This window comes from Lathyrus oleraceus, chromosome 4 (assembly GCF_024323335.1).
Source record: "Lathyrus oleraceus cultivar Zhongwan6 chromosome 4, CAAS_Psat_ZW6_1.0, whole genome shotgun sequence".
NCBI classification, from domain to species: domain Eukaryota; kingdom Viridiplantae; phylum Streptophyta; class Magnoliopsida; order Fabales; family Fabaceae; genus Lathyrus; species Lathyrus oleraceus.
Genome location: NC_066582.1, coordinates 406,852,939 through 406,925,027, shown reverse-complemented (window position 1 = coordinate 406,925,027; position 72,089 = coordinate 406,852,939). Strand labels below are relative to the sequence as shown.

The window sequence follows — 72,089 nt, the reverse complement described above, 5'->3', positions numbered from 1 at the left end:
GTGCGCGTACACAAACATATGCGAGCACATGCATACAGACGCGTGCACGTGCAAACACACACATGCACACATATTCACACATATGCACACACACGCATACGCATGCACACATGCGTACACACATGAAACACACACACATACGCGCACACACATGCATTTTGGTATGTGCGCACACACTCGCATTCACACATACATGCACACACACACATACAAACACATACCCCCCCCCCCATACACACACACATGCCAATTTTACCCATCCATAGTGGGTACCCGCTAAAATTACCCACAACAAATAAGGTAAAAACCCATAAAATGGGTATGTGAACGGACATAGACAATTACCCCCTAAAATAAGTGGATATGTGTACGAGTATGTACCTTAGTACCCAATCCGCCTCATACCCGCACTATAAATATTTATTTAATTTAATTTTCATTATGTACACATGTTAATCTAACAAATTATTAAATACATCACTATTAGTTTTTACGCATTTTAATATAAATGTTTGTTTATTTCTTATCTCAACAATAACATCCTCAATTTTTTTTAAATGTTGTTAAAAAATTAAAATGACATGATAAATTATAATTGATCGATAAATTTTTATTAGAAATTTGATTAAACAAGTATGAGTATGAGTACCTAGGTACCCATAGGGTACAAGTACAAACATTGGTGCCCACACGGCTATGGGCTCGGGTACGACGATTTTTTTAAACAACGAGTTTAGAGATGCATATGTTGGTGTAAGCCCTAGAGGCCAATACTTTTGGTACTTGTATCAAATAATAAAAGGCTTTTCTTTATTACGTTTGTTTAATAAAGTCCCTAGAATAGCTAGTCTGTTTAATGTATCAAGTATGACTTAATCATGAGATCACATTAAACATAAGGACACTATTCTTAAAGTATCCATAGTCGAGCTTTAGTGTGAAATGGGATAACATTAAAGCATTAAGACTATTATGTTTGTAGACTGATGATCACATCTCATGGATCATGGATAAAGAGTTATCAAGTCTTAAACATAGGTATGAATATTAAGAGTGTCGCACCTCGAAAAAAATGGGGATACGACTTCAAAGCGAAGCGCGATCGCACGCTCGCAATGATGGACTGAACAGAGTCGCCACCGAACTTTATTTATTCCTAAAAAGGAAAGGGGAAATATCGATAAAACCCAAGACAAAAGAAAGGATAAGATATGGTCATCGCAACCGATATCAGGGTTCGGGAGTCGATTACGCAAGGGGAAGGTATTAGCACCCCTCACGTCCATTGTACTCAACGGGAACCATTAGGTCAGTTGTTTGCATTAATGTTAGTTTGAAATGTTAGGCTTTTTAGTTATTAGGTGGGAAAGAAAGAATAGAAGAGAGAAGAAATGTTTTTGGATTTTGACGAAGGACTAAACCTAAGTTTTTTATTAGTGGGCCTGACAAGATTTACAAATCCTGCTCCTACGTATCTCAATAGAGAAGTCAAGGCTTACGTAGTTCTGGGTAGAAAAATGTTTGTTTGTTGGTCGATTTTAGCGAAAGCTATATTGTATTAATCGACGAAAACATCGGTTTACCCAAAACAGATGAGGAGTGGACGCATACCACACATCGAACGGATTTATAAATCTACATTCGGAAAAGCGTCATTTATCTCTACTCAACAATCGTGGCCGAAACATTGTTTTGTATCACTTAATACAATATATCTTTCGTTTATGAAAAAGGTTTTTTATTAATCGCACGGCGGCGAGAAAAAGAATTTGATTGGTTGGATGTGTTTTGAGTGATAGCGAGAACTTGGATGAGCGAGATATACATCTCGAATCCTAGCCTCAGGAGTGCACGGTATACACCATGTTCCATTTCCATCTTCATTGAAAGAGGTTAAGATATGAATTAAGTAATTTGGAATTCGATTGAGAAAGGGTTTGAAGAAACCGCATTGACAGTTTTAGAAGATGGCGAGAGTTAAGATTGGCGAGGCATACGTCTCGAATCTTAATCTCAGGAGTGCATGGTATACACCATGTTCCATTTCCACCTTTATTGAAAAAGTGTTAAATAAGATTTAGGTATCTTAGATTTGATTGAGAAAGGGTTTGACGAAACCGCATTGACAATTTTAGACGATGGCGAGAACCAAGATAGGCGAGGCATACGTCTCGAATCTTAATCTCAGGAGTGCATGGTATACACCATGTTCCATTTCCACCTTTATTGAAAGAGTGTTAAATAAGAATTAGGTATTTTGAGTTTTGATTGAGAAAAATGACTTGACACTAGATCAAGTATTGATGGACGTTTAAGAGAAATTTGAATGAGTGTTTGAGAGAAAACAAAGTGGATAAATTTGGATGATGGCGAGAGCTAGGATTGGCGAGATATACATCTCGAATCCTAGTCTCAGGAGTGCGCGGTATACACCACGTTCCACTTCCATCTTATTGAAAAGGTCTTAACTATAAATTAATATTTTTTGAGTTTTTATTAGAAAAAAATGGTCTGACGTTGAATCAGGCGTTTGAAGAAAGTTTGAAAGAAATGGAATAGAATAGGAGGGAGGAATGAATTGATTTGTTTATTGAGAAAATACTCGACGTTGGATCGAGTCATATTTTTGTATTTTTTGGAAATGGTTGATTCTATTCTTGTGTTAGTATCTAACTAAATAGTCAAACAAATAAAGAAATAAAACAGTACAAGATTATTACACATCGGGGGAGTGGGGTACATTTTGTCAAAATGGGGATTCAAAAATCATGAAATAATTAAATCGGGCCCAAACAACAAATAATGCAATGCATGAGTGTAAGTGCAAGAGAACCGGCTCATTGTAAGAAAGCCCAAGAGTAAGCTATGTGAGGTTGATGGCGATGCTTAAAAGGAATCGACTTACAAGGGTATGGAAAATGGGCTCGATATTGAATCGAGAAAAGTGTGATTTTAAAAGTTTAAAGCGGTTTGAATGGATGATGAAATTAAAAGAAAACAAATCTAGGTTATTTAAACAATAATGAAACTATGAGTATGATAAAGCATAAACATAAAAAAAATGAATGTTAAAAGAAATAAAATGCTACATATAGGTATCAAACCCACTCCACTAAAGACTACGAAACTACCCTCTCTCCACTAAGCCAATTATGATTACTTATTATTTACAACAATCACTTGGGTATATAAACTAGAACAAATTGGAATAAAAGTTTTTTTTAAAAAAAGAAAATAGAAACTAAAAGGAAGTAGTCTGTTGGACTACCAAATGGGAGAAAACAAGGAAAGATACCCTAGCCGCCTGGCTGTTGGGTTTTTCAATGGAATATGAATTGAAAATGAGAAAATATTTATTAACTAAAACTTAGGAAGTTTAAATTAAAACTTTAATGATTTCAAGAAGACTTATTCTGTTTAAAATAAATCAAAAAAAATAAAATGGAATAGCGTAACAGAATCGTTCTCTCCCAATCTCACTTTTCTCAAAACCAACCTCTCAACCTCACGTCTCTCTCGTCAAAAACCCAATCTCCATAAATCTCTCTCTCAATCTCGCGCTCGACCTCAAGAGACTCTTTCTCGCTCTCAACGATTCATGGCGCTCACTCATCGCTCGTCCCCAACCTTCACTCTCAATAAATCTCTCTCTCTCTCGCCCAAACAGCGTGAAAGTTTGAAAGAAAGCTCACCTTTGTGGTGAATCGGTAGCTCAGGTAACGAACGAACCCTTCTCCCTTCGCCTCTTCCGACACTGATTTCCTTTTGATTTTAGGATTAGGGTTTCCTGTTTTGAAATTTTTCACTTCCGCCTCTCCAATTTTTTCGTCCTCCAAGGTTTTTCGCCTCCCCGTGTCTCACCGATTCCCTCTCTATTTATGCTTCACAAATTAGGGTTTTCAGTTTGGTATGGTGGATCCAAGAAGTATCTCTGCAAACCACTTTTTGATGTGCTCAGATTCGGATTGGTCTCTTTGATGTTTGGATTTCGGAACGGTAATCTGAACTCAAGCTTTCTCCCTCTGTTTTGTCTTAATGCCAATTTGGGAATTTTCTTGAAATTTAACTGCCTTGTTGTTTTGCTTTTACTGCAGTGAATTCGGAGTGGGTATACACTGATGTAATGCAAGTAATAGTTGATTCCTTAAGCTTGGTGTTCTTGTCATGAATCAAAGGGATTAACTTAGCAAGCCACAATTTAATATGCCAATATCAACAGCAACAACGTAATGATAATCAGCATCACTTTGCTGATTGACTCTTTGTTCATTAGAATTTGGACTCTCTGATTCATTTGAAACTAGGAGAAAGAATCCTCAGTCGTTGCGAGCCTCCACCTCTTTCAAGCTCCTCATACTCCTCAATCATGTGATGAAGATCCTCATCAGAACAAACAGAAATAAGAGCATCGAGATCCTCTCCAGGAAGCTGGTATTTGATAGTGTGAGTTTGATTGCAAATATCAGATGTCTCCCTTGTAAGTTCCTCATGTGTGATGTTTTTCCTGATCAATATAATCCGCGTCTCTCTCCCCACATATCTGAGCTATTTTCGTGTGTATTATGCAGGTTTATTTTGGAAATGAAGAATGGTTGCCTCTTGGCAAGCCTGGCTGCTTCAAAGACAGTGAGGGAGATAACCAACTGATGGTTCAGATGGTTATCCAGCAATGTACCATACTCTTGCAGGTGGTTACGGGATACTTGTTTGACATCTGTGTCGTGACTGTCCGCCACTGGTTCAGAGCTATGCGGCGATTCAGCATTGGGCAATGATTCAGGTTGAGGCAGTTCAACGTGAGTATTGTCTGCATCACCATCTGATTTAATGCGTGTAATTATTGAATTGGGCATAACTGTTGTACGGTTTGGTTTGTTATTCACAGGGTTTGGTTGCGTTTGTTATGTTTTGCAGGGGCCTTGGCTACAAAATACTGACATCCTCGTTTTGGCCTTGTGGCAACTCACCGCTTTCAAATGATTCTTCAGCAACTGGATGATTGAATTCAGTGATTGTAGCAGGATGTTTTTCGCATAACAAACATAGTGTCCTGAATACGCAGCATTCATACTATCCAAATGGACAACTGCTGCATAAAGATTGTATAATGGAGGTTTGTCTTTTAATCCACTGATATATGGGGCCATATTCAGGACTTCAGGAAATTGAACAGACTTATTCAACTTCTCAAGGTTACCAGACTGAAATTGCTTTAATGCAATCGAACGAATATTCGGCGCCTCCAATACCGTTAGCTTCTTCTGTGTTTTATATTGATATCACATTTCAACTCTGTTGAAAATCCTCCACTATAAGCATTGTACCACCAGTTACAGGAGAAGGAAAATCGGCTAGGACCTTTTCAAGATTGGCATCATAAATTGCAACCATCTGTACTTCTCTTCTGCAGTCTACCTGAGGCGCAAGTGTAGGTACTCGGCTTCTTCACCACACGTTTCCACTCATCAAATGTCTGGTTCACATACATTTGTTGTTCAACATGATTCTGTACACGCGAAGGCAAGAAATGGCTTTCACTTTCTATAGACTGACTGTTGTATTGTTTGGTTGAGTCAATTTGTCTTCAATTTGTTACAGTATCTGATCCCTTGTTTTTTGGAGCGCTCTAATATTGAACTGCAGTTGTTCATTGTGCAGGCATTAAGAAGACCATGATTCCAAAGTTTGAACATGAATAATGTCCAACACCAATGTAGAGCTCGGGATGAGATCAACTCTTCTGCATGATGCTTCGAAAATGCCTCACAAGCCCACGGCATATGACCATCAGCCAGTACCCCTTGTTATTTTTGGCGGTTGCAGTCTTGGATGTTATACTAGATGAATGATTAACATGAGAATCCATCCTTCCTCTGTGATCTTAGAGTGAGAAGTTTGGTTAGAACCCTCGAATTGAGTGTGACTTTATGAGAAAACAGGGCCATTGTTAGCAAATTTTGTAGCAGACACAGTATCGGTGGACGAAACTTTATTTCGAATAGCCGTTGTAGGTTGCTATTGTTGCATACCATGATGTGAGACACAGTTCTGTCATTTGCTCAAATATGTTTCTAGCCATATGTAGTTTTCCAGACTTAGCATACGTAGTAATAAGAGAATTATTTACAGAGAGCTCATTACCATGGAAAAATCGATAACTGAAACAGTGAACTTCCTTAACAAAACTTAGACATCCAAGCTGGGATAATGCATGAATGAGGCCAATTAGAGTAACAGGGTCAATATTTAGATTTTCTTTTTTGCAGCAGACGAAACAAATTTATGGCTTCGTCAATGTGGCAGTGATAAATATAACCTGTCATCATCGAAGTCCATGAAACCAAGTCCCTTGTTCTCATCCTATTGAAGACTACCCTTGCATCCACTACATACCCATATTTTGCATATGTATGAATAATTCGATTTGCAATCTCCACATGTGATATGTGCATATGCTTCAACGCATAACCATGTATAGACCTGACTAATATAATGTCTCTCTTTGCAAATATTATAATATGCTCGTCACCGTCAACACTAATTACTCTTGAATAGCAATTTGGTGCACAGGAATGATTAATTAAATGAGCGATGCTTCCTGCTCTGGTGGCATCAATGACTCTTGCATCATCAACCCGAAACAAATATGTTCCAGCACCCACTTAAAGAATTATATATAAAACGCTCTCTTCGATCAGCAATAGAAGGTCTAACAAGTTCGCCGGTATATTCAATCACCATGCCTCCACCTTTATATGGATGCTTTGCAAAGATGCCAAATCCATGAATTCTTGATTTCCCAAATGCCAACTGCTTCCGACAGGTTTCCTTCATGTACTTATATTTCTCAGGAACACTAAGTATGTTGTCTGCAGAATCAACCACCGACGTTCTTAGCCTTTGCTCGCTACAAAAGAATTTAGAGCAAACTCCTCTGCCAGAAGGCTCTAGGTCATTCAACAATCCATGTTGGCAGTATCCACCAACTAAATATGGTTGATTCTCCACAAACAAACGTTTCAGCGAAGAAGCTGCAAGTACTTCAGGTTCTTTTCGGCCTCTCCAACCAGATGAATTGGGTGGTGGTTTATAATCTGAACATTGACCAATAACCTGAACGCGTTCATCGGCTACAGAATGTTCATGAGATGGATGCCTATGTCTCTTGCTAAGCCTTACAGGCCAACACCAAAATCTTAGCAGCAGGATGCTGAACTTCAAGTTCATTCACAATCGTAGCAGCATCATTCGTCACAAAAAGTCTATCCAAATGATTTATAACCATCTCATTCATCCCGTTGGGGCCGAGGGAAGTGCGAGTGATGATGGAGAGTTGGTTACAGGCATCAGTGTTTTTGAGAACGGCTTCGTCGAGACCGGAGAGATGCTTGTGACCTTTTTTGAGCATGGATTGCATACCGTAAGACGACTGAGAGTTGAAACCCACCATGTTCGCTTCTCCGGTTAACGGTGGTGGCTGTGATTTGTGGTGTTCCATTTAATAATTCTTCTGATTTCAGCGGGCAGTGAGCATCCATTATTGCACTTATTGACTCCAAGAACTCGTACTTCTTTTTCACTTCAATATTCATGAGAGAGTGTACCAGATTGGAGCGGCTTTTCTCAAATGATGACTTTGAATCTTGTAGACCCTGTTCTAATTCAGCAACAATATCTTCCGGAGTATTCTTCTTCAAAGAAATAAACTTTTCTCGTGACTGATCATACGATTGCACATATTTGTCAAAACGACGACGAGATTCCTTTGATCCCGGAAGGTGAGAGAACCCTAATCGTTGTGGCGATGGCGATTCAGCCGCACGGAAGGATTTGAAGAGTGGGTGAGTGATTGGGAAAAGTTTTTTTTTTCAGGGTCAAAATCGGGGTATGACAGTTGCCCCTATTTAAGTATCTTCAACTAGAGAATATGAAGCAGGACACTCTTCATATGATCATAGTGGGAGATGGTTAAATACTAAGGAGACCCGAATTTTGATCCTGAATCCCTATGACATGATGTGATATGATATGATATGCATGATATGATATGCATGGATGCATGATTCTATTTTTTTTAATTTTCTTCCCTGCTAGGGATATGGTGGACCCTTGACAGGAGATGCTACTAGACAGACCAACCTGTGGGGAATGCTGATGATCCACAGGGAGACAGACAAATGGTAAAACACAAACTCGTTGGGGAAAACAAATCCTGCTGGAGAATCAGACACACACTAGGGAGTACTCAAAGTGAAAGTTGATAAACAACATTCAGAGTACAAGAGATTTCGGTAGTAAGTTCACATATGACTTACTAGACCCGAATAAGAAAGAAAATGTCACAACAGGTTCAGATATGACCTGGCAATACTGGAATACAACACAACAAACAGGTTCATATATGACCTGACAATGCTGGGGAATATCAAGAAGTTCTGACAGCAGGTTCAGATATGACCTAACAAACTCAGAAAAAATCAAGAAGAGTGTATCAACAGGTTCATATATGACCTGGTAATACTGGAATGAAAGCTCATCAGTAGGTTCATATATGACTTGACAGCACTGAAACAATCATAGAGAAAGACTCTTCAGAATAGGTTCATATCTGACCTGACACTGGAATAAGGTTCAACAACAGGTTCATATATGACCTGAATAGTATTGAACAAACAGAGAAAGAATCTTCAGAACAGGTTCATATATGACCTGACGCCGGAATAAGGCTCAACAACAGGTTCATATATGACCTGAATAGTATTGAACGAACATAGGAAAAAACTTCGGAACAGGTTCATATATGACCTGACGCCGGAATAAAGCTCAACAACAGGTTCGTATATGACCTGAATAGTATTGAACAAACAGAGAAAAAATCTTCGGAACAGGTTCATATATGACCCGACACCGGAATAAAGCTCAACAACAGGTTCATATATGACCTGAATAGGATTGAACAAACAGAGAAAAAATCTTCGGAACAGGTTCATATATGACCCGACACCGGAATAAAGCTCAACAACAGGTTCATATATGACCTGAATAGGATTGAACAAACAGAAAAAAAATCTTCGGAGCAGGTTCATATATGACCTGACACCGGAATAAAGCTCAACAACAGGTTCATATATGACCTGAATGGTATTGAACAAACAGAGAAAAAATCTTCGGAACAGGTTCATATATGACCTGACACCGGAATAAAGCTCAACAACAGGTTCATATATGACCTGAATGGTATTGAACAAACAGAGAAAAAATCTTCAGAACAGGTTCATATATGACCTGACACCGGAATAAAGCTCAACAACAGGTTCATATATGACCTGAATGGTAGAGAAAAAATCTTCAGAACAGGTTCATATATGACCTGACACCGGAATAACGATCAACAACAGGTTCACATATGACCTGACACCGGAATAAAGATCAACAACAGGTTCACATATGACCTGACAAGTATTGAACAAATTGGTTCATATATGACCTGAAAGTGGGATAAAGCTCAACAACAGGTTCATATATGACCTGATGATGGAACCAAGTTCAACAACAATTGGACTTGAAAATGACTGCGAAAACCGGAGGTTGGTTCAAGGATACCACAGACAAACTGGATTTAGAGGTCGAAAGACATAGGATCAACAATAAGACCTAGGTCAATGCATAATGAGCACGAAGTACATTTCGGCTATGCATGATTTGAATGCATGATATATGAATGATCATGCTTATGAGAATGCTGACACTTGGCAGACTGGGAGTTTGTAGGGACTGTTTACGAAGATTCTGATTTCTCAACACCAATAACTCATACCCGTACAATTAACATGGCAATAAGGAAAGGTTTACATTGAATTCAGTGACCACTATCATCCTTAATAGATATGATTCCCCCAAAACCTTGCTCCTAAGGGGAGTGATTGGATTAATCTTCCACCTCAAAAATCTTCGGTATTAATCAATAACAACTGATGCAGTTTATGCCTTTTGCCCCTAACTTTTGCCTGGATCGCCCTTTCGGGTTTTCAATCCACCGGGATACCCTTTTTTGCCTAAATCGCCTTTTCAGGTTTTCGATTTAGAGGGTTTTTATTAGGCATAGTATTTTTTAACTGCATCAGAGTTCACGGGGTGTGAGAACTCTTCATCATCCATAGTTGTGAGAATCAAGGCACCTCCGGAGAAGGCTTTCTTCACAACATATGGGCCTTCATAATTTGGAGTCCACTTCCCACGTGAGTCCTTGTATATTGGCAAGATCTTCTTAAGCACGAGGTCTCCTTCTCTGAATTCCCGAACACGTACTTTCTTGTCAAAAGCCCTTTTAAGCCGTTTTTGGTATAACTGTCCATGGCACAAAGAAGTCATTCGCTTCTCATCTATGAGGTTTAACTGATCAAATCTATTTTGGATCCACTCAGCCTCTTCTAGCTTGGTCTCCATCAAGATTCTCATTGAAGGTATCTCCACTTCAATTGGGAGAACTGCTTCCATCCCATATACCAAAGAGAAAGGGGTTGCCCCTGTTGAACTGCGGACGGAAGTCCGGTATTCATGCAGTGCAAAGGGTAGCATTTCGTGCCAATCCTTATAGGTCTTCACCATTTTTTGCAGGATTTTCTTGATGTTTTTATTAGCGGCTTCAACAGCGCCATTCATCTTTGGACGATAGGATGAAGAATTATGGTGCTCAATCTTGAAGCTCTCGCATAATTCTTTCATGGTCTTATTGTTTAGATTCGTCCCATTATCTGTGATGATCCGGCTTGGAATCCCATAACGGCAAATGATCTCTTTCTTGAGGAACCGTGCAACCACTTGTTTTGTCACATTAGCGTAAGAGGCAGCTTCTACCCATTTGGTAAGGTAATCAATGGCAACCAGGATGAAGCGGTGACCATTGGAAGCTTTAGGCTCGATGGCGCCAATCATGTCGATGCCCCACATTGAGAAAGGCCAAGGTGACGTCAAAACAATTAGTAGAGTTGGAGGCACGTGCACCTTGTCGGCATAGATTTGGCATTTATGACATTTTCTAGCATAATTGAAGCAGTCAGACTCCATGGTCAACCAGTAATAACCAGCTCTCAAAATCTTCTTGGCCATGGCATGCCCATTGGCATGAGTTCCAAAGGATCCTTCATGAATCTCCTTGATCAACAGGTCCGCTTCACGTCCATCCATGCATCTGAGCAGAATCATGTCGTGATTTCTCTTGTACAACACATCATTGCTTAAGAAGAATTTGGATGCTAACTTCCTCAATGTTTTCTTGTCAAGGGTTGTTGCATCTGTTGGATATTCTTGATTTTGCAAAAAGCATTTGATGTCGTGAAACCAAGGTTTACCATCGTCTTCGTCTTCAATCGACTGGCAGTAGGCAGGCTCAACTTTCCGCTCGATCTGAATGACAGGTGCTTCATTATGGAATCTGACTTGGTACATTGAAGCCAACATAGCCAAAGCATCAGCAATTTGATTCTCAGTTCTCGGGATATGACGGAAGGTGATTTCGTCAAAGTATTTTATTAATTCCATGATATAGGCACGGTATGGGATCAACTTGGTATCACGGGTTTCCCATTCGCCCTTGACTTGGTATATCACCAAGGTTGAGTCTCCACATACTTCGAGGATTTTGATTCGGAGATCAATTGCTGCTTCAATGCCTAGGATGCACGCCTCGTATTCTGCTATATTATTTGTGCAATCAAAATACAACCTTGCTGTGAAAGGAGTGTATCCACCATTTGGATTTAACAGGACAGCTCCTATGCCATGCCCCATGTAATTGGAGGAACCATCGAACATGAGCTTCCACCGAGACCCGGGTTCAGGCCCTTCATCAAGTCCTGGGATTTCACAATCTTTTACTACCATAATGTCTTCATCAGGGAAATCAAACTTCAACGGCTGGTAGTCTTCAACAGGCTGGTTTGCCAGGTAATCAGACAACACACTTCCTTTAATGGCTTTCTGAGACACATATTGGATGTCATACTCTGATAGTAACATCTGCCAACGGGGGAGTCTTCCAGTTAAAGCAGGCTTCTCAAAGATGTACTTTATTGAATCCATTTTTGATATCAACAAAGTAGTGTGGCAAATCATGTATTGTCTTAGACGACGAGCGGCCCATGCTAAAGCCCAACAAGTTTTCTCCAAGAGTGAGTATCGGGTTTCACAATCGGTAAATCTCTTACTTAGATAATAGATAGCATGTTCCTTTCGACCGGTTTCGTCATGTTGTCCCAGCACACATCCCATTGACTTTTCAAGCACAGTTAAGTACATAAAAAGTGGTTTCCCCTGAACAGGTGGAATTAGAATAGAGGGCTCTTGCAGGTATTGTCCAATTTTCTCAAAAGCCATTTGACAGTCAGAGTTCCATTCGGCTGCTTGATCTTTTCGAAGCAATTTGAAGATAGGCTCACATGTGGCCGTCATATGTGAGATAAACCTTGAGATATAATTCAAACGTCCCAGGAAGCCTCTAACCTCTCGCTCGGTGCGTGGAGCAGGCATCTCTTGTATTGCCCTAACCTTGTCTGGATCTACCTCAATTCCTCGTTGACTGACAATGAAACCAAGCAACTTTCCGGATCGGACGCCGAAGGTGCATTTAGCAGGATTCAGTCGTAGTCGGAATTTCCGAAGACGCTCGAATAGCTTTTGCAAGTGGTCTATATGATCCTCTTCACTTTGGGATTTTGCAATCATATCATCCACATAAACCTCAATTTCCTTGTGCATCATATCATGGAAAAGAGTGACCATTGCTCTTTGGTAAGTTGCCCCAGCATTTTTGAGACCGAATGGCATTACCTTGTAGCAAAATGTTCCCCAATGGGTGATGAATGTGGTCTTTTCCATGTCTTCTGGATCCATCTTGATTTGATTCTAACCTGAGAATCCGTCCATAAAGGAGAAGACTGCGAACTTAGCAGTGTTGTCTACCAGAGTGTCAATATGTGGCAGGGGAAAATCATCCTTAGGACTTGCTTTATTTAAATCCCTATAATCAACACACATCCTGACCTTCCCATCCTTTTTAGGTACAGGTACTATGTTAGCTACCCATTGAGGGTACTTTGCAACTGCTAGAAAACCGGCATCAAATTTACGTTTCACCTCGTCACAAATCTTTAAAGCCATATCGGGTCTTGCTCTTCGGAGCTTCTGCTTCACTGGAGGACAATCTGGCTGTAATGGTAGCTTATGGACAACAATGTCAGTATCTAAACCTGGCATATCCTGATACGACCAAGCAAATACATCTACATATTCATGTAGCAACTTGATCAGTCTTTCTTTGATGCTTGCCTCAAGTGTAGTCCCGACTTTGACCTCTTTCTTGTCTTCCTCGGTGCCAAGGTTGATTGTTTCCACTGGTTCTTGATGTGGCTGAAGGGCCTTCGACTCGTGCTCGAGCATCCTTTCCAGTTCTTCAGGGAGTCACAATCTTCCTCACTCTCCTCTTCCGCTTGGTAGATGGGGAGTTCAAAATTATAGGAAGTAGCGGGGTCATCGAATTCAACTGGTTTATTGATTATTCTGCATGTTTTTTAATGATGTTTTTTTTAGAAAAATGGAAATAAAATGCAAAAGAAGTAAAAAAATATTTTTGTAGTTTTTGAAAGGATTGCCATTTTAAGAAAAACAACAGATAAATGAACGACAAGAATTTGAACAAAATGCTCTTTATTTGTCATAATGATTTTTTTGGAAATTCAAAGGGGCCCTTACAAATGATCCATTAGCCTTGGGCAGAGCTAAGGATTTTCAAAAACACAAAGGAAACCACAATTACTTTGACACGGAAAAAACTTCTGGAATCTCAACCGCTTCCCAATTTGTTAGGGCTGCTTCACATCGGTATATCAGGTTTGATGTTTCTCCATCTTCAGTGTCATCTTCCACTGCACCAACTTGATCTCCATGGATGAATCCTTTGCTCAGGAAAACTTCTTGTATGCTACGCACACGGTCCTTTGCAGGGACCATGGCTCCTTCATTAGCAAAAGACTTGTACCCCAAACCAAAACGATCATTTTTCTCATTGACGTTGATGACTTGCCCCCAACCTGCAGGGCCTCCACTTTCCACTGCTGATCTTGCGCTCTTCAAAGAGGCGAATGACAAACTGGTTTTCTCAACAGGATCCTTAACCTCTTCAAGTGTGGCATTGGATATTTCAAGTGCTTAAAAAGAGGTTTCTAAGGCATCCTCATCATCCTCAATATAACGGAAAGAGGAGATTTGACTGATGATAAAATATTCTTCACCTGAGACAATGACGAGCTTGTTATCGACAACGAACTTCATCTTTTGATGCAGAGTAGAAGTTACTGCCCCAGCAGCATGTATCCATGGGCGTCCCAAAAGGCAGCTATAAGCTGGATTTATGTCCATGACTTGGAAATTGATGGGGAATACATGCGGTCCGATCTGTATTGGTAGCTCTACCTCCCCAACTACTGTCCTTCGAGAGCCATCAAATGCTTTTACCACAAGGGCACTGGGTTTCAATTCTGAACCTTGGTAAGACAATTTAGCAAGTGCCCTCTTTGGTAGAACATTGAGGGATGATCCAGTGTCAACTAAAACTCTGGCCAAAGCATCCTCTTGGCATTTTATGGACACATGCAAGGCGCGGTTGTGATTCTTCCCCTCTTTGGGTAGCTCTTCATTGCTGAAGCTTAGAGTATTGCAGGCTGTGATATTGGCGACCACTCCATCGAATTGGCCGACCGTTATATCTTGGGTAACATGAGCCTGAGCAAGCACTTTCAGCAGAGCCTCCTTATGAGCTTCGGAATTTAGAAGCAAAGACAAGATAGATATTTTTGATGGTGTTTGATGTAACTGATCAACTATCTTGTAGTCAGATTTCTTTATTATCCTTAGGAACTCACTTGCTTCATCTGTTTGCACAGCCGGTTGTGCCCCTCCATGCTCTGGGGTAGGATTTACATTTGCAGCTTCCCTTGTTGGCTCTTGAGGGTTCACGTTAAAATTGGGAGTATAAATCCGACCACTGCGGGTCATCCTGCTTGTCCCTGCGATGTTAGTGATGTCGATGTCAACAATCTCCAAACCTTTATTACTTTCAGCAACTTCGGGCTTTCCATCTACCACTCCATCTACCACTGTTATGTCGTACTTCCAGGGTACCGCCTTGGTGCTTTCAAAAGGAAAAGGGGTAGGCATGCAAACTACCACGGGTGACGGATGAACAACGTCTCTTCTGTGATAAGTCACCTCAAACGGTTCTGGTATATTAAAAACGGGTTCAATGACTGAAACTTCCTCATTTATTGTTGGACCACAAATTTGTAAAACACCTTTATTCATCAAGTTCTGAATGTCATTTCGCACCACTTTACATCCTTTTGGATGAATGGCACATTCCTCACAGTTGTCATGACATGTGTCAATCAATCTAGCCCCCACCAATCCTGCATGAAGCGCTAGCAACGGAGTTTTAACATCTTCCACGTTTTCGATTATACACACATCAGAAGCATCCTCGACGGCATTAACATCACCATGTGCTGGCAAAGGGTTGCTTTTGACATTGGGTCCGACGTCTCGAAATGAAAGAATCTTCTTCTCAACCAGGTCTCGCACAATATGCTTTAAAGCATAACATCCTTCTAAATCATGTCCAGGGGCACCCCCATGGAAAGGACAATGGGCGTTTGGATTGTACCATGGAGGTAAAGGATTTGGTGGAGGACCCAAAGATCTGGGAGTCACCAACCCTTTCTGTAGTAATGATGGGTACAATTCAGTGTATGTCATAGGGATTGAAGCAAACGGAAGTCTACCTCTCTGTACCCTATTTTGATTTTGAGGATTTTGTGGACGAGGAGCCTGTGCCCTCGGCTGTTGATAAGCAGGTGGCACAGGCGCTTGCTGGTATATCGGCGCTTGTGGAGTGGGTTGATAAACAGAAGCTTGTGATTGAGTGAAATTTGGTGTGACAGCTGCCACATACGGTTGTTGAACATATTGTACTGGATAAATCGGTTGTTGTTGAGCAAATTGGTGTTGCTTCTTCCATGAATGACTCCCCCTTTGACTGGTTGACACTGCATTTGTATCACCCTCCTTCTTTCTTTGAAATCCTCCAGGAAACTTTTTGGCATTACTACCAGATGTTTCAGAGGTAGTCATCATCTTTCCATTCTTCAGTCCTAGCTCGACCTTTATGCCCACGGCGACCAGATCAGAGAAGCTCGCAGATACACTACTCACCATTCTTTCATAGAACACAGGTTTGACTGTATCCATGAACCAATCTGCCAACTCCTTCTCAGCCAGAGGTGGTTCGACTTGCGAGGCCACTTCCCTCCATCGTTGTGCATATTCCTTAAAAGACTCCTTATCTTTTTGGGACATGCTGAGCAATTGCCTCCTATCTGGGGACATATCCATATTATACTTATAATGTTGGATAAAAGCATCAGATAAGTCTTGGAAACAACGAATCCTACTCTGATCAAGGCTTAAGTACCACTTAGAGGGAGCACCCCTCAAGCTGTCTTGGAAGCAATGTATCATAAGTTTGTCATCCTCTACATGCACAACCATTTTTCGATAGTACATAATAAGGTGACTCTTAGGACACGAGTGGCCCTCATACCTATCGAAATCTGGGGTCTTGAACTTCGCAGGAATCACAAGACCTGATACTAAGCACATCTCTCTAGCGGTAGCACCAAAAACTTGGTCACCTTCCATAGCCCTCAATCTTTTCTCAAGCATCTGGTAATTCTCCTTCATCCCTCTTATATCTTCCTGCCTTTCCTCATCTTCATCTAAAAAGTCTGGAGCATGTTGTTGATCCTCAAAGTAGGGTTGCACATGTGCACGAACGAGAGGAGGTGCGAACGTGTGAACCACTGGATGATTTTCATTGATGGTCGGTAGAGGAGCCGTCTGCTGAGCGGATGGTGCAAAACCAAGGGCGCCTTCAACTATAGGCGTGAAACCGGGAGGTAAACCATAGGTTGGCCAGGTTGTTGGTACCGTCCTCGCAGGTTGGGGTTCAATCGATGGACCGACGATTTCTGAAACAACCGTCGTTTGGGTGTCTAACTTTGCCCTGATGACCTGTAATATCTCCATGACCTGCCCCATGTTTCCACGTAGGTCTTCGAGTTATGAGCTCACTCGCTCCAATTCATGCTCTTGATCTGCCATTCTTTGACGAGCTCTGGCACGAGTATTATATTGGTGTTGAAAATTCAGCGTGAAACTGGAGGAAGAAAGGACAGAATGAGACTCTGTTTTGAAAATGCATGAATGCATGTATGGATGCATTTTGTTTGCAAAACTCTTGGTTAGTTTCAATCATTCATTTCAAAAATGTCACAACACTTGTTCGCAAATATTTAAAATAATAAGGAAATGAAACACAATAAAATGAATCTCAAAAGCGATTTTTCATTAATCTCATATCAAAGTTCAAATACAAACAACGTGCTCATGACTTATGGGCTTTCCGAACCGTAGCAAGGTCGGTAGTTAACCCTTCTAACATTGCCTTACAAAACTTAATGAAATTAAAGACTTGATGCGGGGTGTTCTCTGGACACATGCACCAATCCGCCTCTTGCAGCTTCTCAGGTAGCTCTTGCATGATGGAACTCGCAAATCCGGACAGCTTCAGAAATTTGCCCTTCCACTCAGTGTAAAGCCCTTGGAGATCTTGGATAATGCGCACGTCCTCAACCTTGGTCACCTCTATGTCCCTATAGAGGTTTCTCCAATATCTGCACTCACCTAGCAACACCATATAGGCAGCATCCTGATCTCCACCTTCAAGTGCCTGGATTCTAGCATTGGCTCGATCCAAATGATGTTTCAACCGTGTGCAAACTCTTTCTGACTCTTCAGTCTTCAGCTTCTCCCGTTCCAGAGTATCCTTGTATTTTTTAATGGTATTCTCCAGTTCACGAGTACGAATCTTGGAAATCAGCCGTGCTTCCCTTTTCATTTCAAGGGTCAGTTCCAGAGTCTTGTTGATTTTTTGAATCCAGAGTAAAGCTCTATCCAACTCCTCTTCCTTTGATTTGAACACAGATTTAGTGCTATAGAGCGCTTGTCCAAACTTTTCTCTCCTTGCTTCAGACTCTCTAGCTCTTTTGTTGGAGACTTCAAGCTCTTTGTCCTTCTTTTGTTGATCGTCTTTCAAGTTCCCATTCTCTATCGAGACTCGGCCAAGCTTGATTCTCAAATCAGCATTTTCCAACTCCAACTCCTTGATACGGGCATTGAGCTTCTCTACATCTTCAGGTAATATGGGTTCTGGCTCCGGAACCAATGGATAGATAGAAGGATCAAAGGGATAAGGGAGTTTAATCATCTGAACCCTCTCTCTAACCCAACAAGTGTAAGGCTCTTGGGCAATGACATTTCTCTTACCCAACTCCTTACCCTTTCTGATGACTGCCTGCCAAGACCTCTTGATCTTTTTCACCATGGGATGATCCGCTTCAACACCATGTAAGATGAAAGGCTCTAGAGCTTCAGCTTTTGGAGGGCCATTCATAGGGTAACCATGCTGCCTCAGAGATAGCACAAGGTTATAGTTGATGCAACCCTTGGTTCCTATCAAAGGCACATTGGGGAAGTCTCCAATGCTGACAATCACATTCTCGGTTTCCCAATCCCTGATATACCACTTAACCTGACTGGAGGTGAGGGAAGCTAACTTCTGGAAGGGCTTGAGTTCCTTTGAGACAAAATGACCTTCTTCGGGCATATGGGATCTAAACCAAGCATGCAACAACTGCGCACAACATAAGACGATCCCTCCCTTCTTTTCATGACGATCATGGAGAGTGTAGTAGAGATCTGCCAAGAGGAATGATACAGGGTTACCAGAGAGGAAAATTCTCACCGCCAGGTGGTCCACAAAATGGTCAATATTTGGGAAGAGGACTATTCCATATATCAACACGGCTAACACAGCATAAAAGGCTTCCCAATTCCCTTCTTTTTCCATCTTCTTGGCCTGATCTTCCAAGAACTTCCTAGAAAAACCACTGAAAGGTCCTTTCACATCCCAATTGTCCACGACTTTAGAAACTTTCAGACCCAAAGCTGAAGTTATCCTCTTGGGAGGAATATCTTCATCGAGCTTAGGAAATGGATTATGATCCTTCAAATTTCGGCCTATGATCCTCTCAACCTCCTCCAAGGTAAGAGCCAACTGGAAGTCAGAAAACGTGAAACAACGTAGAGGTGGATCATAGAACTGAGTAATAGTCACTGCGGTCATCATGTCCATCTTCCATAGTTTTGTACAAAGTTGTTGAGTTTGAGGGGTGTTACTTTGGCACTCAACTTCTGTAGGCTGGTAAGGTCCACGTTCTTGTATTTTAATTGAAAAGTGCCTCTTCTCTCAGGATTCATCTTGCTAACAAGTCTTGGATTCCTGAAATAATGCGAAACAAACTAAGAGTTTTGCTTTTTATGCGTATGCAATGAATGGATGGATGCAATGTTTTTTTTTTTTTTTGGATAGGTTCAAAGGTCGGAGGTATGGATAAATTTGATTGCTTTTCCAAAACGGGGTTCTCACCGGGTATGATCTAGGGCTTTGTTACAAAGGATCCCCAGAGTCATTGATTCACAAGAATGTTTGACACTTACGGGAAATACTTTCCGGTCGTCAACTCCATCAAGGGAATCTATTCTGGGTAAGGTTCTCGTACCGACCCTTACAAGGTATTCACCTCGGGAGTCCGCACTACGCAACCATCGACTGGGTTCTAGACAGGGTACTCAGAGTCATGGATTCAAAAGACTGTTTGACGCTTACGAAAAATACTTTCCGGTCGTCAATTCCATCTAGGGAATCTATTCTGAGCAAGGTTCTCGTATCGATCCTTACGAAGTATCCACCTCGGAAATCCATACTACGCAACCATCATTTCTAGTTGGCCAAAGGTTCAATGTTCTAAAAGGTTCTTAGAGTCATGGACCCCTTTGAAACATCGAAGCTTACGAGGTATACACCTCGGGCGACAATATTTGCAAAAGGATCTACTCTAAGTGAGGTTCTCGTACCGACTCTTACGAAGTATACACCTCGGGAGTCTGTACTACTCAACCATCATCTTATCTTATGTTTTTTCACTCTAGACTCGGGTGTAGAGTCTTTCCCACATGGTTTGCAATCAAATACCCGAGTACCCAACACAGTGGAACCAATATACAACAAATATCAATATAACAATAAAGATAATAAAAACAATAAATAAGGAAAAGCCACACAATTAAACGAACAAATACACACAAACATCCTAACTGGGCTTGACTCAATTAGGGATTGGGTATGGTCCCCAGCAGAGTCGCCATCTGTCGCACCTCGAAAAAAATGGGGATACGACTTCAAAGCGAAGCGCGATCGCACGCTCGCAATGATGGACTGAACAGAGTCGCCACCGAACTTTATTTATTCCTAAAAAGGAAAGGGGAAATATCGATAAAATCCAAGACAAAAGAAAGGATAAGATATGGTCATCGCAACCGATATCAGGGTTCCGGAGTCGATTACGCAAGGGGAAGGTATTAGCACCCCTCACGTCCGTTGTACTCAACGGGAACCATTAGGTCAGTTGTGTGCATTGATGTTAGTTTGAAATGTTAGGCTTTTTAGTTATTAGGTGGGAAAGAAAGAATAGAAGAGAGAAGAAATGTTTTTGGATTTTGACGAAGGACTAAACCTAAGTTTTTTATTAGTGGGCCTGACAAGATTTACAAATCCTGCTCCTACGTATCTCAATAGAGAAGTCAAGGCTTACGTAGTTTTGGGTAGAAAAATGTTTGTTTGTTGGTCGATTTTAGCGAAAGCTATATTGTATTAATCGACGAAAACATCGTTTTACCCAAAACAGATGAGGAGTGGACGCATACCACACATCGAACGGATTTATAAATCTACATTCGGAAAAGCGTCATTTATCTCTACTCAACAATCGTGGCCGAAACATTGTTTTGTATCACTTAAGACAATATATCTTTTGTTTATGAAAAAGGTTTTTGATTAATCGCACGGCGGCGAGAAAAAGAATTTGATTGGTTGGATGTGTTTTGAGTGATAGCGAGAACTTGGATGAGCGAGATATACATCTCGAATCCTAGCCTCAGGAGTGCACGGTATACACCATGTTCCATTTCCATCTTCATTGAAAGAGGTTAAGATAGGAATTAAGTAATTTGGAATTCGATTGAGAAAGGGTTTGAAGAAACCGCATTGACAGTTTTAGAAGATGGCGAGAGTTCAGATTGACGAGGCATACGTCTCGAATCTTAATCTCAGGAGTGCATGGTATACACCATGTTCCATTTCCACCTTTATTGAAAGAGTGTTAAATAAGATTTAGGTATCTTATATTTGATTGAGAAAGGGTTTGACGAAACCGCATTGACAATTTTAGACGATGGCGAGAACCAAGATAGGCGAGGCATACGTCTCGAATCTTAATCTCAGGAGTGCATGGTATACACCATGTTCCATTTCCACCTTTATTGAAAGAGTGTTAAATAAGACTTAGGTATTTTGAGTTTTGATTGAGAAAAATGACTTGACACTAGATCAAGTATTGATGGACGTTTAAGAGAAATTTGAATGAGTGTTTGAGAGAAAACAAAGTGGATAAATTTGGATGATGGCGAGAGCTAGGATTGGCGAGATATACATCTCGAATCCTAGTCTCAGGAGTGCGCGGTATACACCACGTTCCACTTCCATCTTATTGAAAAGGTCTTAACTATAAATTAATATTTTTTGAGTTTTTATTAGAAAAAAATGGCCTGACGTTGAATCAGGCGTTTGAAGAAAGTTTGAAAGAAATGGAATAGAATAGGAGGGAGGAATGAATTGATTTGTTTATTGATAAAATACTCGACATTGGATCGAGTCATATTTTTGTATTTTTTGGAGAAACAAATAATGAAATAAAACAGTACAAGATTATTACACAAAAATCATGAAATAGTCAAACAAATAAAGAAATAAAACAGTACAAGATTATTACACAAAAATCATGAAATAATTAAATCGGGCCTAAACAACAAATAATGCAATGCATGAGTGTAAGTGCAAGAGAACCGGCTCATTGTAAGAAAGCCCAAGAGTAGGCTATGTGAGGTTGATGACGATGCTTAAAAGCAATCGACTTACAAGGGTATGGAAAATGGGCTCGATATTGAATCGAGAAAAGTGTGATGTTAAAAGTTTAAAGCGGTTTGAATGGATGATGAAATTAAAAGAAAACAAATCTAGGTTATTTAAACAATAATGAAACTATGAGTATGATAAAGCATAAACATAAAAAAAAATGAATGTTAAAAGAAATAAAATGCTACATATAGGTATCGAACCCACTCCACTAAAGACTACGAAACTACCCTCTCTCCACTAAGCCAATTATGATTACTTATTATTTACAACAATCACTTGGGTATATAAACCAGAACAAATTGGAATAAAAGTTTTAAAAAAAGAAAAGAAAATAGAAACTAAAAGGAAGTAGTCTGTTGGTCTACCAAATGGGAGAAAACAAGGAAAGATACCCTAGCCGCCTGACTGTTGGGTTTTTCAATGGAATATGAATTGAAAATGAGAAAATATTTATTAACTAAAACTTAGGAAGTTTAAATGAAAACTTTAATGATTTCAAGAAGACTTATTATGTTTAAAATAAAATAAAAAAGAAAAGAAAAAATGGAATAGCGTAACAAAATTGTTCTCTCCCAATCTCACTTTTCTCAAAACCAACCTCTTAACCTCACGTCTCTCTCGTCAAAAACCCAATCTCCACAAATCTCTCTCTCAATCTCGCGCTCGACCTCAAGAAACTCTTTCTCGCTCTCAACGATTCATGGCGCTCACTCATCGCTCGTCCCCAACCTTCACTCTCAACAAATCTCTCTCTCTCTCTCTCTCTCTCTCTCTCTCGCCCAAACAGCGTGAAAGTTTGAAAGAAAGCTCACCTTTGTGGTGAATCGGTAGCTCAGGTAACGACCGAACCCTTCTCCCTTCGCCTCTTCCAACACTGATTTCCTTTTGATTTTAGGATTAGGGTTTCCTATTTTGAAATTTTTCACTTCCGCCTCTCCAATTTTTTCGTCCTCCAAGGTTTTTCGCCTCCCCGTGTCTCACCGATTCCCTCTCTATTTATGCTTCACAAATTAGGTTTTTCAGTTTGGTATGGTGGATCCAAGAAGTATCTCTGCAAACCACTTTTTGATGTGCTCAGAATCGGATTGGTCTCTTTGATGTTTGGATTTCGGAACGGTAATCTGAACTCAAGCTTTCTCCCTCTGTTTTGTCTTAATGCCAATTTGGGAATTTTCTTGAAATTTAACTGCCTTGTTGTTTTGCTTTTACTGCAGTGAATTAGGAGTGGGTATACACTGATGTAATGCAAGTAATAGTTGATTCCTTAAGCTTGGTGTTCTTGTCATGAATCAAAGGGATTAACTTAGCAAGCCACAATTTAATATGCCAATATCAGCAGCAACAACGTAATGATAATCAGCATCACTTTGCTGATTGACTCTTTGTTCATTAGAATTTGGACTCTCTGATTCATTTGAAACTAGGAGAAAGAATCCTCAGTCGTTGCGAGCCTCCACCTCTTTCAAGCTCCTCATACTCCTCAATCATGTGATGAAGATCCTCATCAGAACAAACAGAAATAAGAGCATCGAGATCCTCTCCAGGAAGCTGGTATTTGATAGTGTGAGTTTGATTGCAAATATCAGATGTCTCCCTTGTAAGTTCCTCATGTGTGATGTTTTTCCTGATCAATATAATCCGCGTCTCTCTCCCCTCACATCTGAGCTATTTTTGTGTGTATTATGCAGGTTTATTTTGGAAATGAAGAATGGTTTCCTCTTGGCAAGCCTGACTGCTTCAAAGACAGTGAGGGAGATAGCCAACTGATGGTTCAGATGGTTATCCGGCAATGTACCATACTCTTGCAGGTGGTTACGGGATACTTGTTTGACATTTGTGTCGTGACTGTCCGCCACTGGTTCAGAGCTATGCGGCGATTCAGCATTGGACAATGATTCAGGTTGAGGCAGTTCAAGGTGAGTATTGTCTACATCACCATCTGATTTAATGCGTGTAATTATTGAATTGCGCATAACTGTTGTACGGTTTGGTTTGTTATTCACAGGGTTTGGTTGCGTTTGTTTTGTTTTGTAGGGGCCTTGGCTACAAAATACTGACATCCTCGTTTTGGCCTTGTGGCAACTCACCGCTTTCAAATGATTCTTCAGCAACTGGATGATTGAATTCAGTGATTGTAGCAAGATGTTTTTCGCATAACAAACATAGTGTCCTGAATACGCAGCATTCATACTATCCAAATGGATAACTGCTGCATAAAGATTGTATAATGGAGGTTTGTCTTTTAATCCACTGATATATGGGGCCATATTCAGGACTCAGGAAATTGAACAGACTTATTCAACTTCTCAAGGTTACCAGACTGAAATTGCTTTAATGCAATCGAACGAATATTCGGCGCCTCCAATACCGTTAGCTTCTTCTGTGTTTTATATTGATATCACATTTCAACTCTGTTGAAAATCCTCCACTATAAGCATTGTACCACCAGTTACAGGAGAAGGAAAATCGGCTAGGACCTTTTCAAGATTGGCATCATAAATTGCAACCATCTGTACTTCTCTTCTGCAGTCTACTTGAGGCGCAAGTGTAGGTATTCGGCTTCTTCACCACACGTTTCCACTCATCAAATGTCTGGTTCACATACATTTGTTGTTCAACATGATTCTGTACACGCGAAGGTAAGAAATGGCTTTCACTTTCTATAGACTGACTGTTGTATTGTTTGGTTGAGTCAATTTGTCTTCAATTTGTTACAGTATCCGATCCCTTGTTTTTTGGAGCGCTATAATATTGAACTGCAGTTGTTCATTGTGCAGGCATTAAGAAGACCATGATTCCAAAGTTTGAACATGAATAATGTCCAACACCAATGTAGAGCTCGGGATGAGATCAACTCTTCTGCATGATGCTTCGAAAATGCCTCACAAGCCCACGGCATATGACCATCAGCCAGTACCCCTTGTTATTTTTGGCGGTTGCAGTCTTGGAAGTTATACTAGATGAATGATTAACATGAGAATCCATCCTTCCTCTGTGACCTTAGAGTGAGAAGTTTGGTTAGAACCCTCGAATTGAGTGTGACTTTATGAGAAAATAGGGCCATTGTTAGCAAATTTTGTAGCAGACACAGTATCGGTGGACGAAACTTTATTTCGAATAGCCGTTGTAGGTTGCTATTGTTGCATACCATGATGTGAGACACAGTTCTGTCATTTGCTCAAATATGTTTCTAGCCATATGTAGTTTTCCAGACTTAGCATACGTAGTAATAAGAGAATTATTTACAGAGAGCTCATTACCATGGAAAAATCGATAACTGAAACAGTGAACTTCCTTAACAAAACTTAGACATCCAAGCTGGGATAATGCATGAATGAGGCCAATTAGAGTAACAGGGTCAATATTTAGATTTTCTTTTTTGCAGCAGACGAAACAAATTTATGGCTTCGTCAATGTGGCAGTGATAAATATAACCTGTCATCATCGAAGTCCATGAAACCAAGTCCCTTGTTCTCATCCTATTGAAGACTACCCTTGCATCCACTACATACCCATATTTTGCATATGTATGAATAATTCGATTTGCAATCTCCACATGTGATATGTGCATATGCTTCAACGCATAACCATGTATAGACTTGACTAATATAATGTCTCTCTTTGCAAATATTATAATATGCTCGTCACCGTTAACACTAATTACTCTTGAATAGCAATTTGGTGCACAGGAATGATTAATTAAATGAGCGATGCTTCCTGCTCTGGTGGCATCAATGACTCTTGCATCATCAACCTGTAACAAATATGTTCCAGCACCCACTTAAAGAATTGTATATAAAACGCTCTCTTCGATCAGCAATAAAAGGTCTAACAAGTTCACCGGTATATTCAATCACCATGACTCCACCTTTATATGGATGCTTTGCAAAGATGCCAAATCCATGAATTCTTGATTTCCCAAATGCCAACTGCTTCCGGCAGGTTTCTTTCATGTACTTATATTTCTCAGGAACACTAAGTATGTTGTCTGCAGAATCAACCACCGACGTTCTTAGCCTTTGCTCGCTACAAAAGAATTTAGAGCAAACTCCTCTGCCAGAAGGCTCTAGGTCGTTCAACAATCCATGTTGGCAGTATCCACCAACTAAATATGGTTGATTCTCCACAAATAAACGTTTCAGCGAAGAAGCTGCAAGTACTTCAGGTTCTTTTCGGCCTCTCCGACCAAAGTAATCATATGGCTCACTTTGAGCACAACCAGATGAATTGGGTGGTGGTTTATAATCTGAACATTGACCAATAACCTGAACGCGTTCATCGGCTACAAAATGTTCATGAGATGGCTGCCTATGTCTCTTGCTAAGCCTTACAGGCCAACACCAAAATCTTAGCAGCAGGATGCTGAACTTCAAGTTCATTCACAATCGTAGCAGCATCATTCGTCACAAAAAGTCTATCCAAATGATTTATAACCATCTCATTCATCCCGTTGGGGCCGAGGGAAGTGCGAGTGATGATGGAGAGTTGGTTACAGGCATCAGTGTTTTTGAGAACGGCTTCGTCGAGACCGGATAGATGCTTGTGACCTTCTTTGAGCATGGATTGCATACCGTAAGACGACTGAGAGTTGAAACCCACCATGTTCGCTTCTCCGGTTAACGGTGGTGGCTGCGATTTGTGGTGTTCCATTTAATAATTCTTCTGATTTCAGTGGGCAGTGAGCATCCATTATTGCACTTATTGACTCCAAGAACTCGTACTTCTTTTTCACTTCAATATTCATGAGAGAGTGTACCAGATTGGATCGGCTTTTCTCAAATGATGACTTTGAATCTTGTAGACCCTGTTCTAATTCAGCAACAATATCTTCCGGAGTATTCTTCTTCAAAGAAATAAACTTTTCTCGTGACTGATCATACGATTGCACAGATTTGTCAAAACGACGACGAGATTCCTTTGATCCCGGAAGGTGAGAGAACCCTAATCGTTGTGGCGATGGCGATTCAGCCGCACGGAAGGATTTGAAGAGTGGGTGAGTGATTGGGAAAAGTTTTTTTTTCAGGGTCAAAATCGGGGTATGACAAAGAGTAATATTTATACCGGATTGACCCGCTATGAGAATACTATATAGAAAGTTATGCAAAGTGTCATAAGTTATTCTCATGGTGATAATGGTGTATACCACTCTTCGACCTGAAACCACTATGGACCCTAGATGTGGAGTCGAGTGCTTTATTGCTGATCCAACATTGTCTGTAACTGGATAACCATAAAGACAGTTGATGGGTACTCCACGAAGCATACTGAGGGACATGAGTGACCTAGATGGAATTTGCCCATCTTGCATAACAGGATAAATGTATATGGGCCCAATATTGAACTGGACAAGGATGACACGGTCTATGCCTTGTGTTCAATATAGACATAAGGGCAAAAGGGTAATTATACACATAAGTATTATCACAAAAGGTTTTGTCAGATCACATGACATTTTCGTGTCTTGGGTAGCAGTGATGTGTTGCTAGATACCGCTCACTGTTTATTATGTTAAATGCGTGATTTAATATAATTGCCAACGTCACGAAAACCTACAGGATCACACACAAAGGACGGATTGATGAAAGATAGAGTAACTAAGGAATACCGTAAGGTACGGTGCCCTTAAGTGAATTATAGAACATCGTAAGGTACAGTGTACTTGAGTAGAATACAAAATTTGGTAAGGTACCATGGGCTTAAGTGATTTTGGGCATATTATAAGATATGGGCCAAAATACACTTAAGTGGGCTTTTTAGCTTGAAGCCCACACAAGTGGTTCTATAAATAGAACCCTTGTGCAGAAGCATTCATTGCGGTTGCATTATTTTCGTTTTCTCTCTCTCTCTCTCTCTCTCTCTCTCTCTCTCTCTCTCTCTCTCTCTCTCTCTCTCTCTCTCTCTCTCTCTCTCTCTCTCTCTCTCTCTCTCTCTCTCTCTCTCTCTCTCTCTCTCTCTCAAAGCCTTCATTCGTACCAGCTAGCACTGAGATTGAAGGAATCCGTTCGTGTGGACGAGTAGAGACGTTGTCATCGTTCAAAGTTCGTGATCGCTCCGTGGATCTGCGTCAAAGGTTTTAATCGTCACAAGAGATCAGCATCGAAAGTTTTCAATCGTCACAAGAGGTAAATATTCTATCACTGATCATGACCATTCGTAAGGATCTCTAAAGGAGAAATTTTAATTTCCGCTGCGTTTTAGATCGCAATTCTCCCTCAGCATATTATAGTACCCTGCTCATTGCTATCCCTACACACACGCGCGCACATACACACACACAAACACAAACAAACATACACAATTTATAAAACTCTTTCGTTTTACAAAAACTTATTGAAAACATATCAAGACTTATATATAATTGATTAAGAAGTATTTATAATTAAGTGAGAAATCTTTTACATTTCCTATCCGATTAAAGACATGGTCTAATTAATTAGAGTAAAGTATTTAACTTCTTAATTTATTAGAAAAAAATTTAGTCGATTAAACCATGTACCCTTTTAGGTTTTCCTTTTTTGGATCAGGGTTGTCGTATTTTGAATGGTTTTAATTAATTACTTGCTAGGATTAATCGAATAATAATTAAAACATTAAAATAACCCACAAATAATTTTCTTTTTGATCCGAATCGTTTACTATATAAATGAGGTTTCTCCTAATTTCATAACACACTAAATTTATGAATGAAAATCTCTCTCTTTTCTTCTTCTACTCTCTTTATTCTAAAATTGTTTTTTCACGCAAGTTTTCATAATGACAAAAGACTAAAAAGCCCTTTGTGAGAGTTTGTCGTAATAAGTGTTGTGCTTCATTGATTTATTCAAGAGTGTAATTCTTTTATGGATTGTATTTGGAAAGACTTTAAGGTTGCAAGCTAAACACAATAAGAGTTTGGTTGTAAGTTTTTGAGTTTATCTTATCTTACAAGCTCTATTCGGTTATTCAGTTTAACCTGTAAAAAATTCTATTTGGTTTTGGAACTCAGTAATAGTAAAACCTCTATTTAGTTTGGAGGTTAGTAAGTGTAAAATATCTTATTTGGTTGAAAGAAAGTTTGTGGGCATAACCTGTGGAAAAAATAAGTCTCTTTTTAGTGGAGGGTGTTGCTCTTTCCACCCTAATATGTTCTCTCCCACTATCGTGAAAAGTCTCAAATTCCCTTAGCGTTCGGAGATGCATCTCCGAATACATCTTCTTTACGCACATTTCAACATAAATCGTTGGACCACCCTTATTTTGCGAAATTTTGGGTGTGTCTGGAGATGCATCTCCAGACAAAATTTTAAATAATACGGGTGCGTGAATAATCTTCATTCGACAAATATGCATCAAACCCCTAGTCATCATATAAGAGTTATTTTTGTAAATGTCGACAAATGAAATACAATCTTATCAATATCAATTACTAAAATTACATAATTCACCAGATTGATAAATCTTGCAGAATAGACAATTTGACAAACAAAGATACAATATGACTTGAGTGAAATATAATTTGGCCTTCAATGATAATTCTTTATGACGAATTATCATCCGTGATGATAGATCAATTAAACTCAAAATGTCTATGAGTTGTAAATCACATTTCTCCTTCATATGGAAAAAACCTAAAAAATTATTATTGTCAGGATCTGTTTCATATACCATTAGGCTGGATGAACAAAATTTACCAGAATGCCTAATTGAGATTTGCATAACCAACAACATCAGACAAAAGGTTAATGGACAACAAAGTTAAGCAACAGTGTGTTTTGAGTTTTTTCGAATGTGTATTTTCAGATAATTTTTTAGCAAAATAGAGGTGTCTCACTTATAACACATATATTTTGTATATATTGGATGCATCCGGAGATGTATCTCTGAATAAAGTAAGAGTATTTTTGGATTTCCAGAAGTGTGAGTGACACCTATTAAGGTGAAAACAGTAATCTCTTATAAGAACTCCCAAGAAGAAACTCTTGAATACATGAATAATCCAACTAATTATGGTAACTTTCTTGCTTCAAAATCTCTCATTCCAATAAAAGCTCCACTATAAAAAATATTTTCTTTAAGAGTTAGAATTTTTTTTTAAAATATCCAGAATTTTTAAAAAAATTTCAAAAATATCCATTTTTTCCAAAAAATTACAAAATTGGGCAATTTTTGCCCTAATTTTGTACATAGGCGCCACCCTAGTTGGCGCCTACCCTTAAAGGGTAGGGCAAGTCGCCACTAGGAGTGGCGCCTACCCTTAAATTTTTTTTATTTTTTTTTTTTAAATATGTTTTTTTTTTGTTTTTTTTTTTTTTAATTTATGAATTTATATTTTTTCTAAATTATATTAATTTATATTAACACATATATATAAATAAAATTATTTAGAAGATATATATATATATATATATATATATATATATATATATATATATATATATTAATTTATATATATACTAATTTAATTTATAAGTAATTATTATTATTTAAAATTTTTTGGAAGAATTAGGGTTAATCATCTATATATCAATTATAATTAGGGTTTATTGATCGGTTATAATTAGAGTTTGGTAGTTATGACCTAATTGAAACCCTAATTCCATATAAGATTAAGTAATCAAGTGCGACACTAATTAGGGTTAGGTAGACTGGTGTACAACCCAGATCTTTTCCTATAAATAAAGTGTTATTTCCTTGCATTTTCTTCACCATTGTTTCCTATCACTTTCTGTATCAAGTTGAGTTCATGGCATCCCCAAGACCGTCGTCATGGCAGCGAACATCATCAAGGCGCCCGGATCCTGAACCAGTAATCTTAAAAAGGGATGGGCATGTTATTTTCTCGCCTTTGAAACCCCCAATGGAGATGAAATTTTGGAACATCCGTTCGTTAGACCAACTAAAAAGGTCCTTGATGTCTTGGTTAGAGGGAGATTACCAACCTGGTGAAGTCATCAGAAGGATTCAGAGGCTTAGAACAAGGTTCTCATTTGAAACTGGAGAAACGATACGTTGGTGGGTTGAAGTTGAAAGCGACATTGATTGCATCCAAATGATGCATGGATCAGACGACATAGTGTTAACTGTTGTAATTTCTTAGATTTTAATGGTTGTTTGTCATGTTGTTGTTGTATTTGTTATTGTTCTAGTACTTGTTCTTGTTTTAGTACTTGTTTTGTTCCAGTATTTGTTTTTGTTTTAGTAATTGGTGTTGTAATGTTAGATGTTTGTGTTTGTTGTTCAAGTGTCATCTTCTATTTGGAATAAAAAGTAAACTTTAATTTAAAATGATTTTGGTACACAGATTTATGAAAGTGAAAACTAAGTTGTGGAACTAGATCCACGATATGGACATTTGTTCTTATTATGCCCTAGTTGTCTACATATGCTACACTTCCTCTGCATTTTCTCTGCGACGTCCATTTCAGTTCTAATGCGCCTGCTATTTGGGCGACCACTTTTATTCCGCCGCATCGATTCGTTGTGCCAAACAATTTCCCCGTCATACTCTGGCCAATACGCCTCCAATGCTACCACCGGAAAGGGATTGTCGTATACATTGAGCAATGTTGCAACTTTGTAGATTGGAGACACTAGCGATAATGCATCGAAGTGGCTGTGTGAACACGCTGCAATGACATGGGAACAAGGCATACGATAGGTCTGAAATTGACCACAGTCGCACCAACGGTCTGGTATTAGGACCCTATACTCTTGTCTGGGCAGCCCTTGGTTGTGGTCAATTGTTTCCTTGACACTAAAAGTGTGGCCATGGCGGTCGAATTCCGTAACCCGATGGCTGTTGGCTTTGGCAGATTCCTGCCTCATAAACTTCATGCAGGCATCACTATATACTTGACTCGTCTGCAACACTTTATTCCAGCGCCTGCCTCTTGTTACGAACAACGTTGCCATCCGAAAATACGTCGCACTCACCAATGCGGTTACCGGGAGGTTACGTATGCCCTTAAACACGTCGTTCATTGATTCCACAAGATTTGTTGTCATGTGGCCCCACCTCACCCCATCGTCATATGATCTAGTCCACTTCGCTCGGTCGATATTATCGATCCACCTCCCTGCATCAGAATTTGCCAACACTATTTCCCGGCGATAGTATTGGAATCCAGGTTGGTTTAAGGCATACCCCGCGTTTATCAAATGTTGCTTCAAGAAGTTATCCTTGAACTCCCGCATAAAATTTTGAGCAATATGCCTGATGCAGTAGACATGGGTAGACGGGGGGTCATGCCAACCATTTGCTGGATTATTGTATGCACTGTCTATTGAAGCGTGCCTGTCAGAGATCACGCAGATGCCAGTTTGTGGAGTCACGTGCGTTCGAAGATTCTTAAGGAAGAAACTCCAAGCAGCAGCCGTTTCTCCTTCCACCAATGCAAAGGCTATTGGGAAAATATTTGAATTGCCATCTTGTGCGACCGCCATCAGTAAAGATCCTTTGTATTTCCCATACAGCCAAGTTCCATCGACTTGAACAAGTGGTTTGCAGAATGTGAACCCGATGATGCAGGGACGAAATGCCCAGAAAAGTCTATGGAAAATTCCATTACCTTCTAGACGAGTTCCGTCAGGGGATTGTGCAGGCAAGGTCTCCATTATAGTAACCGTCCCAGGTGAATACAATCGTAGTGCAGCCAGGTAGCGTGGTAGTTGTTTGTATGATTCCTCCCAGTTACCGTACACCAGTTCAATTGCCTTGGTTTTCGCTAACCAAGCCTTTCTGTATGACGGTGTATATTTGAAAACAGCCACACAATGGGAGATAATTGTTTTGACCTTCAGTGACGGGTCAGCCTCAACTAGAGGTAATATGGAATGGCAGATCATGTCATGGCTAAGTTTGCGATGATCCTGTGCCATGTTGGTGTTGACGCAAATGTGAGCTTGAGATATGGACCCTATCACCCACGCATTATGCTTCTTCTTGTACGATGCCATCAACCTATATCCACACTCCGGATTTTTGCATTCAATAACGTATCTTTCCGGATTTGATTTGATAACATCGTAGTCAACACAATTTTTCAAGTGCCAGTTCTTTATTGCTAACAGACACTCTTCCTTGGTCCGAAATTGGTCACCCTTCTTTAAGTCCTCATCAGACCTCATATATGGGTTGTAGAACATATCTGATGAGGGCTCATCCTCGCCCAAGTTAAGTGTTGTGAAGTGCGCAGGAGGTGAGTAGCGTTGCGCTATAGGTATTTGAGGTTGGTCTTCGTCTTCAGAATGACGGTTCACCAAGTCATCAACCACGTCTTCAGCATCATCAACCACATCGTCTTCAACGTGGTGCTCAGCATCTTGTTCGTCATCAATCACAGGATCAATAACCTGTGATTGAATATTCTGAGTTGGTTAAGGTTGTTCCAACACAATGTACAACACTATGTATTCGTAACCAGAGTACTCATGGTTACGAAGCATGTATTGTGTCTCTATGTCATTTTGAATCAATGACTTATAAAACTTGACAGAGTTGTTTTCTGAAAAAAAAGGTTGTTGATAAAAAATTTGGGACACGGGTTGTCTTAGTTTGGACTCAATCTTCCTCTTCAGGTAAGAGAAGTCAGCTCCACTTTTTAGACAAAAACGAGTGCATTCGGTGTTTCTAAATTGGAAGCCAGACATATCACATTCATAAGTCTCACCATTGACGTGAGCTTTGATTTTGTATTGTGATGAAGATGCCATGTTTTGTGAAGATATTGTGAAGGTTTTGTGAAGGTTTTGTGAAGGTTTTGTGAAGGTTTTGTGAAGATATTGTCAAGGTTTTGTGAAGATTGCTGTGAAGATATTGTGAATACCTTTGCGAAAATGTGTGTGACTATTTATACTGCAAGAATCTTACTGCCTATCCATCAAGTCTTCACCACCAAGTCTGAACTTAGTCTCAGAGATTCCCATGCATGCCTGTTCCCCATCAAGTCTTCACCACCAAGTCTGGCAGATTCCCACGCATGCCTTACACGTGTCACACCCTTGAATGCAACACTCCCACCTAGTCTGTACTAATGCATGCCAACCTATCCACCTAGTCTGAACTTAGTCTCAGAGATTCCCATGCATGCCTGTTCCCCATCAAGTCTTCACCACCAAGTCTGGCAGATTCCCACGCATGCCTTACACGTGTCACACCCTTGAATGCAACACTCCCACCTAGTCTGTACTAATGCATGCCAACCTATCCACCTAGTCTGAACTTAGTCTCAGAGATTCCCATGCATGCCTGTTCCCCATCAAGTCTTCACCACCAAGTCTGGCAGATTCCCACGCATCACTACTCATGATCTTTACTAGTAAGAGGTCATATAGATTTAAATAATAAAGCAACATACATAACTAACATATTTTGGTAACTTGATTCATTAGCTTAACATGAATAATTGAACATAATGATTCATTCTAGATACTAAATGATTAAACACATGCTTTGGGTTTGTATAATATCTAAGCTGAAAGACATACCGAGAAAGATCTTTTCTAGAAAATATGTAAGCTGCATTAACAGATTCAGACGCAGTACCGATTTTGTAAGAGCGCTTTTACCCTAAAAGCGCTTTCATAAGTGTGTGAGACTGAGACCTATAAGAGCGCTTTTACCTTAAAAGCGCTTTCATAAGTGTGAAACCCATGAGACCTATAAGAGCGCTTTTACCTTAAAAGCGCTTTCATAAGTGTGAAACTCATAGATGTGAGACTGAGACCTATAAGAGCGCTTTTACCTTAAAAGCGCTTTCATAAGTGTGAAACCCATGAGACCTATAAGAGCGCTTTTACCTTAAAAGCGCTTTCATAAGTGTGAAACCCATGAGACCTATAAGAGCGCTTTTACCTTAATAGCGCTTTCATAAGTGTGAAACTCATAGATGTGAGACTGAGACCTATAAGAGCGCTTTTACCTTAAAAGCGCTTTCATAAGTGTGAAACCCATGAGACCTATAAGAGCGCTTTTACCTTAAAAGCGCTTTCATAAGTGTGAAACCCATGAGACCTATAAGAGCGCTTTTACCTTAAAAGCGCTTTCATAAGTGTGAAACTCATAGATGTGAGACTGAGACCTATAAGAGCGCTTTTACCTTAAAAGCGCTTTCATAAGTGTGAAACCCATGAGACCTATAAGAGCGCTTTTACCTTAAAAGCGCTTTCATAAGTGTGAAACTCATAGATGTGTATAAGAGCGCTTTTACCTTAAAAGCGCTTTCATAAGTGGAGACCTATAAGAGCGCTTTTACCTTAAAAGCGCTTTCTTTACATAGGCGAATTTTTTTTCAAGCTATTACAGCGCTTTTTTTAAAAAGCGCTTTCTTTTTGGTGCTGCCAAAAGCACTTTTTGGCGTAGTGCATGCCTTACACGTGTCACACCCTTGAATGCAACACTCCCACCTAGTCTGTACTAATGCATGCCAACCTATCCACCTAGCCTGAACTTAGTCTCAGAGATTCCCATGCATGCCTGTTCCCCATCAAGTCTTCACCACCAAGTCTGGCAGATTCCCACGCATGCCTTACACGTGTCACACCCTTGAATGCAACACTCCCACCTAGTCTGTACTAATGCATGCCAACTCCCCTCACTGATAAAGAGATTATGCTTTACTCCCCCCTAAGAGTTTACTTATGCCCCTTTGGCATAATAAAAAATGTGATAAAAAAAAGCGCAAGCACATAGATCACCATAAAATGACAACAAACATGTTATAGGAAAGAAATTCTTAAAATCGTGTTAGTAGTTTCTTACAAATAAAGTAAAATAGTGATTATGTGTTTAAAATAATATTCAATCTTATTTACGCTTAATTATTTATTTTAAATAAGATTCCCACGCATGCCTTACACGTGTCACATTTTTTCATCATCAGATTCCACCAAGTCTTCCCCAAGACAAGACAACTCCCACCTAGTCTGCACCAATGCATGCCAACACTACCACCTAGTCTGCACCAATGCATGCCAACACCACCACCTAGTCTGCACCTATTCTGCAAGATTCCCATGCATGCCTTCCACGTGTCACACCTTTGCATCATCAGATTCCACCAAGTCTTCCCCAAGACAAGACAACTCCCACCTAGTCTGCACCTATGCATGCCAACACTGCCACCTAGTCTGCACCTATTCTGCAAGATTCCCACGCATGCCTTCCACTTGTCACGTTTCTGCATCATCAGATTCCACCAATGCATGCCAACACTACCACGCATGCCTTACACTTGTCACATTTTTGCATATTCAGTCTACTTGAAAACGAGTATAAATAGAGGGTCATTCTTGCAAGTTTTCATCAACCACTAACACTTTTATTCAGAGAACTCAGGCGAAACTTCTCATCCACCAAGCTTCTTCCTACATTGCAGTCATGTCGCTTCTTACCATGGGCCAAGAACACAGAGGAACTAGGGCAAACATTGCCTCATTCGTAAGTTTTTCTTGAACATTGCCTCTTTCGTATGTTTGTAATTAGTTTTTTAAAAGTCCAATATAATGATTTTTTATATTGTTTGTTTTTAAAGGATCCCAAGAAATTTCGTCAACGTTCACACCCAATGCCTTATCCAGACCCATGGTGCGTACCTTACATAGAGCGTGCGGGTTTCGGTCATGTAATGCATGTCGTAAATGCCACCATTGATGCCAAATTCATTTTGGCTCTGTGTGAACGTTGGAGACCTGAGACACACACCTTTCACCTACCAACTGGTGAATGTACCGTCACATTAGAGGACGTGTACATGCTTTTAGGTCTTAGAATAGATGGTAAGCCTGTGACCGGAAATGTTCAACAGCCTAACCAAATATGTGTTCAAATGTTGGGGGTAGATCTGGTCGAGGGTGAGGGGTCTGCCAAAGCAAGGGGTCAGGGTATTAAATTATCTAGCCTACAATTGTACCACGACTCCATAACTTTGACTGAGGAATCCTCCGAACAAGAAAAAGTCATAAAAACCCGGGTTTACATTATGCTATTGTTTGGGAACTTGCTATTTCCCGAAGGGACGGGAAATAGCATAAATTTTATGTACTTGAGTTTGCTCGGGGACATTGATAGAATAAGCACATATAGTTGGGGTTCTGCAGTATTAGCATTCCTATATAGCTCTTTGTGTAAAAATGCACAAAATGAGCACTGTACATTTTCTGGATGTGCTTTTTTGCTCCAAACATGGGGGTGGTGGAGATTGCCGAGGCTAGCCCCAGAAAATCCTAATGACTACTCCTTCCCCTACGCAACTAGGTAAATTTATGATCTTATTTCATTTTGTATATTTATTCTATAAATATTTGTAACTAATATTATTTATCTTTTTTTGTTTAGGTTCATTACAACCGGACTGGATTACAGTCTTACCCCCAAAAATAAAATTATATTTTATCGTCAACTGTTGGATCGTCTCCGAGCACAGGATGTATTACCACTAAACCCTAAACTTCTAACTGATTTATTAATGTCATGCATTCTCGATAAATAACATATTTACTTTTTTCTTTGCAGTTTATTTGAAGGCCATATTTGGGATTGGAACATCAACCCAACCCCGAAGATGCAGCTGTTTGGACAGCAAAAACGGCCATAATGCGGTTCACCACTGTGGAGATGCACCAAAATGACCGTGTCAAGCTTCAATTCGGAATGCATCAAGAAATCCCAGGCCCCCCAATGTCTATGGAACCTTGGCATCTAAAAAAAGTCAGCCACCAGTGGTATGCCAAAAATTGGAAGGAATTTGCTAAGGAGTTTCGAAAAATGTGGAAAGACCGTGCCCACTATGTTCTACAATTTCCGGTGGCGCCCAACGAAATGAAGCCGACAAGGGAATATGTGGATTGGTATAGAGCAAATACCAATCCAGAAATGATTGTGTCTGACCCGTTCTATTTGGACGATCCCCGGATGCAAGAACCATATTTCCAACAACAACAACCACCACAGTATTCCCAACAACAACAACCACCGCAGTATTCCCAACAACAACCACCACCTCCTTATTACCAACAACAACCACCACAACCATTTTACCAACAACAACCACCACCACCTTATTACCAACAACAACCACCACCACCATATTACCAACAACAACCACCACAACACATGTCCACCCCCCAACCAAATCAACAAAACATACCACAAACTCAATCCCAATACCATGAAGACTACCAACAACAAACTCAACATTCCCACCACCATCAACAGTCCCAACACCTACCACAATATCAATCCCCCTACTTCCACCAATCCCAACACTTCCAACACGACAATTTCCCAAGCTCTTCCAGTCCTCCACCTAGCCCCGACACGGGTATACAAGAGGACTACCAACAGGACTACTACACACCACAACAAACATTGCACTTTGGCCAACCCGATTCAACCCTAAACTACCAAAGACCACAATTCGAGGGCGCACCCAGTAGTAGTCAGTTTGTCCCACCGAGACAAAGCTTCGAGGGCGCAGAGGGGACTCGTCTTTCCTACAGCACTGAAGGGACTTCGACCCAACCACAACGGCAAGCGGCAAGGGGGCGCGTTAGGGCAAGGGGTGGTAGTAGGGAAGCACCACCACCACGTGAACTGTCTAGGCGAGTAACTAGACCTCCCCCGTGCGGATCGTAAAAGGGACCGCATCATATGTGATTAATCATATCTTTGTAATATTTGTCTTGTCTATTATTTAAATAAAAATATTTTCTGTTTATTATCTTTATATCTTTATCTTTATCTTTAAAAATATTGTCTATCATATCTTTATACGTATATAAATTAATTTTTTTTCCAAAAATTTACAAATAATATTAATTACTTATAAATTATATTAATATATATATATATATATATAAATTAATATATATATATATAAATAAATATAATATATATATATATATATATATCTTGTAAAAAAATTTATTTATATATGTCTTAACATAAATTAATATAATTAATAAAATATATAAATTTATAAATAAAAAAAAATTAAAAAAACAAAAAAAATAACATTAAAAAAAAAAAAAAAAAAAAAGGGAATGGGCATAGGCGCCACTCCTAGTGGCGACTTGCCCTACCCATTAAGGGTAGGCGCCAACTAGGATGGCGCCTTAGTGTAAAAAATGGCCAAAATTGGCCATTTGTGTAATTATTTTGAAAAATTGTATATCTTTGAATTTTTTTTTAAATTTTTGGATATTTTAAAAAAAAATTCTAAGAGTTACGTTGACCTGTTTAAAACTATAAATTTTATATTAATTTTTTTTTTAAAATTTTAAGAAATTAATTGTTAAAATAAAATTTTAAAATTTTAATTTTTTTACATTCAAAAATAATCTCTTAATATCTCAATCCAATATAACCTTTTATTAAATTTCTTAACATGTGTCTTAAAAAATATTACTCTGATTTAAAATATAAATAAAATTAACAAAAATAATTAATGTATTTGATCTAAGATCCAATACACAAACTTTCTTTTTGACCAATATTTATTTTTATTTATATATGCTTTCTATTGTGGAGCCTAATAGTAACAAAAAAATTATTTTGAATTTTCTAAAAATTGAAATATAATTGAATAAAAATAATAACATATCTAACGGTGTTAAACAATGATTCATTGAATACCACCACATGCATCTGGAGCCTAGAATTACCCAATTTACAATTTCATAAATAATTTTATTTGTAGTTTTAAAACGGCCATTTGACATCCACCGGTTCAATAAAAGATAAACGGTCACGATCTTTCCTCGGCACAAAGCCTACACTGGTTATAAATACGCTGCTAACCCTCTCACTTTCTCACAAATTATTTTAGGGTTTAGCATTGCGGCTAATAGAGAAGTTGAAGTTCACAAACACACGTAGTTCTGAAAATTCATTCATATATTTCTATTTCTTCATTTCAGATTTTCAAATTTCTCGTTATAGCGTAGTAATTGTTTTGATATGTTTCTTACGATTCTGTATTCTGTATTTGATTTTTCTCTTTTTTGATGTTTTTTCTTAACGAGGCTATATTGTACCGAGAGAAGGGTGGTAAGAAAAACCGATACCTTTGATCTTGAATTCGCCATTGTGGCTATAGCTAGATTAAATCGAAGAAGCTTACTGGCCGGTTATTGTGAGATCCTTTTGGATCTCTGTCGATAAATCTGCTTACCGAGTTTCTCACAATTTCGATTGTTTATATCAATCTTAGTATGTTTTAGTTATTTATTTTTGGTACCTTTTTGGTGAATTATTAGAAGGGAAGTAGGGAATTATCTTATACGCCTTAGCAATTTGTGGGTTTGTGCTTATGTATTAATCTGGGATTTTTTGGGTATTTGCTTCAATTTTTATATTTCGTTTTATTAGCCATTTTGTTTTTCGAAGAAAGTATTTAAAATCTTTGTTATAATTTTACCAGGTGTTTGCGTGAGATTATTGTAGTATTTTCGTTTTATTGGCTATACTATAGTATTTCCTCTGTATGTTTTTAGTAAACTACTCGTTATCAAACAAACATGGATACGGTTGAAAATTTGGAATGGATCATAAAAACAATAAATGTATCCTTAAAAAGGAAATACTAAAAACATGTTTGTATACTTAGGAGGAGTCTAAATAATGTCCTTGATTGTTGGAGCCTTAGTAGGACGAAAAGGAATGCAAAAAACAGTCCTGATAGAAAACTCTTCCATAAAATGAGGAAGCAACACTCGATGTCATACTCCCTCCGTTTCTTGTTTTTTTAATACTTTTTACACCTATAAAGAAACGTTTTTAGTGTTATTTGACTCATAATCTGAGCAATGATGGATTGCAGAATCACAAACTTGATAAAGCTTCTAGTATACCATTTGGCATTGATAAGATAAATGAAAATTGATTTAAAGATTATGGGATCATGCTCTGATCTGTTTGATCTGTTTATACCATTAGTAAGCCAAAAGGGAAATGGGGAGAAGTTTGAAGAATTGAACTAAACTAACACGACTTTTGAAGAATGGATGGGAGGTTATTTTTGAGTATGATTTGCGTTGATAAAGTGTTATTTACATTTTTTCTCTATCATAAAATAAATGTTCTGAAAAATAAAATGAACAAAACAGAAGAAATCAAACTAATAATACTTCAAATAATCTAGATTTATTTTACACTGAGAGGTGTAAATCAAAGTTATTCAATTAATTAAGAAGTATATTATTATACCAAAATTTTAATTTAACACAAATTTAATTTTATATCGGAAAATAAGAATGATGTTAAATGGGTATGCCCATTGTGTTTAGGCCTATCATGTAAAAAAAATGGGGAGGAATGAGACGAGTATAGTTGAGGGTGACTCGATCCTTGCCCTCAAAAGTTTGCCTATTGTTACATTTAATCAGAAGTCCCACCTGGGTAAGGTGCGTGATCACATGGCACTGATTTGGCACTGATTTGAACTGCCACAATATATAAAATCAAACATGTACTTCCTGCATTAACTTTGATGTTGGAGTGCTAATATTGTATAAGGGTGTCTATATGGATTTTAAAATTTTATTTTTAATTATGCATCATAATTTTGAGGATTTGAGGATCCAGGAACATCACCACCATCTGTAGGAGATTCCCTAAGATGTTTAGACAAATTCGCGTAGTCCTATCTATGCAATGAAGCGCTACCGCCATAATTGAGTTTGTGACCCATGCTAGAGTAGTTAGGTTGTGTTTGAGTTATTGGAGGGCGACCAAGACGATTGAATGACGACATTGGTGTGAATGATGTGTCGAGGAAAGGTTGAAATGATTGTTGTGGTGTTTGGTAGCCATATGGTTGTCGCATGTTTTGGTTTTGTGATGTTTGGGCTTCTTGACTATAGTACGAGGAATGACGATTGTTGTTAAATGATCGCTGAGTATTTTGGCTAAGACGACTACGAGGTATGGTCTTGGTATTGTAGTTGAGTGTTTGACATGTTAAGGTCGTATGTTTGTCTGTTTGTGGATCGATAATTTTGATGGTAGGGGATTGTGAGTAATTGGTCTGACAATATTGTGAGGGGTTAGATGTTGAACCTTCTTGTGTATAAGTTACCTGGCGTGGATCGTATATGTACATATCATCGATGAGGAACTCAAATCCAACCGATATGTATCAAACCATATAATTACGAGTTGGTTTTTTTTCGGTTGACATCATAACGCCAGTTAAGACATGGTCTTGTCGGTACTTCCATTTTTGACACTCAGATCTAGCGAAGCTTTGCCAAGAGTTAAAGTTACATTTGTCGTTAACTTTTCGTAGATGCTATTCTCCGAGGTTTGTCGGGGGATCTGGGATGTGTTGAAGCATATTAAACTGCAATTTAACACAGTCACTATGATGCATCTCCATAGTGGTGAACCTTATGATCGGTGTGGATGCAGTCCAAACAGCTGCATCTTGTTCGTTGATTTCATGGTCATGATCTAAGTTAGATATGAACGCCAAATGAACTGAAATGTGAAAATATATTAGATTACGCAATGGGAGATATTAAAAAAATTATTACGAATTAATTCGGTTAATGGAAATACATCTGTTGGCCGAAAGTGATCCAAGAGATTGCGATATTGGGTAATACAATGTTTAGGACATTTGTTATAACTCATATCACGAGCCAACCATCTGCACCAAAAAAATAAATATATTATTTAAAGATAATAATGGGTAAAATAAGTAATAGGACATTTGTTATAACTCATATCACGAGCCAACCATTTGCACCAAAAAAATAAATATATTATTTAAAGATAATAATGGGTAAAATAAGTAAATATAATTAATTATTAATGGGGTCACATGACAACAAACCTTGTGGAATGCATGGATGACGTCTTCAAAGACATTGGAAATCTACCAATAACCGCATTGGTGAGAACAACCTATTTTAGGTTGTCATCGACCTTTGCAACCAGATGCGAAAGATGAAGTGCAGTGTTAATGTTAGGTCAATTATTCAGTGAATGCTGTATGAAAGTGATAAAAGAGGAAACTATCAAAGTTAGCACACACACAGTTACAATCTTTGACCGTCATAGGTAAAATTTTAGTGTACAAGAAACAAATGACCACAACGAGGGGATGCCAAATTTATGATATGCTGTTAGACTAAACTGAAGTTGGTGCAACTGTGGCAAGTTCTAGTTTCAGGCCTTCCGTATACCTTGCTCTCATGTCATTGCGACATGCGCACATACTCGCCAGGATGCTTACAACCATATATCCGATGTTTACAAGGTCATTACCGTCATGAGTGTCTATAGCGAAAGCTTCTCAATACTAACAATGGAGGAATATTGGCTTCCATATGAAGATGACATAATTTGACACAAAAATGAGATGCGAAGAAAGAAAAAAAGACGGCCAAGCAGCACGCGTATTAGAATAGAAATGAATACAGCTGATAAAATAATAAGATTATATAGTATAAGTCGTCAACCTTGACACAATATGAAAAAATATCACAATCTCTGAGCAACCTATGCATCATAATTTAGTATCTCCATTCAATTTTTGTAACCTTTGATTTTGATATATTAAAATTTTTTTGTTACAACAATGTTAACAACAAACATCACTTCAACTTAAACACACTTAAAAATGAATAGGTCTGAATAAACAACATAAATAACAAATATAAAACAGATAAAAATTCTTAACCACAACATTTAAAAATAATATTTCTAACTGATTACAACAATACTTTTAATTTTTCGCCTTCAGGTATGTGTCAGTCTAACCAACGAACCAACTCCCTTTGTAGTTGCTCGAAACGATAGATGTTTCAGAAGAGCATCTCCATCGGAGGCTTGTCTCTCAAATAAATCACTTTTCCATATTGGCGACAAAGACGTACCATGTTTGCAATATAATGAAAAGAGACGTGGAAAAATGAATCACAAAACATCTCTATTTATAAAAAAAAGTTACACAATACACACAGGAATCAGATCAATTGGCATCTCCTCTCATTCTTTACACCGACGTCAATTGGATTGAAAACATCATATGCTGTAGTCAATTCAATTGACGACTCCTCTTTAAATTTAAGGGTAGATTCATCTGACACCTATGTGTTGACGTTTTTTTTATAGAAAATGAGGTAGTTTGAGAATTAATCTGAAATGTGAATTATTTTGATTTATTTTTTTGAAACACAGAGTTATTTGAGTAAAAAATTCACCAATCTCAATAAATTGAGTTATCTTCTATGGACTTCGGCAAAGACCAATCTCAAACAAGAAAGAACCATAATAGATTGTAAAGTCTTTTTTCATAAGATTTATTATTGCATTCTCATAACTAAGATTTAATAATGTTAAGATGCAATTGTTAATATTAATATACTCATAACTGAGATTTAATAATGTTAAGATGCAATTGTTAGTATTAGTATATTCCTCTTTTTATCGCTCCCGCCTGTTCTATTATACATAACCCTCATCACATAATGCTTTAAAGTTGAATGTGAAGTTCAGGTTATTCATCTCCAAACACACACCCATCAATGCTATGAAATTTTCTTTTTTTTTTTCATTGTCATAATACCCAATTATTTTTAGAAAAATGAAGCCCTTCTGGTATACATAGTGTTAGGAAACTACGCAACATTTTCTCATAGTCAGATTCATGGAATAGCGATATAAATGCGGAATAATAACACACAAAGTTGCTAAGACTTTTTATTTACTGGAAAGATAAAATACGCATTGTATTTAAGAATTTCTCTCACTAGTGTATTTCTCTAATTATTGAAAATGCTCTCAATGTTGGAATGAATATTGTTTTGCCTTTTACATCTTGTATAGCCAAAGCATTTGATACATCATCCGTAACCCATTTATTACGGTTCCTGTAAAGTAGTAAAATCTTCCATTTATTTCTAAATAATAAGAAAACAATGACCATCCAAATAATAAGGAAACAATGACTTTTTCAACAATCTCCCACTTGAAGATTGACTTCAGTCGGTCTTCACATCTCGATCATGCAGCAGCCTTCTCTGGTATGTTATTCTAGCAAGACAACTGAAGTTGAGCATAACTTCAGTTTATCATTAGTTACTACCTTTGTCAACATGTCTGATGGGTTCTTACTTCCCAGAATCTTCCTCAACGTTAGTATCTCATCCTCAAGCAGAGTTCTGATAAAGTGATAACGGAGATCGATGTGCTTCGTTCTAGAATGGAATGCTGAATTCTTAGCCAAATGTATTGCACTCTGACTGTCGCTGTGCAAAACACTCCTCTCTTGGATGAATCCCAACTCTATCAATAATCCTTGAAGCCATATCAACTCTTTGCTAGCTTCTATTACTGCTACATACTCAGCCTCTGTAGTGGATAGAGCAACGATCTTTTGTATCCTCGACATCCAACTAACAGCTGTAGTACCAACAATAAATATGTAACCGGTGGTACTTCTTCGATGATCAACTTCACCAGCAAAGTCTGCATCTACATAGCCTTGTACTTTTAATTCACCTTTACTAAAGCACAAACATTTCTCCTTAGTGCCTCGTAGATACCTCAAAATCCATTTCACAGCTTCCCAATGGGCTTTACCTGGATTTGACATAAACCTACTTACAACTCCCACTGCATGGCCAATGTCTGGCCTCGTGCATACCATCGCGTACATCAAACTTCCAATGGCTGAAGCATATGGAATCTTAGCCATCAATTCTTTTTCTTCCTCCGTCTTTGGGGTCTGGTCCTTTGATAAGCGAAAATGACTAGCTAAAGGTGTGCTAACTGGTTTGGCATTGTCCATGTTGAATCTTTGTAAAACACGGTTGATGTACTCCGCCTGAGATAACTGCAAAATTCCTCTTTGCTTATCTCTCGTGCATTCCAAGAATCTTCTTTGCTGGACCCAAGTCCTTCATGTCAAATTCTTTTGACAATTGCATCTTCAAGTTTCTGATTTCATAAATATCTGGACCTGCTACTAACAATCATCGACATAAAGTAATAAAATGATATAACTTGAATGATATCTTTTGAAGAAACAACAGTGGTCGGCATTGCACTTCTGGAAATCTTCCTTGTGCATGAAGCTTTCAAACTTCCTATACCATTGTCTTGGAGCTTGTTTTAGACCATACAAGCTCTTCTTTAATCTGCACACCATTTTTTGTTTGCCTTCTTCTAAGAAACCTCTTGGTTGAGGCATGTAGATCTCCTCATCTAAGTCTCCGTGAAGAAACGCAGTCTTCACATCCAACTGCTCTAGGTAGAGCTCTTCACTGACAACAATACTTAACACATACCTGATAGTATTGAGCTTCACAACTGGTGCAAAAATTTTAGTGTAGTCAACTCCTTCTTTTTGCTGAAATCCTTTGACAACTAGTCGGACCTTGTATCTCTTAGAGCCATCATGGTCTTCCTTCACCCGATACACCAATTTGTTGCGAAGTGCCCTTTTTCCCATAGGTAACTCAACAAGTTCCCATGTCTGATTGGAGATCAAAGACTTCATCTCGTCTTCCATAGCAAGTTCCCACTTGCTAGCATCTGCTGTCAAACATGGTTTTGCTTAATCTTCAGGCTCCCCTTCACCTGTCAATAACATGTAATCCATGTATCTCCTGTTAGGAACATGAGTTCTAGAAGTCCTTCTCAATACAGGAGTTGGATTCGGAGGCTCTGATATGCCAGACTGCTGCTCACTGCCTTGTTGAATTGTTTCCTCTAGCTGAGGATTATCAACTATAGGACTTTCTAAGACATCGCCCACCTCTGCATAAACTGGCCCACTCAAATCTGAGTTGCTGACACATGTATTCTGTTTGTCCTTGTACATCACTCTTTCATTGAAGATTACATCTCTACTGCGGATCATCTTTTTGTTTTCAGCATCCCATAAGCGATACTCAAACTCATCCTCACCATAACCGAGGAAAGTGCATTTCTTTGATTTGGGGTCAAGCGTGTTCCTGCCATGATCACTAATGTGCACATATGCTACACAACCGAAAACTTCAAAATGTGAGAGTTTTACCTCTTTTCCGCTCCATACCTCTTCTGGTATTCTATGCTCCAATGGTACCGATGGACCTCGGTTGATTAAGTAAGCTGATGTGTTGACTGCCTCTGCCCAGAACTGCTTCGGTAAGCCTGACTGCACGCGTAAGCTTCTGGCTCTTTCAGTCAACGTTCGATTCATACGCTCAGCTACACCATTCTGTTGAGGCGTACCTGGCACAATCCTCTCCATTCTTATTCCGTGCTCATAGCATAACTTCTTGAACATGGTGTCCACATATTCACCACCATTGTCAGTTCGGAGCTTTTTGATCTTCAATCCGGTCTCGTTTTCTACCATCGCTTTCCATACCTTGAAAGCCTCAAATACGTCAGACTTATATTTCAGAAACTATACCCATACCTTTCTGGAATGATCATCAATAAAAGTCACGAAGTATTTCTTTCCACCAATAGATGAGACGGTAGTTGGACCCCAAACATCAGAGTGGACAAGCTCGAGTCTTTCCCTTTTTGGAGTTCTCCCACTTGTATGAAAGCTAACTCGTTTCTGCTTTCCAAATATATAGTCTTCGCACATGTCAATTTCTATTGACTAAACACCCGGTAGTTTTCCATTTAAGTGCATAACCTTCATCCCCTTCTCACTCATATGGCCTAGTCTTTGGTGCCATAGATTGGAACTTTCATTTGCTGCAACTGCAATCAAATGACATGCTCCAGCTGTCTTGTAAAGAGAACCACTCTTTTTACCGCGAATAAGTGTCATTGCACCTTTTGAAATCTTCCAATGATCTCCTTGGAAGATTGTTGTGTATCCATCATTGGCCAACTGACCTACTGAGATTAAGTTCTTCGTTAGGTCAGGAATGTGTCTGACATTTTTCAACTCCCAAACAGACCCGTTCAACTTGATCTTCACTACACCTTTTCCCACAATCTCACAAGATTGTTCATTACCAAGGTAAACTTTACCGAGGTTCTCGAGAACATAATTTTCAAAGAACTGTTTCTGTGAAGTTGCATGAAAGGATGCTCCACAGTCTAACACCCAAGACTCTTCCTTGCTCTCTAAAGAGCATATCAACGCATCACCTCCTCCTAAGGTTGAAGCAATGTTTGCCTCATCTTTCGCCTCCTTGTTCTTCGGTGCACTCCTGCACTAATTTTTGTAGTGTCCGGTCTTCCCGCAATTCCAACACTCAATAGTCTTTGAGCTGTTAGAACTATGATGATTTTTGGACTTTGATCGTCTCACCTTTGATTTACTGCGTTCGCTTCCTCTAGTTGAACTTCTACCTCTTGACTCTGTATGCAATACTGAAGAGGTTGATGATTCACCCGACTCTCTCCGTCGGATCTCTTCACTGAGAACCAAATCACGTACATCATCAAATTTTAACTTGTTGCTTCCCGATGAACTACTCACAGCTGTGACTGTAGCATTCCAACTTTCTGGAAGGGAAGACAAGAGTATCAAAGCCCGTACTTATCCATCAAAGTCGATTCCAACTGAACTCAATTGAGTTGTAATAGTGTTGTGTTCTTTCAGATGTTGCGCCGTTGACGCACCTTCTGTCATCCGTAAATTGAACAACTGCCTCATCAAATGAACTTTATTTGAGGCCGACGGTTTTTCGTACATGCTGGAAAGAGCATTCATAAGATCACCCGTAGTCTTTTCTTTTGCAATGTTGAAAGCAACATTACGAGATAACGTCAAACGAATGACTCCAAGAGCTTTTCTATCTAGAAGGGTCCAGGCACCGTCCTCCATTGCCGTTGGTTTCGTGCCCGTTAGAGGTTCATGCATACCTTTCTGATACAAATAATCCTCTATTTGCATCTTCCAAAAGCTGAAGTCCACACCATCGAACTTCTCAATTTTTACCTTTCCTTCGTCTGCCGCCATCGCTCCCACTCGAATCTGACTCCTCTGGATCGCTTCTAAAACAGAAAGAACTAACCAGCTCTGATACCAGTTGTTAGGAAACTACGCAACATTTCCTCATAGTCAGATTCATGGAATAACGATATAAACGCGGAATAATAACACACAAAGTTGCTAAGACTTTTTATTTACTGGAAAGATAAAATACACATTGTATTTAAGAATTTCTCTCACTAGTGTATTTCTCTAATTATTGAAAATGCTCTCAATGTTGGAATGAATATTGTTTTGGCTTTTACATCTTGTATAGCCAAAGCATTGGATACATCATCCGTAACCCATTTATTACGGTTCCTATAAAGTAGTAAAATCTTCCATTTATTTCTAAATAATAAGAAAACAATGACCATCCAAATAATAAGGAAACAATGACTTTTTCAACACATAGCTGAACCGTAAAATAATTTCTAGACTAAAGTAAACAAAATCTCAGTGCTGCATCCATTCTAGGAAGCTATTATGAAAACTGCAAAATGAAACATCTCATCCATTTAGCAAGAAATATAGGCCTTACTTACACTTGTCCAAGTATGCATTCCACCCTTGAAGTCGGTATTCACGAGCTGCTGCAGCCGGATTCGCTGCCTTGATAATGCCGCGCCCCACGATAATAATGTCACTACCCCTATCATGGATTACCTGAACAAAATTTTTTTTTTGGTGAATTTCGAATAGAAGTAGTACAAGAATGTGCAAAACAGCACAAAGGAACAGAAATAAGAGGATATAGATGGCAACAAGCATAAACTTACAGAATATGGAGTATTATATTGCTGCCCAAAACCATCACCACCGATCGCCAATTGAACTCCAGGAGTTGCATGAATGAAACAAGGATTTACCGGTGCCCCAGACCACGATGCTGGATTGACTGAGATGAAGCCAATAACAAAGTCGGAATGATCCTCGGCAATTTTCACTGCAGCAGATGTGTAATCTCCCTTGGCAAAGTTACCAGCTGAACTCATTTCAGCAAGTAGCAACAAACCCTTTCCGCGAGGCAAACCCTACATATTGTTCATTTGACATGTTAGACAATTTCTTATTTTGCATAATTACATTCAAGATATTGTTATGATCAGGATTGTTCTATAGACCTTCAATTTCAGTCCATCGACAATTCCCGGACCAGAGATAATGTGAGCATTTACGATATCAGCCCATTCCAATATACGAAAGATCCCTCTGTAGATAACATAAAAAGAAAGATATTATGCTTAATGTAGAAACAGATGAAAGAAATCTGAAAAATAATACAAAACTTTCCAGCAATGTATTACCCTTCATACTGCATGGTCACTGTGTTACCAATGTCGGCAAACTTACGATCCTCGAATATTAAGAAGTTGTGTTTTTCTGCAATCTTCAACAGAGATATCATATTTTAATAATAAACTACTCCAGAAATGTATAAAATTCCTTAAAACTTGGTAAAATGTTGCTCATGTAAACGCATAACATAGCACTCTTATAGTTGGTTAAAATAGTTACATGAACATTTTATTTTCGTAAATGCTAACATATCTACTTCAGTGTACAGATGCTAATAAGAAGAGTATGCAAAATCTTGGGGAAAATAGCTTAATTTAGCTTTATACCGCACGAAGTTTAGAGCCAAAATCCGGAGTAAAATCTGGTAAGATATCTACATGCGTTTTCAGCAAGCATATCTCACGCCCAACCTGACAAAGAAAGAAAAGGGAAATTAATTTACATAATTTATTCACGACCAAACTTCTTACTACAATCTCATTGATGATAATCAAGAGAACGTGATTCTGTCAAATTTCAAAGTAAGAATACTGTAACCTTTTCACTGAAAATAAGAGATTAAACAAAATGCCATCGCAGAACTGAAAATTTTCTCACCTTTTCGGCAATTTCAAGCAATTCAGCTGTAGTTCCAACATCCGCAGCCAAACACAGATTACTTTCCTTCTCAGCCATTATCTCAAACAACCTCTTTCCCATTGGATTCTTGGACAACTTAGCTCTCTCCAAATATGACAGTGCCTTCTTGAACTTAATTTTACTTTCCAAAGTAGCAACCTTTTGATTTTCCTCTAAGAACCTTATAACAACTCTAACCATCTCCTCATCGAGCCTTCCTTTTTCCCTCAAAATTTTCACCATTTCAGTCAATTTAAGAATCGCGTGCAACTTGATTCCATTGCTCTCCAAATTTTGTCTCCCACCTTGCTCTCTATCAATCAAAACCACAGCATCACTGACCTTCAACCCAGTGGAACGCAACGGCGCAGCAGTTTCCAAAACCGATGTGCCACTAGTAACTAAATCCTCAATTATCAAGCAACTTTGTCCATGCTGAAAATCACCTTCAACGGCTTTAGAAGTGCCGTAGTCTTTGATTTCCTTGCGGCGCATGACCATAGGGATGTTGTGAGTGACAGACACACAAGTGGCAATGGGCAGAGCGGTATAAGGGACACCGCAGACAAGGTCGAATTTAGTGTCCGGGACAGAAGAAATCATAGTTTGAGAAATTTGTTGGAGGACAGAAGGATAAGATATAACAAGGCGGAGGTCTATGTAAATTGGTGAGGAGATTCCGGATTTGAGCTTGAAATTTCCAAATTTGACTGCTGAGATTTCATGGAGTTTAAGAACTAAAGACTCCATTGATGTATGTGCCTATTTCAATCAGTGTCATTCAGTAAGTAACACCATCAATAAAAATAAGGCATACAATAGAAGCAGTGATGTAAAATAACAAGCATAGTTGAATTTTAATACACTGATATTGTTCTGCGATACACAACAAACTACAAAATGTTGTCAAAGAGTAGCTACAGCACTCCATACAACTATACAAGTACATGAGCTGACTGACACTTACACACAAGGTTTTAAAAAACAATCAATTACCGCGAAAACGGCCTCAACAAAACAGCATCCGAAGGTGTCGACTATTCAACGTTTAAATGCTGAGAAAACAATCACATATGAAAAGCCGATACAACCGCAACAAAATGACGCTACGCCACGAAAACCCCGCTTAAGTTACAAAAGAGAAATTTTCCGAATCAGAATATGAAAATACAAATCAAAGAAAATATTCCTTATTATTACTACAAAATTCTGAACTAATATTGTGTTATGTTGTGCTTATTTCCCACCACAACGACTGCAATCTATAACTGCAATCTATATGTAACATTTGTACCAACGGAAATCGCAAAACCCTTTACACGACGGTTATTTAAAACGTTGCTTATACACTAATTAATTGTAAGTACTAGTATAAATTAAATCATAATACTCCTACAATCTTTAACCTTACTAACCGTGCTTCTACTTCTCATGCACCTGCACAAGCAATCTAAACTACCTGATTCTGTTATTGCCAAAAATTTCTTACTAAATTGAAGAATGAATTTGGGTATTTAATGCAAACACGCGAAATGCAGGAACTCAGAAAATAGAAATTAATGATGCAAGAACTTGCCTTTATCTGAGTGAAAGTAAGGGAAAAATTGAAGAGATTTTGAGAGAGATAGTGAAGGGTTTGAATGTGAATGTAAATAAGCCAGTTTGAGTTTGAACCTTTTATGCTCTGGCGAGTGTTGTTGCTACAACGAGAAGATGCTATTTCACGGTTCAGAGTTTTGCAACGAGAAGATGCTATTTCACGCTTCAGAATACATAACTACACCCCATATCTTTACTCACTTTAACAGAATATTCGATGATGATAGAATACATTTCAAAAGAGATTAATTATTATATATTTTCATTCTAAAAAGTTTTACTACGTCGACTCATCACCATCGTCTGGTTGGATTATTTTATAAATTTTTAAAATAAAAGTCAATTTTTTTTAATATTCGGCGTCTATGATTAACTGACGGTGTAAAATCTTTTTACACTGTCAGCGTATTTCAATTAAACTCATTTCAAAATTATAACCAATTTTTTTATTTAAAATAACCATATTTTTTAAGTTAATTTCTAAAATAATTATTTTTTCAAAAAAATTATCGAAATAATCATCTTTTCAAACAGATGCGTCAGATCAACTAGCGCATCCAAGCGCCAACACCATTGACGCATGCTTTCAAAGCATTGCATGAAGGCACCAAGGTTGCTGGCGCATGCATGTGTCTTGCCCTCATGCTTCTGGCGCATGCATGTGCTTTTGATGCATGTGCTTGTGGCGCATAGCCCTTTGCCGCATGCATTCAAAGTTTCATCTATAAATACCTCGCGCATCTCCCATATTTTTTCACACAACTTTTACCCTCCAAGTTCCAACCATATTTTCTTTCATTCTATTTCAATCTCCTTCATTTTTTTGATTTTTAACCATGTCTGAATACATTCACAAGAGAAATGCCGATTTAATCTTTTTCATCGTCGCACCTCCGATAAAGATCCGACTTTGGAATATAGATTCGTTTGAACGTCTTAATCGGACGTTGAACCATTGATTAGATGGAGAAATTGCAGATGGTAAAATGATTAGAAGAATCCAATGACTTGTGTCCACTTCAACCAAAATGGAGAAGTGCGTGAATGAGTGGATATTAAGGCTGATAGAGACGTTCACAAGATGATGCATAATATGTTCAAAATTATTTTGATGGTTGTAATCGCTTAGTTATAATAATGGTATTTTAATTGTTTTAGCTGTTTGTGTTATTGTTTATGTGTTACTTGTGTGTTGAATGTCTTATATTTGTTTGTGATGGTATTTCCTCACAAATTTATCATATGAAATAAATTTTATTTTTTATATATTGAAAAAGAGGTACATGTAAATTTATCTTGTTGTGCTCGTTCCAACACTAGGTCAGTTAGTACGATTGTGACATGACTGACAACACGAACTACATAATCGAACCATTTTGTTCGCCGTATCCATTTTGATTCGAATACGGGTGCTGTTTGGGCGACCATTTTTCTTTCTTCGCATAACTTCGTTGTGCCAGACAATGTCCCCTTGATATTCTGGCCAGTAATCCTCTTTTGCCGCAACTGAAAAACTAATTTTGTAAACATTTGATAGGCTTATGACTTTGTAAATGTCAGATAGTAAGTAGGATGGATCCCTTCGAACCTTTGAACATGCCGCAATGACATGGGAGCAGGGTGTACGAAAGGCTTGGAACTTTCCACAATCGCACCAACCTTTATCTAGTTCCACTATATATTGTCCCATCGGCATGCCTTCATTGTGATCCATGGACTCAACAACACTGTACCAAGCTTTAGTACGTCAAACACCGTGACCACGTGTGTGTTTGCTTTGGCAGCTTTGTGTCTAACGAATTTCATTGAAGCATCACTAAACAACTGTCCAGATTGCAACATTGAACTCCATTTGGAACGTCTGGTCTCAAACAGCGCCCCTAGCCTAAAATAGGTTGCCTGCACCAAAACAATTATAGGTAGGTTTCAGATGCCTTTGAAGACAGAGTTTATTGATTCCACAAGATTTGTTGTCATGTGGACCTAGCATTGACCGTTATCGTATGCCCTATTCCACTTCTCCAATGGAATACTGTCGATCCACCGTACTGCATCTGCGTTTGACAATCTTATTTCTTCGCGGTAGTGTTTGAAAGAAGGTTCTGATAATGCGTAACCTGCATTGACAACCTTCTTCTGCAATGTTTTGTCTTTGATCTCCCGCATAAAATTCTGAGCGATATGTCTAATGCAGAAGACATGCGTCGACGGAGGACCCTTCCAGCCATTATCAATGTTTTTGTATGCACTGACTATTGAAGGGTGTCGGTCGGAGATCAAACATAAGTTATGTTGAGGAGCAACGTGAAATCAGAAATTTATTAGGAAAATACTCCATTCCTCAGCAGTCTCCCCTTCAACAAGGGCAAAACCAATTGGAAAAATGTTGATGTTGCCATCTTGTGCCACTGCCATCAGTAACGTTCCTTTATATTTCCCGTACAACCATGTACCACCAATTTTTATAATAGGTTTAGAAAAAGAAAAACCTTTCATGCATGGTTGATACGCCCAAAAGAGACGGTGGAATATTCCATTTCCAATAGCACAAGTCCCGTTTGGTGTATACGCCGACAATATTTCCAACTTGACAATAGTTCATGGAGCATACTGTTTAATAACCAACATGTATTTTGGATGTTGTTTGTAAGACTCCTCCCAATTTCCACACTTTTTCAACCGCCTTTGTCCTAGATATCCAAGCCTTCCTATATGATGGAGTATAGTTGTATTATGCTACAATATGCGAGATTATTATACTCACCTTTAACGATGGATTGTCGCTAATGATAGACAAAATTTCATTGCATATTAACTGAGAGCTAAGTTTTCGATGGTCTTGCATTGGGTTCGTGAGCATGCATGTGTGAACTGGACCCATGGATCCAATCTTCCAAGAATCACTCCTCTCCCGGTACGAAGCTGACAACCTGAAAAGGCTATGCTCGTTTCGATAATAAATTTCGTACCTCAATGAATTAGTTCTATCAACTTTGTAATCAGCTGATAGTTCCATGTGAAACTTTTTAATAACTTTTACACAATCTTCTTTTGTGCAAAATGTGTCTCCTTCTTTCAAAGATCCTTGTATTTGCACATAAGGATTGTAAAATATATTTGATGAATGTTCATCAGAACCCAAATTCAAGCTTGTCATGTGTTGAGGTGGACAATATATATGACTAGCTGGTAATGGCTTCTCTTCTTCATCATCGTTCACCATTGAATCAACCAAAATCTCGGCTTCTTCTTCTACCTCATCTACAACATTGAAAGTCTGGGACCTTGATCAAAATGATAGGTGAAGATTATGGGGACCCAAGTAATCCCTTTGTATTTTTCAAAGTCTGGGACCTTGAATTTCACCGGAATCTTGACATTAGGAACCAAACAGAGTTCAACAACACTCTTCCCAAACAAATCTTTCCCTCTCAGAGTCTTCAACTCTTTGTGCAGCTCAAGGAATTGGTCTTTCATTTCATCCATCTTCTCGTATACATCTGGACCTTCAGATGGTTCAAAGTGGTAGATAGTGTCCTCAACACGAGGAAGAGTGTCAACAACAGGAGGTGGCACTAATATGATCAGGCTAGATGTCGTCAGAGAAACAAATGTGGGTGCATACCCTTCTGGCATAAAATTTGGTGGCATTCCCCAAGGAAATCCAATAGGCATAGCAGGAATGGGTTGACTGGAAGCAGTAACAGGAACAGTTGTAGAAGCAATCTTAGAAATGATGGTTCTCTGAGGAGGAGGAGTTGCAGGAGTTGGTGATGACTGATTTTGAGCAGCAATCACAAATTCCATTAGCACCGTAAGTCTGGCGATCTCGTCCTTCATCTCTCTATTCTCTTGCTCTAGATGCTCCATTCTCTTCGGTTGATTAGCGTGAGTATTATAGCGGTGAGTCAGCTTGGCTGAATGCATAGAAGAAGAACTGATAAGACATCTGGCGGAAGAAACTTGTTATGCAAATGATACATGAAATACAATGTTTTTGATTGTTTTAAATTTCAAGGAACATACGAGGTCCTATTGTAGCACCTCAAATTTACCCCCCCTCATTCATGCATTCATTTTTAGGTCATTTAACATTGCATATTGCATTTCATCATGTCAATCAGAATTAGCTCCAAGAAGCTTGAATATCGTCCAAGACACTTTATGGGCTCTATCTAGGTGATCAGTCAACACAAGGGAATGACTTGAGTTACTTCCAACATGTTCAAATGGGGTATATTCATCATTCTAAACGTTAATCTTGAAGGAACAAAAGTCTGTCCCTGAGCTGTCATGCTCCCTAGGCGAGCAGCGTGGTTCGCTTAGCGAATCTGAACTGTCATGCTCGCTAGGCGAGCAAGTTCTTCGCTAGGCGAAGACCACGCGTTTTAAAAATATAACAGAAAAATCTTGGACTTGGACCTCTCTCATTTGAGCCCACAAAGTCACAAAAATCAAGTTATAAATTCTAAAATTTCAGAAGGAAAAAGGGAGAATTTTGGAAAAAACCCTAGAGAGAGAGAGAAGAGCTAACTGATTCAGAGCAGCCTCCATACACACTGAAGAGAACTCATCTACACAACCCTAAGATTGTTCTGCAAACCCGACCGTGCAATTCAATTTCAACCGATCTCTCCAATCAGGTTTGCCTTATTCCCCTTACTTTACGCTTTCAATTTGAAATCTCTAAATGTATGAGGCATTATGGGTGAATTTGGAAGAGTGGGTATCGTTAGGTTTCGCACGCGGGTTTAGATATGCATGAATATGTAAAACAATTCCTTGAATGTTTAACCGTTTAGTTTCTGAAATGTGTACCATAAGGTTTGGGGTTTCCAAAATCGTACTGTTATCAAGAAAGAAACCAAAACCCGCAGGCATTCGCTAGCACTTCGCTAAGCGAATATGTAGCGAAGCTTCGCTAGCACCTCGCTAAGCGAGGCAGTAGCGATCATGACAGTACTTGTTTTTTCTGTTTGCTTTTTAATCTGTTTTGTGACATGTCTTCTATTGCATCCGTGCGCTGTTTACCTGACACTGTTGTCGTTATGTTTCTTTTGTTTGGTACAACTCTTGATTGCGCCCCGTCTTGTTATTCTAACCTGTTTGTTGAGTTTTTGTGAGGGCTCACATGACTCCTGAAGAGATAGCTTGCTTGGTATTCCACTTTATTTGTGGGATGCCACTTGGAGATTTATTCCGATTACTTGCACTGACTTGCTTTCTTTGATGGTGCCAGCTTGAGAGATCTCGGGGTTTCTCGTTTCTTTAGCTGTTGTTACTTCGGATCTTTATCCGTGTGGTAGATTTTTTGATCCTTTTTACGTCTTTCCCGCATTTTACCGCTTTCTTAACTGGAAGACCTCGATAGGAGGCAATGTTTTGTGTGTTTACTTTTGTGTTAAAGACCTCCATGAAGAGGCAATTGACGGATAAAAGGGATTAGTAATCAATCCCCCGTTATTCAGTGTGTCGTTCTTTATTCTCGCACTACATGTCGATGATTCAGAACAAAAGCCCAAGATCTTTTGTCCGGTCGGTCAGTGGAGAGGATTCCACCTTTCTGAATCCCCATTTTTTGTCATGAGCTCACCCTGTCCAGGGTTAAGAGCTATGAGGTCTTATCCTCATTACCCTTTTTGATGTGCTCACCCTGACGTTCAGTGTCAGTGATTAAGAGCCCATTTGATTACCTTTCCATGGCTTGTTTGTCGAGGTTGATATGACCCCTCTTGACTAAAGCTCTACCCATGTATGTTTGAGCCCCCTCGTTGGTGCGTTTACTTAATGCTATATGTTTTTGTATGGTGTGATCGTCTCCCCATAGGATTGCTAGGCTTCGTATAGTCTCTCGTCTACATGTCAACTAAGGTAGCACGGTTCCTTCGTCTAGGACTTTCTTTTTGCATGAGCATTCCTAAAGCACAAACAAACTCATTTATTTTTCTTCTCCTAAGAACATGTTAACTCCTTCTACTACATGCGAGTAAGTCTCTAAAGGTCGAGCATCCGGTAGATTGCGTAGTAACGTCGTTCACCTAAAAAACACAAAACAAACCAATAGATCAGCCGAACTACGTTTTGCTCAGATTCTCATTCCAAATGAGATACATAGGCATAAGACGCGAAGTCTTACCGAGCACACTTCTCTTTAGCCCATAGGTCATCCTAGCTACGAAGACTTTGATTCTCATATTCAGATGAGATACTTATGCAGTGGATGCGACATCCGTGCGAGTCATTTTCTTTTGACCCCTCTTTTAGTAAATAGTACATTAGATAAACCCACACCCTTTAGACAAGAACAACAAGAGTGGATCCCGTAGAGTACTACGGATGCGTAGGGGTGCTAATACCTTCCCTTCGCATAATCGACTCCCAAACCCAAGATTTGGTTGCGAGACCTTGTCTTTTCCTTCCCTTTTTTCCAGGTTTACTTAGAGCGTTTCCTTTCCCTCCTTCGGGATAAATAACGCACGATGGCGACTCTTCTGTCATTTTCTTTTTTCACCGGTTTTTTTTTTCCGCAGGTTGCGACAGCTGGCGACTCTGCTGGGGACACGATTTCCCTAAGCGAGTCCCTCCTAGCTTTTGTAGGTTTCTTGTTTGTTGGGTGTTTATTCTTTTGTACAGTTATCTATTTACCTGCTTTACCTTATTGCATTCATGTACATATGTTTGCTGTATCTGTGGGGGGTTGATTGTTTGTTGGGGTGGGATGTTCTATGAGTGATAAGCCCACTACACAGGCTTGAGCGTACACACAGGTGTTAGAGTGGATAGTCATGAGGCTTGCGTGGCATGTTGCTACGTTAAGTCGTTCATGAGACCCACATTCCAGACGAGGTTTCTGTTGGATATATTCTGTCCTATGGGTGTTCCGTAACGACAAATGTTCCTTTAGAAATCGTCGACTCTGGTGACCATTTCCCGAGAACTCAGTCGAGGCCTCTCCTCCGAGACGCGTTTATGTTAGCTCTGGTGGGCGCATTCTCGCTGCTCAATCCGAGGACCCCGAGACTGGGAACTTGCTTTAGGATATCCTGTTGAGGGGAGTCAGTGGAGGTCTTTTATCCTGTAATAATGCCAAACCTTCAGCGGTAAACGTATTATTCTCGACTGAAGGGCTGAAGTTGACGAACTTCTGTTCTTAGAACCTACCAGTGAGGGGCGGGCTAAATTCAGGAAACCTTAACCTCCAACCAACCCGGTTTTTTGGAGCAGAGTTTTGATCTTGTATTATATTCCTCAATGGGTTTCTCTTCAAATAGTACAACCCAACAGTTGCTCAAGCAGATAAAACAATCCTGATTTCCATGTCACTGCATTGCATCACATCATTTTGCATTCATATCATTTAACACATGTTTATCAATTACCAGGGGTTTACATCTTCTTCTTGATTCCGGTCGGGGTTTTCTGTTTCTCCTGAGATGGATATCGGTAGAAAGAGACACGTCGCCTACAAATTTCCTGTGGTTTGCTTGGAGCCTATTCAACAGCTGATGAAGTTAATGGATCACGGTTCTCTAGAAGGATTCCGAAAGGATTATGGTTTGATTCTAAGTTTCGTTACGGTTCTCTCCAAAGATCAACATGATGCTCTCTTTACATTGTTGCAGTTCTATGACCCTCCATTGAGGTGTTTCACGTTCCCAGATTATATTTTGGTCCCTACTTTGGAGGAGGTTGCTAGTTTTCTCAGAGTTCCTATCAAGTCGCAGTTGCTATCCTACAATTCCGAGTTTCTGCCCGATCTCAACATGGTTGCTTCAGCCACATATTTGGGGAAATCAGTCTTGAAGGCTAATATGTGTCCGAAGGGAGAAGTTAATGGTTTTCATCTGAGTTTCTTACTAGGAGAAGCAAAGAAGAAGCTTGAAGATGCTGACCAGAGGGGCTTCAATGCTGTGTTGGCTCTTTGTGTGTATGAGATTGTCCTGTTCCCTAACGTGGCGAAATTTGTGGACGTAGACGCCATACGCCTCTTCGTGTTGGGAAATCCGGTGCCGACCTTGTTGGGAGATTTCTTTCATTCAGTGCATCACAGGAATGAGAATAGAAGGGGAGGATTGGTGAATTGTTGCGCGCCTTTGTTTTATAAGTGGTTCAGTTCCCACCTACCCAAGTCAGGAGCGTTCGTTGATGTTAAGAGCTCGTTAAGTTGGTCAAAGAGACTGATGGGGATAAGAGCTAAAGATATTTCTTGGTGGTCAAACCGGAGCTTGCTTCGGGCAGATATTATTCTTAGTTGTGGGAACTTCCCGAATATACCATTGGTAGGAAGAAGAGGAGGAATCAACTACAATCCTTCTCTGGCATTCAGACAGTTTGGATATGCTTTAAGAACTCCGCCTTTGGAAAAAGATGTGAAAGAATCTTTGTTTTTCCATTCTTCATCTGATTTGACTGTACCCCGTAAGGCAGCTGAGGCTTGGCTCAAGGTGATCAAGAGAGGAAGAACTGTGCTTGGAAAAGGAGATTGTAGAACTTATCCTCAGTATGAAGAGTGGCTTCGAGGAAGAGTCGAAGAGTTTGGTCTGCCGTTTCCTATTGAAGAACCTTTGTATCCGCATACTCCTGAGCAGTCAACAATGGTGAGCCGAGAGGAGTATGACAAATTAAAGAATGCCATGGAGGAGCTTCAAACTGAAAACTCGGAGTTAAATATGAAGCTGCAAGATTGTATGCATCAATTCCATGAGGCAAAATATCAGAAGGGGGAAGCCGTCAGATTGCAAGAGGAAGCAGAGAGGAAATTAGTTGTGGAGGTGGACTTCTCTAGGAAGACAGACAAAGCCCTGGGATCATCCAGTTCTGAGTTGAGGCGAGTCAAACAACAGTTAACAGATGCTCATGGTAAGTTAGCTGGTTGGCAAGAGCAATGGGATACATTTTCAGTTTCTAGGAAGGTAAAGGGGGGAGGAGATGGTGGCCGAATTGACTGGTCAGATGAAGAAGTTGAAGATTTTGCTGAAGGAGAAGAACAATGAGCTTCTGTGCGCCCGTTCAACCAATGGTTATATCACAGATCAACTCAACAAAGCTCAAGGACAGATTGAGGAACTCAAAGTGCTGGCAGGTTTGAAGAAATCCAGACTTGAAGAGGTATTCGGAGAAGACGATGGGAATTACTATAGAGAGCACATCAACGAGTTGGATGAAGTTATTCACAAGAGGAATCTGCTTATCCGGCGTTTGACAGAATCTCCAGATCATCCTGACACAGTGGCACTACTGACTGAAGTGAGGAGCAGTCCTTATGGGTTGTATACAGGAGGCTGATTCCTGATTTTTGTTCCTCTCTTTAGTTATTGTATTGTAGTGATGATCCACATGCTTGTTTTGGAGATCCTTTTTTGATGAACTATTGGCTAAGGCCTTTCCCTTCTTGAACCCATTTATATGTAGGTTTTCCTTATTGCATCTTGGTCTCAGAAGTTTATCCACAACTCGGTCTTCTTGTGCTTTCTGTCGGATGTGAGGCTGGAATCAAGGGGGTAGAATACCCGTTGGAATTGATAAACATGTCATTACATTTACATATTCATTTGCATATCTTGCATAACAGGTACCGCTTCGGTGTTCTTATATTATTTGGTGTTCACTAGCAGGATAGCTGATTCAGGAATTCACCGGTACGGTACCCGCAGAAACCAGCAGAGAGTAATGGAAAGCTTTCAAGCAGATCTAGCGGAGATGAGGACCAACATGGCCCAATTCATGAGTATGATGCAAGGGGTAGTGCAAGGGAAGGAGGAACTCCGAGCCTTGGTCCAAAGACAAGAAACTGTGACTCCCCCTGTCGGTCAGAACCCGCCAGAAGGGACCCCTGTCGATGACGCTGCTGGTACCAACCCTGTCAATAACCATGCTAATGGTGACGAATTGCATGGTATTAGAATCAATGGACAACCCATCATTACAGAGGCTGCTAATGCTCGAGCAGCACGTGCTCCAGTTCACCATCCTTCTCGTTTGGTTGACAGGCAAGAAGATATGTTCACCATTCCCAGTGATGATGATGAATTTAGAAAGGCGGAAGAGAGAGATAGAAAGGTCGACGCCCTTGCTGAAAAGATTCGCACCATGGAGTGCCAGAATTCTTTGGGTTTTGATGTTTCTAATATGGGTTTAGTTGATGGGTTGAGGATCCCATACAAGTTCAAAGCGCCATCTTTCGACAAGTACAATGGCACTTCTTGTCCCCGAACTCATGTGCAAGCTTACTACCGGAAGATATCCGCTTATACTGATGATGAAAAGATGTGGATGTACTTTTTCCAAGACAACTTGTCTGGAGCCTCTTTGGATTGGTACATGGACTTGAAAAAAGAATCTGCCAGAAGCTGGAGAGAGTTAGGTGAAGCTTTTCTGAGGCAGTACAAGCATAACATGGACATGGCTCCGAGCAGAACCCAGTTGCAGAGTTTGTTTCAAAAGACCGGTGAGAGTTTCAAGGAATACGCCCAGAGGTGGCGTGAACTAGCTGCGAGAGTACAACCTCCGATGTTGGAGAGAGAATTGACTGATATGTTCATTGGAACCCTGCAAGGTGTATTCATGGATCGTATGGGAAGTTGCCCGTTTGGTAGTTTTTCGGATGTTGTGACTTATGGAGAAAGAATTGAAAGTCTTATCAAGGCGGGAAAAATCCAAGACCCAGGTTCTTCAAGTTCTTCAAGTGCTAAGAAACCATTTTCAGGGGCACCTAGAAGGAGAAAGGGTGAGACAAATGCTATACATAATCAGAGAAATGGAAACAGAGGACAACAATACCGTCAAGTTGCTGCTGTGACTATTCCAGCAACCCAACCTCAATAACAACAAAGAGTACCACCACAACAACAACAACGCCAATTCCAACCCAGACAAAGAATGCCAGATCGTCATTTTGATCCGCTGCCAATGACTTATACTGAATTACTCCCTGAACTGCTCATGTTAAAGTTTGTTGAACTCCGCACTATGGCTCCATTAACAAGGATTCCCGCTAATGCCCGTTGTGATTTTCATTCTGGTGCGCCAGGGCACCACATCGAGAATTGTCGGGCTTTCCACCATAAAGTTCAAGATTTGATTGATGCCAAGACGATTAATTTTGCTCCTACTCTGAATGTGGTGAATAATCCTATGCCTCAACATGGAGAGCCCAGAGTAAATAGTGTGGAAGATGGGGAAAATTTGAACTTGGTAGTCGATATTGGTGATGTTCAGACTTCGTTGTTTTTAGTGAAGGAACGTCTACTTAAAGGGGGAGTATTCCTAGGATGTGACAAGGATTGTTCAGATTGTGGTAATCATGAAAACGGTTGTGTGAAATTGAAAGAAGGTATCTAGGGATTGATGAATGAAGGTTGTTTACAGTTTGATCGAGTAGTGAAAGACCATGAAGAGGTATCGACTGTTACCATTTACTTTACACCGTCAGAAGGTCCTGTACATGCCCCAAGAACTATTAGTGCGCCTGTGACTATTGGTACTCCTGTGACCATAGCTGCGCCCGTGACCATATCTGCTCCGGTGACTGTTGGTGTTCCCGCGATTATTAATGCTCCAGTAACTATCAGTACTCCTACCACCATTGTTGCTTCTAGTGGAAGACTGTTTGAGAATAGTAGAGCAATTCCGTGGCAATATGACAATGCTTTTTGCAGAAATAGAAGACCAGAGAATCAGATTAGATCAGTAAATCATACTCCAGTTACGATTGGTTCGTCGAATAAGACTCCAGTAACAGTTGGTTCGGCTGTGGGTAATGTGGGAGGACCCGGAGGGTTTACGAGAAGTGGTCGTTTGTTTGCACCACAGGTTCCGAAGGATAACAATGCTGAGGCTCTTGCTAGAACAAAAGGAAAACAGGTTGCAGTTGAAGAAGAACCAGTGCGAAAGGAAGTGTCCGAGAGTTCTTTTGAGGAGGACGTGGAGGAATTTATGAGAATTATCAAGAAGAGTGATTACATGATCGTGGATCAGTTGAACCAGACACCGTCAAAAATCTCTATTCTCTCTCTGTTGATGTGTTCCGAGGCACACCGTAACGCCCTGTTGAAAATGTTGAATATGGCTTATGTGCCTCAAGAGATTTCTGTTAACCAGCTTGAAGGTGTTATTGCAAATGTTAACACGAGACATGGTTTGGGATTCATGGATCTAGACTTGACACCTGAGGGTCGCAATCACAATAGAGCTCTGCATATCACGATGGAATGCAAAGGCGCCGTTTTATCGCATATTTTGGTTGATACCGGTTCTTCTTTGAATGTGCTGCCCAAAAAGGCTCTGAGTAGGCTTGATGCCGAAGGGGTTGTTCTCATACCAAGTGATCTTGTTGTCCGTGCTTTTGATGGATCCAAGCGATCGGTTTTTGGTGAAGTCACGTTGCCTGTGATGATCGGCCCGGAAGTGTTTGATATTGTCTTCTATGTGATGGATATTCAACCAGCATATAGTTGTCTGTTGGGGCGTCCTTGGATACATGGAGCCGGAGCAGTTTCTTCGACTCTCCACCAAAAGCTAAAATATGTGTGGGATGGTCAAGTTGTGACCGTATGCGGCGAAGAGGACATCTTTGTGAGCCATTTATCCTCCTTCAAATATGTGGAGATGGATGGCGAAATTCATGAAACTCTATGTCAAGCTTTTGAGACTATCAGTATTGAGAAGGTGGCTTTCATTGAACAGAAGAAATCAGGTACCTCGATTGCGTCCTATAAACAAGCTACGGAGGTCATTCATTCAGGTAACGCGGAAGGCTGGAACAAGGTGATTGATGTGCCCGTAAAAGAAGACATGTTTGGCATTGGTTATCAGCCTTTTCAATCACTAGAGCAGGGTGTCCAGAATCAGAAAGGGTCGTGTACCTTCACCAGTGCTGGATTGATGAATCATGGGGATGTCTTTGCAACAGACAATGAAGATGTTGACAGTGAGTGTGATATGGATAATTGGGTGCGCCCGTGTGCTCCAGGGGAGAAGATCAACAACTGGACTGCCGAAGAAATAGTCCAAGTTACTCTTCAGACAGAGTAATTTTCTTTTGTTTTCTCATTTTGCATGAAAACCCTACGCTCTGCCCAAGGCGTAATGGTTCATTGTAGGGCCACATCATGTTTTGAATTTTCAATGATTATCATAAATAAAGGACGTTTTGCAATCAAATTTGTGCTCCCTGCCTTTCTGTTTTCATTACTTTCGTTTTCAAAATAACAAAATGGCAATGTTTTTTTTTCTTTTAGTGACTTTCTTGAACTCTTTTCTAAAATAAAGCATGAAACATCGTTCGTGCAGAATTGATCTTATGGATTCCATTAAAAACAGTTCTATTATGGCTCAGTATGACTTCGATAACCCCATTTACCAAGCCGAAGAGGAGAGTGAAGAAGATTGTGAACTCCCTAAAGAATTGGCCAGACTATTGAAACAAGAGGAAATGGTCATTCAACCTCATCAGGAAGAGTTGGAAGTCATTAACCTTGGTACTGAGGACGCAAAGAAAGAGATCAAGATAGGGGCAGCTTTAGAGGAAAAGGTTAAGAGAGGGCTGATTGAAATGCTGCAAGAATATGTGGACGTATTCGCATGGTCGTATCAAGATATGCCTGGTTTGGATACAGATATTGTGGTGCACAGGCTACCTCTCAGAGAAGATTGTCCTTCGGTAAAGCAGAAGCTTCGCAGAACTAGTCCTGATATGGCTGTCAAGATAAAAGAGGAGGTTCAGAAATAGTTGGATGCAGGTTTTTTAGCAGTTACCAATTATCCCCCTTGGGTGGCCAACATCGTACCCGTGTCGAAGAAGGATGGTAAAGTCAGGATGTGTGTCGATTACCGAGATCTAAACAGAGCCAGTCCGAAAGATGACTTCCCATTACCTCACATTGATGTATTGGTCGATAACACTGCTCAGTCCTCGGTTTTCTCTTTCATGGACGGATTTTCTGGCTATAATCAGATCAAGATGGCGCCAGAAGACATGGAGAAGACGACATTCATTACACCTTGGGGCACGTTCTGTTATAAGGTAATGCCATTTGGGTTGAAGAAGTGCTACCTACCAAAGAGCTATGACGACTCTCTTTCATGACATGATGCACAAAGAAATTGAAGTGTACGTGGATGATATGATTGCGAAGTCTCAGACAGAAGAGGAGCACTTGGTAAACTTGCAAAATTTGTTTGAAAGGTTGAGAAAGTTCAAACTGAGGCTGAATCCAAACAAGTGTACGTTTGGAGTGAGATCTGGAAAGCTGTTAGGTTTCATTGTCAGTGAGAAAGGGATTGAGGTTGATCCAGCGAAAGTAAAAGCTATTCAAGAAATGCCTGAACCAAGAACGGAAAAGCAGGTCCGTGGGTTTTTAGGGAGGCTGAACTACATTGCACGGTTCATATCTCACCTAACAGCTACGTGCAAACCGATATTTAAATTGCTAAGAAAAGATCAAGCAATCAGGTGGAACAATGATTGTCAAAAAGCTTTTGATAAGATAAAAGAATATTTGCAGAAACCTCCGATTCTTATACCTCCAGTTCCGGGGAGGCCTCTGATAATGTACCTTTCAGTAACAGAGAATTCGATGGGGTGTGTATTGGGACAGCATGACGAGTCTGGTCGAAAAGTGCATGCAATATACTACCTTAGTAAAAAGTTTACCGACTGTGAAACAAGATATTCGCTGCTCGAGAAAACTTGTTGCGCTTTGGCATGGGCTGCTCGCCGACTAAGACAGTATATGTTGAACCATACTACCTTGTTGATTTCTAAGATGGACCCAGTAAAGTATATCTTTGAAAAGCCGACTCTTACCGGACGAGTGGCTCGTTGGCAGATGATTTTGACAGAGTATGATATCCAGTACACGTCGTAAAAGGCCATCAAGGGTAGTGTTCTGTCTGACTACCTTGTCGAGCAACCAATTGATGACTATCAGCCGATGATGTTTGAATTCCCCGATGAAGATATCATGTACTTAAAGATGAAAGATTGTGAAGAGCCTCTTGTCGAGGAAGGACCGGATCCCGATGACAAGTGGACACTGATGTTTGATGGGGAGGTAAATGTGAATGGAAATGGTGTTGGGGCAGTACTCATTAATCCTAAAGGTGCACACATACCTTTTTCTGCCAGATTGACTTTTGAAGTAACCAACAACGAGGCTGAGTACGAGGCCTGTATCATGGGGATTGAGGAAGCCATCGATCTAAGGATCAAAACTATGGACATTTATGGAGATTCTGCTCTAGTGATTAACCAAGTCAATGGAGACTGGAATACTCATCAGCCGCATTTGATTCCTTATAGAGATTACACCAGAAGGATCCTGACTTTCTTCAAGACAATAAAGTTGTATCATGTACCCCAAGATGAAAATCAAATGGCTGATGCCTTAGCCATGTTGTCTTCCATGATTAAAGTTCATTGGCAGAATCATGTGCCACACGTTGCTGTGAATCGACTCGAGAGGCCTGCGTATGTGTTTGCAGTCGAGTCTGTTATTAATGAGAAGCCGTGGTTTTATGATATTAAGAATTTCCTCAAAAGCCAAGAGTATCCTGAAGGAGCGTCAAAAAATGACAAGAAGACACTGAGAAGGCTAGCTGGAAGCTTTTATTTGAACCATGATGATGTGTTGTACAAGAGGAACTTTGACATGGTTCTGCTCAGATGTGTGGTTAGACACGAAGCAGACATGTTAATGCAGGAAGTACACGAGGGATCTTTCGGTACCCATGCTGGTGGTCATGCAATGGCCAAGAAGTTGTTAAGAGCCGGTTATTACTGGATAACCATGGAATCTGATTGTTTCAAATACGCTCGGAAGTGCCACAAATGTCAGATCTATGCAGATAAAGTGCATGTACCACCAAACCCTCTGAATATTATGAATTCTCCTTGGCCATTCGCGATGTGGGGCATCGATATGATTGGAAAGATTGAACCTACTGCTTCTAATGGACATCGCTTCATCCTAGTCGCGATTGATTACTTTACCAAGTGGGTGGAAGCAGCTTCTTATGCCAATGTTACCAGACAAGTGGTTGCTCGATTCATTAAGAAAGAAATTATCTGTCGTTATGGGGTTCCTGAGAGAATCATCACTGACAATGGTTCGAATCTCAATAACAAGATGATGAAAGAGCTTTGCAAAGACTTTAAGATCGAACACCACAATTCTTCTCCTTACAGACCAAAGATGAATGGTGCTGTAGAGGCGGCAAACAAGAACATTAAGAAGATTGTGCAAAAGATGGTTGTGACGTACAAGGATTGGCATGAGATGTTGCCTTTCGCTTTGCATGGGTATTGTACCTTAGTGCGTACATCAATCGGGGCAACTCCGTTTTCACTTGTGTATGGCATGGAGGCAGTCTTGCCAGTAGAAGTTGAAATCCCTTCTTTAAGGGTGATGATGGATGTAAAACTTGACGAGGCTGAGTGGGTTCAAGCCAGGTTTGATGATTTAAATTTAATTGAGGAAAAGCGATTAGCAGCTGTGTGCCATGGACAACTATATCAGAGAAGGATGAAGAAGGCCTTTGATCAGAAAGTGCGTCCTCGAAGCTATCAGGTATGTGACTTAGTTTTGAAGAGTATCCTTCCTCCCGGTACAGATAACAGGGGCAAGTGGACTCCGAATTATGAAGGTCCATATGTTGTTAAAAAGGTCTTTTCTGGTGGAGCCTTGATGCTTACAACTATGGACGGTGATGATTTTCCGTCTCCTGTGAATTCAGATGTAGTCAAAAAATACTTCGCATAAACTGACCTGCTGGGCAAAAAAGAAAGTCCAGGCAAAAAAGGGCATCCCGGCAAACCAAGAGAAAAAGAAAAGAAAAAGGTTCGGGCAAAAGTTAGGGATAAAGAATAAAAAAATAATATGTACACCCGGTAAGTCGAAAACCTGCAAAGGCGGCTTAGGCAAAAATGGGTATCCCGGTGGATTGAAAACCCGAAAAGGCGGTCCAGGCAAAAGAGGGATTAAAGCGAAGACTACAGTCTGAGTTATCTGTACTTCATCGCGTTTCAGTGTCTACCATCTTGAAGGATATGATCGGTCCAATCACTCTTCTCAGAAAGCAAAGAATTTGGGGAAATTGAAGATCTATGAGTCATAACAGAATTAGAAAATAGTGGAATGCCGTGTTCACATTGCCAATAAGATAGTTTATTTTCTCTTCTGGCGCAATTACCTCTTCCTAGGAATTGCTTCCTGATGTATTTGCCTTTATAGGCCGTTTTCAATCAATAAAAGTCGTTATTCAGTCAAATTGCTCTCTTGTTTTTTATTTCTACTATTTCGTTTGCAAAAAACGTCCGAATTTTTGATAAACATTGCATCTAAAAAACATGAAGGCTAGACAATGACGTGCGGAAAGATAAAACATCTGAAAATCATTTTGAATGTTGAGTACACTTGAGTATATTTTGTCCATACGATCCCCTGGGGGATGTATGTCTTGCCGTTTTGCAGGTTACTATCTTTGATTGATGGCTAAAGCAGATGAGCCAAAGTTTGTTCGGAGGAAGACCCTGTTGTTTCAACACGGTCCAGTCGTGTAAGAAGTTGGGTCGTTTAAGTCGAGTTCAGAATTTATTTCCCCGACATGGTCGAGAGGTTGGTGTTTTCCAAACAAGTGACTCCCCAGTTGAGTTGGTTTCTCTATCGTGCCGAGAATGTCAAATCAGCAAGCATCCTTAGCAGAATTGTTGTATGCCCCCACAGAGTTAGAAGGTCGAATCAGAAATTATGTGCTCAATAAAGTGATCATTTGCATTCCCAGCAGGAGTTTTCCTCCCTTTGCATCTTGCATGTAGTAACCATCATTTGCATTCGCATTCTCAAATCGCGTAGCATTTCCATTCAGTATGGAGCATTACGCCATAGAAAACTCAAACATATGCATACATGTGTTAAGCCAGATTGGATCTTATCCTCAGCAGAGACAGATCATTCTTCAACATCAGTGTAGCACATTTGCAGCAGTTGCTCTTGGCAATATTCAGAATCAATAATCCCAGTGAGATTTATTTTCTCACCAGTCCGTGAAAGGAAAGCCTGATCCTCTTCCGATTTAGTCCCCGACAAGTGTCTGCCTTATTTTGACATATGTGAATATCATCCTTGCGATACCGGTAAGTGTCATGTTGATCCCCGTAAATGTCTGTGCTTTTCTTTGATATCGGCGAACATTATCTTTCGATGTCGATAAACGTCGAATTCCAATCGTTGGCCATCAGTAAATGGCATGTCTCTCGTAATGTCTACAAAAATCGTTCTGTCAACACCCGTGTGTGTCCTTTCCTTTTTTGGTGTCGGTAAACACCTTTGTTCGATGTCGGTAAACATCAGCCGCTTGTTAACCATCGGTAAACGGTTTTGTCGTTCAAGATTCCCCAGCAGATTCGCTATCCGTAAATATCGAGTATTTCATTTTTGCTATCGGTAAATGGTTTCGTTTCATAAGCGTATTCTTTCCTTGGTATCCGTAAATACCTTTGTTCGATGTCAGTAAACATCGAGTTCCTTCCCAGTCATCGGTAAATGTCTGGTCTTATAAACATCATTGTTCGATGTCGGTAAACATTGAGTTCCTTCCCAGTCATCGGTAAATGTCTGGTCTTGTAAACATCATTGTTCGATGTCGGTAAACATCGAGTTCCTTCCCAGTCATCAGTAAATGTCTGGTCTTGTAAACATCATTGTTCGATGTCGGTAAACATCGAGTTTCTTCCCAGTCATCGGTAAATGTCTGGTCTTGTTTCACTTATAAACATCTTTTTTCTCCCCAACGAAGCTGCCATCGGTAAATGGCCCCGCTTTCCTTGATATCGGTAAATATCAATTTTGTTTTGAAGCCGTCATCGGTAAATGGCCCCGCTTTCTTCGATATCGGTAAATATCAAATCTGTTTTGAAGCCACCATCGGTAAATGGCCCCGCTTTCTTGGTTTGTCACCTACAGAGTGCAAATTTTCCGGTTCTTTTGGTATTCAATCCCTATTTACCTCGAAAGTGCGAAAGCCGTTGCTATCTTCTTTTCAGGTTCACAGTTGATTGAATAGGGGCAGCTGTAGCACCTCAAATTTGCCCCGCCCCCCCTCATTCATGCATTCAGTTTTAGGTCATTTAACATTGCATATTGCATTTCATCATGTCAATCAGAATTAGCTCCAAGAAGCTTGAATATCGTCCAAGACACTTTATGGGCTCTATCTGGGTGATCAGTCAACACAAGGGAATGACTTGAGTTACTTCCAACATGTTCAAATGGGGTATATTCATCATTCTAAATGTTAATCTTGAAGGAACGAAAGTCTGTCCCTGAGCTGTCATGCTCGCTAGGCGAGCAGCGTGGTTCGCTTAGCGAATCTGAACTGTCATGCTCGCTAGGCGAGCAAGTTCTTCGCTAGGCGAAGACCACGCGTTTTAAAAATATAACAGAAAAATCTTGGAC

General features: G+C 39.7%; 1 protein-coding gene and 1 non-coding gene across 3 annotated transcripts; one reads left to right on the top strand and one right to left on the bottom strand.

Moving 5' to 3' along the window:
- The first annotated feature begins 40,269 nt into the window (after positions 1 to 40,269).
- Positions 40,270 to 40,369, top strand: LOC127077618 (small nucleolar RNA snoR109). The gene has a single exon (XR_007787408.1). It is a non-coding gene; the product is annotated as a small nucleolar RNA snoR109 (small nucleolar RNA).
- A 2,328-nt stretch (positions 40,370 to 42,697) lies between these two features.
- LOC127075713 (uridine 5'-monophosphate synthase) lies at positions 42,698 to 52,859 on the bottom strand. 2 transcript variants are annotated; one of them, XM_051017175.1, is made up of 8 exons: positions 52,711 to 52,859; positions 51,016 to 51,798; positions 50,745 to 50,828; positions 50,427 to 50,509; positions 50,244 to 50,331; positions 49,899 to 50,153; positions 49,665 to 49,785; positions 42,698 to 42,831 (listed from the first exon to the last, which is right to left on the bottom strand). In XM_051017175.1, the coding sequence occupies exons 2-8, from the start codon at positions 51,784 to 51,786 to the stop codon at positions 42,812 to 42,814; spliced, it is 1,422 nt and encodes a 473-aa protein (XP_050873132.1). In that variant the 5' UTR covers positions 51,787 to 51,798; positions 52,711 to 52,859; the 3' UTR covers positions 42,698 to 42,811. The 2 variants fall into 2 exon arrangements, with proteins under 2 accessions (XP_050873132.1, XP_050873131.1); XM_051017174.1 differs by having other exon boundaries at positions 52,613 to 52,823.
- Between the last annotated feature and the right edge of the window lie 19,230 nt (positions 52,860 to 72,089).

Excerpts from the sequence above, each read along its gene's own strand:
- LOC127075713 (XM_051017175.1), bottom strand. The coding sequence starts at position 51,786 with ATGGAGTCTTTAGTTCTTAAACTCCATGAAATCTCAGCAGTCAAATTT. Across the intron at positions 50,829-51,015 it reads TGCTTGAAATTGCCGAAAAG|GTTGGGCGTGAGATATGCTT; the intron begins GTGAGAAAATTT and ends TTTCTTTGTCAG. Across the intron at positions 50,154-50,243 it reads TCGATGGACTGAAATTGAAG|GGTTTGCCTCGCGGAAAGGG; the intron begins GTCTATAGAACA and ends AACAATATGTAG.